At 44.4% G+C, this 72,089-nt stretch overlaps 3 protein-coding genes across 3 annotated transcripts; 2 read left to right on the top strand and 1 right to left on the bottom strand.

Moving 5' to 3' along the window:
• The first annotated feature begins 14,950 nt into the window (after positions 1 to 14,950).
• On the top strand, positions 14,951 to 21,651 carry LOC123401147 (prolyl endopeptidase-like). Its single transcript, XM_045094879.1, has 12 exons — positions 14,951 to 15,219; positions 15,308 to 15,527; positions 15,922 to 16,122; positions 16,244 to 16,314; positions 16,382 to 16,538; positions 17,178 to 17,771; positions 18,435 to 18,815; positions 18,925 to 19,000; positions 19,096 to 19,159; positions 19,800 to 19,935; positions 21,020 to 21,133; positions 21,222 to 21,651. The coding sequence occupies exons 1-12, from the start codon at positions 14,969 to 14,971 to the stop codon at positions 21,285 to 21,287; spliced, it is 2,331 nt and encodes a 776-aa protein (XP_044950814.1). The 5' UTR covers positions 14,951 to 14,968; the 3' UTR covers positions 21,288 to 21,651.
• Positions 21,652 to 24,746: 3,095 nt separating this feature from the next.
• LOC123402714 lies at positions 24,747 to 28,355 on the top strand. Its single transcript, XM_045096667.1, has 6 exons — positions 24,747 to 25,106; positions 25,588 to 25,710; positions 26,601 to 26,780; positions 26,856 to 26,937; positions 27,725 to 27,789; positions 27,895 to 28,355. Exons 1-6 carry the CDS (start codon positions 24,816 to 24,818, stop codon positions 28,195 to 28,197), a joined length of 1,044 nt encoding a protein of 347 aa, XP_044952602.1. The 5' UTR covers positions 24,747 to 24,815; the 3' UTR covers positions 28,198 to 28,355.
• Positions 28,356 to 30,110: 1,755 nt separating this feature from the next.
• On the bottom strand, positions 30,111 to 42,380 carry LOC123401738 (glutamyl-tRNA(Gln) amidotransferase subunit B, chloroplastic/mitochondrial-like). Its single transcript, XM_045095592.1, has 9 exons — positions 42,274 to 42,380; positions 40,743 to 41,423; positions 39,926 to 40,135; positions 32,420 to 32,560; positions 32,140 to 32,343; positions 31,691 to 31,888; positions 30,995 to 31,063; positions 30,561 to 30,677; positions 30,111 to 30,433 (listed from the first exon to the last, which is right to left on the bottom strand). Exons 2-9 carry the CDS (start codon positions 41,364 to 41,366, stop codon positions 30,353 to 30,355), a joined length of 1,644 nt encoding a protein of 547 aa, XP_044951527.1. The 5' UTR covers positions 41,367 to 41,423; positions 42,274 to 42,380; the 3' UTR covers positions 30,111 to 30,352.
• Between the last annotated feature and the right edge of the window lie 29,709 nt (positions 42,381 to 72,089).

Raw genomic sequence — 72,089 nt, 5'->3', positions numbered from 1 at the left:
ACCACCACTTATCCACACTCATTAAACTAACGTAATTGTTTCTTTATCTAACCAGGCCCTAGTTTTTATTTACGTGTTCTTTCTTTTCTTGCAAGCCTATCCTATCACGTCTACAGACTACTTCTAGTTTCATACGTGTTCTAGGTAAAGCGAACGTAAAGTGTGCGTAGAGTTATATCGGTGGTCGATAGAACTTGAGGGAATATTTGTCCTACCTTTAGCTCCTCGTTGGGTTCGACACTCTTACTTATCAAGAAAGGCTACAATTGATCCCCTATACTTGTGGGTTATCACATTATACCTGAGAAACCTTTTGATTTTCCAATGCATACAATAAACTGAACCAAGCACGTCTAAGGAAGCAACACCAAAAAACAATTCATGGTATGTTGGGTTTGATGTGAACTAGTCCTTGTAGAGCAGTTGTGCGCGAGAGATGTTATCCCAGGGAACAACCTCTCTGTCAATTTATCAAACCTTTGAAGTTTAGAACATGTTACTTTTTCTTATATATTTATTTATGGATTCTCATCATCATTTCAACAACTTCGTTGTCGAAATTCGACTAATCGACAAACTCTTTGTATGATAATTCATCAAGGTCCTTATTCCCATAGACACCATCTGACGAATTCATTGTTTACCTATAAATGATCAAAAGAATAAAAAAACTTCTCGAATATTTTATCGAACACACAAAGGACGAGGTGTATTTCCAGAGGAGTTGGACGTACTGGAGGCAGCGTGGTACTGGCATGTATATCGACGTTATGTGTTGGGACCTCCGATGACAGCGTTGTTGGTTGGGGTCGGTAGTGGGGCTAGGGTGGTGGCGGTGCAGACGAGTTAGAAGCGAGGAGAATAAGAGGGCAAGTACGGCTAGGTTGAGGACAATTTGGGATTGGTCCCTTGTGTCACTCCACAAGGTGGGCGCGTCTCGGCCTCCTCATATCCACCCCACGTATGACTTGCGTTTAATGGCTGCTAGACAACCTGGAAGTTTGAGTTGGGTATAGGGTGTCCAATTGGATGGTAATTTAGTGATCAGTCCATCCACCTAGACGCAGAAAAGGGGCTTGAGGGGATCCTCACTGTAAATGCTCATAGCGCATACGAAGAATTATGGCTTCGTTGGCAATCTACATCCTTATTTGGAGATCACAAATTGACTAAAGAGTTTATTTTTTGAAAAGTTTGGCTCATGGTGCTTTATTATGATGTCAACAGGGTTACATCATGGATTACACAAGGCAAGAGAAAATTGGATGGACCAATTAAAAAGTTGGAACTCCCTAAGAGCATCTACAATCGTAACTTGCAAATTCGGTCCCTTAAACGTCCGCACATGCGCTAAAAGGACGTGGATGTCGCATGGAGGGGGCGTGAATAGGCGCTTTCAAATAATTACGATTTAGGCTTGAACAAATGCAGAATAAAACTAACGTTTAATTTGTCAAGCAGAAAACCTAAAACAACTAGGCTTACCTATGTGCACCAACAACTTATGCTAAGCAAGATAAACAACTAAGTGATAGCAAGATATATAACAAGAAACAATATGGCTATCACAAAGTAAAGTGCATAAGTAAGGGGTTCGGGTAAGAGATAACCGAGGCACGCTGAGACGATGATGTATCCCCAAGTTCACACCCTTGCGGATGCTAATCTCCATTTGGAGCGGTGTGGAGGCACAATGCTCCCCAAGATGCCACGAAGGCCACCATAATCTCCTCACGCCCTCCCACAATGCAAGATGCCATGATTCCACTAAGGGACCCTTGAAGGCGGTCACCGAACCCGTACAAACAAGGTTGGAGCAATCTCCACAACTTAATTGGAGGCTTCCAACAACACCACGAAGCTTCACCGCAATGGCATATGGCTTCGAGGTGACCACAAATGCTCGGGGCAATCTCCACAACTTAATTGGAGATCCCGATGCTTGCCCGAAGCTTTACACCACAATGATTGAGCTCCGAGGCACCACCAAGCTTCTAGGGGTACCAAGTACCCAAGGGTAATAAGCTTCTCAACTTCTCACTTCCACGTATCACAGTAGAGAACTCAAAACGATGCAACTAATGCAATGTCATGAACACACGAAGTGGTCAAGTCCCTCACACTCAAATCCTCCACAACAACAAAAGCTATGGAGAAATATGAGACAAAGAACTCCAAGATCAAGATCCAAGGGGTTCCCCTCACATAGAGGAGAAAGTGATTGGTGGAGATGTGGATCTAGATATCTTCTCTCTTTTCCTTCAAGAACTAGCAAGAATCATTGGAGGGATTGAGAGTTAGCAAGCTCTAAGAAGGTCAGCAATGGGGGAATAACACGAGCTCAATAGATGGATTTAGTCCAATGGGGAAGAAGACCTCCTTTATATAGTGGGGGAAAGAATCCAATCGTTACCCCCACTCACAGCCCGACCGGAATGGTACTACCGCTGCAAGGAGCGGTACTACCGCCCGGGAGCGGTAGTAAAAAATTACTACCGCTTCGGGAGCGGTACTACCGCTGGTACTAGGAGCGGTACTACCGCTGGATACTGAAACTGCCAAAACTTTCGCATACAAACTCCGAATCGAGCAAACTCAAGCTTGTTGGATTCAGGACGACAAGAGCTATCCAACACCGAAATCTTAAAAACATGCAGTTAAGAAAATGCCAATGATATAGAGATGTGAGATCTTTATGAATGAAGAACCGGCGAAAACTTCCAACATCAGAAACATCATAGAAGATGCATATGGACTCTGTTTCGATGAACCCGAGCTTGTCATGAAGATGACCATAAGCTCTAATGCTCACAAAGAGAAACACCAAACAAGAACCAAGAAATATGATGCAAGGATGCAAATGGTTTGAGCTCTCAACGAACGATACGATCAAGCTACTCACTTGAGAGCCTACCTTGACAGAACGACAATCTATCCTAAAATAGAAAACCTATCAAGGGCAAACCTATACCTTGCACCTAGTCCTTTTGAGCTAGATGATGATGATCTTTGCTTCCTCAAGATGGACCACCTTTCTTGATTGTGTTGGTTTCATGAAGACCAGTTGATTGCTCCCCCATACTCACTATGGGTGAGCCACTCTTCAGCACATCTTCACAAGTCCATTGCCACCACATTGGACGAAAAGCTTCAAGCATGATATCTTCGTGATGCTCCACTTGATCTTGCACACCGCAATCTTGATGACGATCTGTCACGCCCAAGATGCGACCATATCCCCAATTTGGCACGAGGGCCTTGTCAGGGATAGAAGCGCATCTCGTCATGTCGTAAGAATGGATATCGTTACAAGTACATGTACTGAAAAGAAGAGAGATATATATAGAATTGGCTTACACTCGCCACAAGCTACATCAGAGTCACATCCATACAATACATCAACTTCATGAATAAGAGCAGGGTCCGACTACGAACGAAAACAAACGAGAAAAGAAGAACGACATCCATCCTTGCTATCCCAGGCTGCCGGCCTGGAACCCATCCTAGATCGATGAAGAAGAAGAAGAAGAAGCAACTCCATATGAACAATCAACGAGCTCACGTCAAGTAACCTTTACCTGTACCTGCAACTGGTGTTGTAGTAATCTGTGAGCCATAGGGGACTCAGCAATCTCATTTCCAAAGGTATCAAGACTAGCAAAGCTTAATAGGTGAGGCAAGGTTAAGTGGTGAGGTTGCAGCAGCGGCTCAGCATATATTAGGTGGCTAAACTTACGAGTACAAGATATAAGAGGGGGGAGATCTACGCATAACGGACGTGAACTATGGTTGATCAAATGAATGATCCTGAACACCTACCTACGTTAGACATAACCCCACCGTGTCCTCGATCGGAGAAGGAACTCACGAAAGAGATAGTCACGGTTACGCACATAGTTGGCATATTTTAATTAAGTTAACTTCAAGTTATCTAGAACCAGTGTTAAACAAAGTTTTCACGTTGCCACATAACCGCGGGCACGGCTTTTCCGAAAAGATTTAACCCTGCACGGGTGCTCCAACTAGTCCATCACAAATTACCACAAGCCGCATAGAAATCCTCGATCACGACACTCGCGATCTCGTTGGACTCCTTAGTGGAAAACCTCAACTCTGAGATTACCCAAAGCATTACCAGAATCCCGATGCACAAGATATCTCGTCAAAGGTAAAACTAATCCAGCAAGGCCACCCGACGTGTCGACAATCCCGATAGGAGCCGCGTATCTCATTCTCAGGACACGACGGATGGAACTAGCTACGAGTGCCAAACCTCGAGTTTCCTCGCGGTGGCCCTGCAAGCAGACCGTTTTGGACCAACACTCATGAGGAGCACTGGCCCGGGGGTTGATTAAGTTTCCTCGGGTTAATGACTCCCTATGCGGTTCATTAGTTTTTAGGCAAATGTAAAACCAAAGTTGGGCCTTGCGAGACCAGCTTTAATCTAAAACGAATTATCAAGGGGGTCCCCATAACAACCCCGATCGTGTTAGGAGCGCTCATTTATGGAACATAACATCGGTAGCCGAAACTAAGGGGGCAAAGGTGGAACAAAACACCAGGCTAGAAAGGCCGAGCCTTCCACCTTTTACCAAGTATATAGGTGCATTAAATTAAATAGCATTAAATATGGTGATATAACAAGAAACCCATGTTATCACATGGAAGCAACTGCATCTGCAACTAGCAACGCTAACACATGGTTAAGCAAGTGGTAACATAGCCAATCAGTGGTTTGCTAGGTTGAACATGTTGAAGGTTTTCATGGCATTGTTGAGAGGTTGATATTTAACATGTGGTAGGCAACGAGACATAATCGATAGAAGCAATAAAACTAGCATAGAAATGATAGTAATGGTATCTGGGGAAATGGTCATTTTGCCTGAGATCCCGCTTGGAAGAAGAACAACTCCGTGAAGTCGGCGAACCAACGTAGTCGAACGGGTCCTCACATTCCGACACGCTTGCGGAACTCTATCGAGACGGAGCAAACCGGAAACAAGCATCAACACAGATATACACCACACGATGAACAACATGTAGCACAACCTAATATGATGCGTGATCAGTTCAATGATGCAAGGCATGGCATGACAATTCACCTCACGCAAACACTACACATTAAGTGAAGCTCGATATGCAAAGAGTTGCATATCGACGAAACTCCACGTTTAATTATTTAGTTCACTCCCGTTTATTTACACGCAATATTAAATTGTTGTTAACATGGCAAGGGGTGAAGCAGGTGATCCTACATGTCATCCTAGCGGTTAACACGTGGAACATAGAACGGAGCTACATTTACAAGAGACATGCAACACATGAAATTATGCCATGAATGTGCCATGCATGCGAGTTCACAACAACACGGGCAAGAAGAGTAAGAAGCATGTGTCGCCACGGCGAGCGAAAGGGAACCATGGCGGCAAGACGGAAACGAAGCCACGGCAACGTTCCTATCCCGATAACTCAACGAGATATCGGTGCCAACGAATTGGAAGCGCGTGCGTGACATGCCAAATAAAGATGGGGTGATCACGTTAACCGGGTTCCCATGTGTCGGGGGCTCAACAAAAGAGGGACAACGTGCATCGGGCAACATATATGGCGCAAACATACTGTTACATCTCATACATCACATGGACTCGGTTCACGACAACGTTCCAACAGTGTACCTTCAAAGCGTGCATTCGGGCGGATCGGGTCGTTGCGGTGTGAACATAGGTCGTTGTGGGTGTCGTGGAAGTAGTTGTTCACGGGTCTTCGGCGTCGGTAGACGTACACCGCTCCGTAGATGTTCGGGGTCGTCGAGGACGTCGTGGTACTCGGCGAACTGGTTGGATCCACAATGGCGGGGATGGTGCACGCGGTCTTCGGCGACGTCCCAAAAGGCAACAGGGCAAGGCAAGAGCTTAGCGGCAGCAACGCAACAGCAGCAGGCACATCATCAGCTAGCAACAGCGATAGCGGGAGGCAAGGCATGAGGCAACAACAGCAGGCATGCAACAAGCAACAAGCGTCGACGACGGCAGCAAGCAAGCAACAACACTGGCATCAGCGGCAAGCAAGCAGGCAACACAACAACAGCAAGCAGCAGCGGCTAGAAGGCAACGCAAGCATCAGCTAACATCAAGAAACAGCAGGTAACAGCGAAAGCATAGCGGCATAGCAAGCCACAGCGACAGCAGCAAGCGCGACAGTAAGCAGCAACAAGCAACAGCGACTTCGACAGCAACAACAGCATGCACCAGCGACAGCGGCAGCAAGCAACCCAAGCTGCAAGCCGCAACAGCAGCTAACGCGAGCAGCAAGCAATAGCTTCAGGCTTCAGCAACAAGCGACGGTCGGTACTACTGCAACAAAAGACATTCCAACGGCGCCAGAAACAAGCGTGCTGACGGGAGACTATTCTTGTCTTGATTCTCCTCAGCAACGGCACCAGGAATCCTTCTGCTACGCCTACGCCTTTAGGGACTTCCTTGGAAAATATGCAAAGGATTCCCCCGTGGCCTTGGAGCCTTGCGTTGGTGTTCCCTCGAAGCGAAAAGGGTGATGTAGCACAGCGGCGATAAGTATTTCCCTCAGTTTTGAGAACCAAGGTATCGATCCAGTGAAGGAATATCACAAGTACCTGCACAAATACAAAGAGCTTGCTCCCAATGCTATGAAGGGGTTGTCAATCCCTTATAGATTGTTTGCCAAGTGAGAACTGAAAGCAACAGAGAAACAAAGCAAAGTAAAAGAGAAAGTGGAAACGATAGGTGTGAATAGACCCGGGGGCCGTAGTGTTCACTAGTGGCTTCTCTCATGAAAGCACGTAGACGGTGGGTGAACGAATTACTGTCGAGCAATTGATAGAACCGCGCAAAGTCGTGAAGTTATCTATGACAATGATTATATCTATAGGGATCACGTCCAAAACAAGTAGACCGATACTTTCTGCATCTACTACTATTACTCCACACGTCGACCGCTATCCAGCAGCATCTAGTGTATTAAGTTCATGAGAACAGAGTAACGCCTTAAGCAAGATGACATGATGTAGATGGACAATCTCATATCTACGATAAAAGCCCATCTTGTTACCCTTGATGGCAACAACACGATGCGTGCCTTGCTGCCCCTTCTGTCACTGGGAAAGGTCACCACACGGTATGAACCCAAAACCAAGCACTTCTCCCATTGCAAGAATCATAGATCTAGTTGGCCAAACAAAACCCAAGGCTCGGAGAGACTTACAAGGATATCAAATCATGCATATAAGAAATCAGCAAAGACTCAAATATATATCATAGATAATCTAATCACAAGTCCACAATTCATCGGATCTCGACAAACACACCGCCAAAGAGGATTACATCGGATAGATCTCCATGAAGATCATGGAGAACTTTGTATTGAAGATCCAAGAGAGAAGAAGCCATCTAGCTACAAACTACGGACCCGTAGGTCTGAAGTAAACTACTCACGAGTCATTGGAGGGGCGATGATGTTGATGAAGAAGCCCTCCAACTCCAAAGTCCCCTCCTACAGGGCACCGGGAAGGGTCTCCAGATGAGATCTCGCGGAAACGGAAGCTTACGGCGGCGGAAAAGTGTTTTCGTGGATGCCCTGATTTTTTCTGGATTTTTAGGGAATTTATAAGCCAAAGACCTAGGGCAGGGGAGCGCGAGGGGGGCCACAAGCTTGGTTGCCGCGACCTCCCCCCTGATCGCGGCAACACGGCTTGTGGGCCCCCTGTGGGCCCACTTGCTTGGCCCTCAAGCCTCCCGATCTTATTTCGTTCTGGAAAAATTCATTTCGGGGATTTTATTCCGTTTGGACTCCGTTCCAAAATCAGATATGAAAAGAGTCAAAAACACAGAAAAACAGGAACTGGCACTTGGCACTGAGTTAATAAGTTAGTCCCAAAAAAGATATAAAAGGTAAACAAAACATCGAAAGTTGATAAGATAACAGCGTGAAACCATCAAGAACTATAGATACGTTTGAGACGTATCAAGCATCCCCGAGCTTAACTCCTGCTCGTCCTCGAGTAGGGAAGTGATAAAGAATGAATTTTTTATGCTTTCATGCTACCTAGCATAGATGTCCTTTGTAACTCCTCTTATGTGACGTGAATGTTCACATCCATTAGATTCAAAACAATAGTTTGCTATTGACGTGGAGACAATAATAATTCAAGCAAACTAGCAAGGTAATCATGAGTTTCAAAATAACAAGGCCAAAAGAAAGTTATCCCTACAAAATCATATAGTCTGGCTATGCTCTATCATCATTGCACAACGAATTTAAATCATGCACGGGGTTGGTATTGGCCAAGTAATTGTTTTCACACCTTTACTTTCTCAAACTTTTTCAACTCTCACGCAATACATGAGCGTGAGCCATGGTTTTAGCACTATTAAGTGGTGTGGAGTGTGGTGGAGGTTGCAAGACAAACAAGGAGAAGATGGTCACATTAACTAGGCATATCAATGAGCTGTGGAGATGCTCATCAATAGATATCAATGTGAATGAGTAGGGATTGCCATACAAATGATGCACTAGAGCTAAGAGTATGTGAAAGCTCTTAAAGAAAACTAGTGAGTGTGCATCCAACTTGCTTGCTCACGAAGACCTAAGGCAAATTTGAGGAAGCCTATCATTGGAATATACAAGCCAAGTTATATAATGAAAATTTCCCACTAGCTATATGGTGGTGACAAAACGAGAGACTCCCAATCATGAAGATCATGGTGCTTAATATGCACAAGTGTGGAAAGGTGGTAGCATTGTCCCTTCTCTCATTTTTTTTGGATGGGCTCTTTGGCCTCTTTTTTTGGTGGGCATCTTTGGACTCTTTTATTTCCTCACATGGGACAATGCTCCATCAATGATGATCATCACACTTACAACTCAAAACTTAGAGCAACGATGACTCTATATGGAATGCCTTCGGTAGTGTAGCGTGACAATGATCTAGCATGGCATGGACATTAATGGAAACATCATGCTAGCTATCTTACGATCATGCAATGGCAATGTAGACGTGGTGGCACATGTCATGGTGGTAGTTGCATGGCAATATATCTCGGAATGACTTTGAAAAAGCCATAGTAGGTAGGTATGGTGGCTGTTTTGAGGGAGGCTAATGGTGGGTATTGTTCATCGGCGAAAGTTGCACGACACTAAAGAAGATAGTGATGGTGGAAGGTGAAAGTGCATCTAAACCATGGACTCAACATTAGTCATGAAGAACTCATATACTTGTTGCAAAAGTTTTATTAGTAATCGAAACAAAGCATTCAACGCATACTCCCAGGGGAAGGGTTGGTAGGTATAAACCATCGCGCGATCCCGACCGCCACACAAAGGATGACAACCAAAAGACAAATCATGCTCAGACTTCATCACATAGCGGTTCACCATACGTGCATGCTACGGGAATCACTAACCTCAACACAAGTATTTCTAGATCCACAACACCTTACTAATATAACTTCAATATTACCATAACCACAACTCAAAACTAGTTGAGATGAATCAAACTTCTCTAACTATTCAATGCACATGAAGGTGGAAGTTTTCGTATCCCTTTGGATAACTACCCCTCTTGAGACTTCTTTCATAGCATAGATCAACTACCAAGCCACGCACCGCCGTGCTCTAAAATATATAAGTGAATCACATAGAGCAAAATCAACTAGCTCAAAAGATATAAGTGAAGCACATGTGAGCTGAATTGTCTACCAAAGGATATAAGTGAAGCTCGACAAAATCACGGTGAGTGCATGTCTCTCTCTCTAGGTATGCAACAAGGATGATTGTGACACAACAAAAATAAAAGACTCCTATGATACAAGACGCTCCAAGCAAAACACATAACATGTGGTGAATAAAAATATAGCCCAAGTAACGTTACCGATGGATTGAAGACGAAAGAGGGGATGCCTTCCCGGGGCATCCCCAAGCTTAGGCTTTTACGAAATCCTTGAATCATCTTGGGGTGCCTTGGGCATCCCCAAGCTTGAGCTCTTGCCACTCTTTATCATTTTGTCCATAAGAACTTCACCCAAATCTTGAAAACTTCACAACACGAAACTTAAACAGAAACATCCAAAGTTGACAAGATAACAGCGTGAAACCATCAAAAATTATAGATACATTTGAGACGTATCAGTCGGCAGCAGCGCGGAAGGAGGAGGACGGGGGTCCTGGAGGGGCTTGGCTCGGGGCTAGCCTCCGGCGAGAGGAGGCGAGGCCGAGGGGGGTTGGCTGCTCCAGCGAGCACGACGGGGGTGACGTGGGAGGCGAGCACAGCGGGGCAGCGCGGGAACTGCGGCCGGCTCGGGCAGGGGAGAGGGCCAAGGCGGCTCGGCGCTGGACAAACCGGCGGCTGCGGCGACCGGAGGCGAGATGGGGGATGGAGCGGCGCTGGAGATAGCTCGCGCGAGCGAGGGAGAGGGAGGAGGGATCGAGGCGAGGGGAACAGAGAGGAGGGGATCAAGCGACGATGGGGGAACGAGACGGTGCTGTCGGGAGGAGCTCTCCCTGACTCCCTATCGCTAGGGTTCGGCGGGGCCTGATACATCTCAAACGTACCTATAATTTTTGATGTTTTCACGCTGTTATCTTGCCTTCTTTGTATGTTTTATGTACCTTTTTATATCTTTTTGGGACTAACTTATTAATTCAGTGCCAAGTGTCAGTTTCTGTTTTTTCCGTGTTTTTGACTCTTTTCAGATCTGATTTTGGAACGGAGTCCAAACGGAAGAAAAACCCTGAAATGATTTTTTTCCCGAAAGGAAGAAGTCCAGGGGGCTTTTGGGCCAAGCTAGGTGGGCTCCACGGAGCCCACAAGCCCCCACTCTGCCACCAGGGGAGGCGGCAGTGGGTAGGCTTGTGGCCTCCCTGGCCGCCCCTGACCTAGGTCTTTGGCCTATAAATTCCCAAATATTCCGCAAAAAATCGGGGGAGCCTCGAAAATACTTTTTCGCCGCCGCAAGCTTCCGTTTCTGCGAGATCTCATCTGGAGACCCTTCCCGGCACCCTGCCGAAGGGGACTTTGGAGTTGGAGGGCTTCTTCATCATCATCATCGCCCCTCCAATGACTTGTGAGTAGTTCACTTCAGACCTACGGGTCCATAGTTAGTAGCTAGATGGCTTCTTCTCTCTCTTGGATTTTCAATACAAAGTTCTCCAAGATCTTCATGGAGATCTATCCGATGTAATCTTCTTTGGCGGTGTGTTTGTCGAGATCCGATGAATTGTGAACTTGTGATCAGATTATCTATGATATATATTTGAGTCTTTGCTGATTTCTTATATGCATGATTTGATATCCTTGTAAGTCTCTCCGAGTCTTGGGTTTTGTTTGGCCAACTAGATCTATGATTCTTGCAATGGGAGAAGTGTTTGGTTTTGGGTTCTGCCATGTGGTGACCTTTCCCAGTGACAGTAGGGGCAGCAAGGCACACATCAAGCAGTTGCCATCAAGGGTAAAAAGATGGGGGTTTTAACATTGGTTTGAGATTATCCCTCTACATCATGTCATCTTGCTTAAGGCGTTACTCTGTTCTTATGAACTTAATACACTAGATGCATGCTGGATAGCAGTCGACGTGTGGAGTAATAGTAGTAGATGCAGAAAGTATCGGTCTACTTGTTTCGGACGTGATGCCTATAGAAATAATCATTGCATAGATATCGTCACGACTCTGCACAGTTCTATCAATTGCTCGACAGTAATTTGTTCACCCACCGTCTACTTGCTTTCATGAGAGAAGCTACTAGTAAACACTACGGCCCTCGGGTCTATTCACATCCATCGTTTACATCTCCGCTTTTACTTTGCTGTGTTACTTTGTTGCTTTCAGTTCTCACTTGGCAAACAATCTATAAGGGATTGACAACCCCTTCATAACGTTGGGTGCAAGCTTTTGTTTTTGTGCAGGATCTTGAGATACTCTTCCGCCGGATTGATACCTTGGTTCTCAAACTGAGGGAAATACTTACCATCTCTGTGCTACACCATCCTTTCCGCTTCGAGGGAAGACCAACACAAGGCTCCAAGGCCATGGGGGAAATCCTTTGCATACTTGCCTAGGAAGTCCCTTAAGGCATAGCCGTAGCTGAAGGATTCATGGTGCCGTCCACACAACTATTTCTGACGCCGTTGCAAGGGATACACAGCAAACATCAGGGCCGACTGGGCCTTGGCCCAACTCGGCTACAGGCTCGGCTCCTCCTCTCCCGAAGCACAATAATAACAATAGCCGGCTTTAAAAGAAAAGAAAAAAAATACCACAACCAAAAGGAAAAGAAAATTTTCAACTAAAACAAAAATACTTTTAGGCTCCTTAAAACATGCCCCAATAAATAAAAATAGATTGGGACTTTTTGAAGAATAAAAATAAAACCCTTTTTATAAATAAAATGAGACTCTATTTGAAAATAAACAAAATGAGAAATAAAGGAAAACCCAAGGGGTTGCCCCCACATTTAATAAAAGGATTTTTAAAAGAAGACGGACTTTTTATTGGGGTTAAAACTGAAACTCTAACGCAGCCACAAAATAAAATAAGAGAGGAGAGAAGGGTTTATGTCCATGGTGCAACAAGGGTTTTGAAGTGGCTCTTGTTGCATCCACTCTCATCACACCAACAATACAATGCCACCTCACAAGGCACTAACACTCCAACAACAAGGAGCAACAAGCAACACAGACAAAGAACACAGTTGACATGATGCCATGCATGATGTCATGATGCGCAAGATGAATGCAACAAACAAAATAAAATACACTACGCCAACGAATTAAAAGGGAAATCTTCTGGAGCGTCGGCATCGGGCTGTCACACGATCACCACTTGATGTCATCCTTCATAGGTTGAATGAGATCTTCCTCTTGACGCAAACCCATGGAAACACACCAAACCCCACATAGAGCTCTCACGAAGACCATGGGTTAGTACACAAAAGCGTTATGGACAATGCTTACCATACCATGGGAGCACTTGATCCCTCTCGGTACATCTTGTACACTTTATGTGTTGATCATCTTGATTTACTCTTTGCTTAGTCTTGATCAACCTTGTGTCATTATGACCAATCTTTGAATAATACCTTGAATACCACCTTGGTCATCATATAAACTCCTTGAAACCAAGAGATGAACTTCAAGAAGTGCCTATGGACAAATTCTTCGAATATAAATTAAGACAACCATTAGTCCATAGGGATTGTCATCAGTTACCAAAACAACATATGTATAAATATGCTCTATAACACACGCCCGGTCAGTGACCGGGCATGTCCCCTATTTGTCCGTCCGCGCAGCCACACTCCTCATTTTCTTTCTCATATGTCCGGTGGACTGCCCGGGCGTGCCCGGGCGCGTCCGCGAGCCCTTACAGATAAACCGGGCATATAGGGACGATATGAGGGGTCCGGTTGGATCACTTTTTTCCTTCTCTCTCCTGTCAAGTCACTGACCGGACGCGTCCGTGAACATATGACGAGTCATTTAAGGGATCCGGCTATAGATAATCTAAAACCCATTCCACCATGGACAGGGATGTTCTAATCCCGAGCTCATGGAAGCTCGGGTGAACAGTAACAAAAAAGGTTATTTATTTTGTGTGTATGGAACGTTGGCAAATGTTTTCATAGATTGTGTAAGCTATCAAAACATTTGTCAATTTTTTTTGCGAGAAAACTTTTGATCGATTTATCATAAAAATAACAACAATTACATCAAGTTCGTGCCATTGTCATCATCCATTCCTTATCGGAGCCCAAACTTGTTGTAGTGGACAGACGGGAAGTCGTCCTGCTAAAAGCCCCATAAAACCAGCACACCGGACAACAACCTCCGCTAATGAAGTGAAGTATATATCGAAAGAATCCAACGTGTAGACACATGAACGAACAAACTGGGTCCAAATGGATCCACCGAAGACCAACGCCGACTGAATCTCGCAAGATCCGGCACAGACACACCACCACACGTCGTTCGACGACGCTAGACTAATCATCGGAACGGAGGCTAGACGAGAAGAACATTATTCCATCTTCAAGGAGTCGTCACCGTCTCGTCTTCCTAAGTAGAACACAAATGCCAAACAAACTCAGAAAAACACACACACACAAAGCAAGATCCCTCACGACGACAGCGGTCGGGGTCCACCGCACCTCCATAGCCCTAGGGCCAATGGAGACGAGGCAACCCTAAGTTCTTTTCTCAAAAGGAATCAACGGCCAACTTTATTATTTTGATGCAAACAAAATTCAGAATTTCCTAAATATCTTTTTATTATTCATTCGAGCTCATGAGCTCGTGCTCACTTGAGCCCGGGTCTTTTTGTTAACACAGTACACACACAATCGTTCATATATACGCGCATACAATCGCCCCTACAAAACGCTATCACACACACCCTATCCCTATGAGCACCTTCGAGAGACTGAGCTAATATATCATCTTAGATTCACGAAGTCACCGTAGGTGCCTCGCCGTTGACGGAAACGTCTTCTTTCACTGAAACCGCGTCGTCGAAAATACTGAAATAAATCTAAAAATAACGTAAGCAAAAGACTTAAACCTTGAGCTCGGGACTGGAACATCACTTTGGATTCCACCATCCGCACTACGAAATGAAAAGTTAGGCGCCTCCTCGTCGTAGATGGAGGTCGACGCGACAGTCCACGTGCGTTCGAGCTACAAATTGTAGTAGTATATCCTTATCTTCCAGCTCCAACCGATTTCCCTGGGAGTGGGAGTGGGAGTGCCCGTTCCAACCGGAATCTCTTCTCTTTTCAATTGACGCACGGCTCTGAGCTTCTGACTCCCCGAGTCAAGATGTTGACCACCAATCCGCGGCCCACACGTCATCGACCCCCACACCCGTGGCCAGCAAACCTCGTCCGTCCGTCCTAGTCGGCGGTGCGTGTGCCCCCACCCAGCACGGCAGCCCGCAGTTTAACAATGCTTCTACTTAAATCCCTCCGCCCCCTCCGCCGCCTTCTCCCTCCGCCACTACGCCGCCCCTCCGCCTCGAAATCCCACTCCCACCTCTCGCTCCCCTCCCGCCGCCCCGCCCGTCCCCCGCGCGCCGCCGCCGCCGCCATGGGCTCCGTCGCCGGGGACGCCGTCCGCCTCGCCTACCCGCCCGTCCGCCGCGACGAGTCCGTCGTCGACACCTACCACGGCGCCCAGATCCCCGACCCCTACCGCTGGTAAGACCGACCGACCCGCACCTCCGACGCTTTGCGGTTTTCCTTCTCACTCGAGGCTTGGTTGCCTGACTGCGCTTCGCGGGCGCAGGCTGGAGGACCCGGACTCGGAGGAGACCAAGGAGTTCGTGGCGGCCCAGGCGGAGCTGGCCGAGTCCGTGCTCGCCGGCTGCGCCGACAGGGAGGGCCTGCGGCGCGAGGTCACGCGCCTCTTCGACCACCCGCGCCACGCCGCGCCCTTCCGCCGCGGCGACAACTACTTCCACTTCCACAACTCCGGCCTCCAGGCCCAGAGCGTCCTCTACGTGCAGGTGCGCCTGCCCACCACACGCCCAGATCGAGCTTGTGTTTGTATAATCGAATATATGCTGCATCCATCTGTTTTCCTGTCACTCCCGTGCTCCTGATTGGTGGCCGAATGATCTGGCCTCACGTGCAACTTCCCCGGCTAGGAATATCTCCACGCGATTATATGCCTGCTTATTATTATTATTATTATTATTATTATTATTATTATTATTATTATTATTATTATTATTATTATTATTATTATTATTATTATTATTATTATTATTATTATTATTATTATTATTTCTGTGTACTTTTACGGTCACACTGCAGCGTGCCCATTCAAATCGTGCTGCTCTGCTACGCTCTTGATGAACTGGTACAGTAGTTTGACCGTGCTTTGTGGTGACAATGCAGGATGATTTGGAAGGAGAGGCGGAGGTTCTCTTGGATCCAAACACTCTAAGCAAGGATGGCACAGTTGCTCTTTCAACATATTCCATTAGCGAGGATGGAAAGTACATTGCTTACGGGCTAAGTGAAAGTGGCAGCGACTGGATCACTATTCGTGTTATGCGCATTGCAGACAGGCAGGCTATGCCTGACAAATTGTCCTGGGTAAGTAGTTGCTACTAGTCACTGCACCTTGGTAAAATTGTTTCTGTCCAAAACTGTACTGCTTAGTGCTTACCTATTGGTTCTTTTAATAAAATCCTACATGTGGGTATCGACGATGCAGGTGAAGTTCTCATCTATAAGTTGGACGCATGACGGGAAAGGGTTTTTCTATGGCAGATATCCTGCGCCCGGGTAGGTCTATAAACTTTCATTTTTTTATAATTAGTACCCACTGCTTAATTCTTGTCATTCCTATTAGAGTGGAATTGGATGCTGGAACCGAGACAAATATCAATCTTAATCATCAGATATATTACCATATCTTGGGATCTGACCAGTCAGAGGATATACTATGCTGGAAAGATCCTGAAAACCCCAAACATTCCCTCGGTGCATCGGTCACTGAAGATGGAAAGGTATGTCCCTCCTCCCTCTCTTAGACAGTATCTGGTTCTTCTTTTTTTTTTTCCTGTGTGTTTACATCATGGTTGTCAAAATCTTCGTTCATGTCTTCAGATCTATGACCATCAACGATTTTAGTAATAACTAAACAAATTATTGCATACCATATGCCCTTTTATTATAGCTATAGAATAATGGTTCACCTTTTGTTCATTCATATATTACTATTATATGCACAAGTGACATGTATCTTCATTTAATTTTTAAAATAATACCTTTGAGTGTATGATTTAAACATAGCATTCAGCATTTAGGCAGCACCAAATATAATAATTTTTCATTGTAATCCTTTAATGCTTTAATCACATTTGGCCAGCACCAAATGTAATAAATTAGTAATAGAGAAGGAATAAAATTGCAGAAGTAAAGTGCCTAAAATGGTAAAACCACTTTCAGAATGAAAGGCACACTGGTATTTTAAGGAGGGTGTAACCTGCATGCTTTTGAAGTAGTTTTCATATGTTTCGCCAATCATAAAAAACAGTGGGACTATGGACTTGTATCTCCAACTATTTAATAATTACTGAAATGTCTTGAGGTTTATATTTCCTACAAAAGAAATTACTTATCCTAACCCTATGTTTTGTCGGCAGTACATCATACTGGGTACCTATGATGGTTGTGATCCTGTCAACAAGCTATACTATTGTGAAATTTCTTCACTTCCTCAAGGGATAGAGGGTTTCAGAGACACAAAGGAAATGCTTCCATTTGTCAAGCTTATAGACAACTTCGATGCTCAATATCAAGTTGTGGCAAATGATGGTGATGAATTTACGTTCCTGACCAATAAAAATGCTCCAAAGAATAAGCTGGTAAGGGTAAACATAAAGACCCCAGAGGTGTGGACTGATGTTCTTCCTGAGCATGAAAGAGATGTGCTCGAGTCAGCTGATGCGGTTAATGGAAACCAGTTGGTGGTGTGTTACATGTCAGATGTTAAGCATACTCTGCAGATAAGAGACCTTACAACTGGAAATTTCCTTCATCAGTTGCCTCTGGAGATTGGTTCTGTTTCAGAGATCTCTTGTAGACGGGAAGACAAGGAAGTTTTTATTGGCTTCACGAGCTTTCTTTCTCCGGGTATTATTTACAGGTGTAACTTAGCATCTACAATCCCTGAAATGAAGACCTTCCGAGAAATTTCAGTCCCTGGGTTCGATCGCACAAGCTTTGAAGTTAAGCAGGTATGTCATGCATCCTCTAATTTTTTAACATTTAACTTAAGATAATATTATCTGAGACCACCTATCTAAGTAGATGGTATTACAAGTTCTGTTCAAGTATTTAAACATAAAAAAATGTTTTTTTAGTTTTAACAAATTGATCACCAACTCAAATCCCATACTTTCACGAGTAGAGTTGGTCGTTCTCGCAAGTTACGTTGTCTTGAGTTAAAATCAATTTTTAAAAGTATATCGACGGGGCAAACCGGATTTGGATTTCCCCCTGGCTCTTGCCTTCGGATAATGTTGCTGATTCTTTTTGTTTTCCAGCACGCTTGGTTTTTATCTAGTTCTATTTTGTCATTTCGTTAAGGCAAAACTTTCCCCTGTTTTATGAATGTACATAATCCATGCCAAAAGGCAAAAGCATAAGAGCACTGCAATTCCAGAGTTGAACCGGAACTCCCACCAGTCACTGGGAATTTCTGTTTGTCAAACTGGTTAATTAAACCCAGGCCCAATGGCGTGAGAACTTAAGTTTTTGTTAGAGATCTGTCTTCTAATTATTTTTAAGCCCGTAGCCTCTTCTTTGCCCTGTCTTGAAATAGTACCGCTTTCTGTATGTGTGTTCTGTAGTTACTTACCATTACTGTTTTAGTTTTGCTAACTATTGTTTTTTTTCAGATTTTTGTCCCTAGTAAGGATGGAACCAAGATTCCCATGTTCATAATGTCGAAGAAAGATATCGAACTCGATGGATCACATCCAACTTTGCTCTATGGTTATGGTGGATTCAACATAAGCATTACCCCTTCTTTCAGCGTTAGTCGTCTTGTCCTATGCAAGAATATGGGTTCTGTTGTCTGCATTGCGAACATCCGGGGTGGCGGAGAATATGGGGAGGAGTGGCACAAAGCTGGAGCACTTGCAAAGAAACAAAATTGTTTTGATGACTTCGTTGCTTGTGCGGAACAACTTATTTCTTTTGGTTACACAAGTAGCAAGAAAATATGTATTGAAGGTGGAAGCAATGGTGGCCTTCTTATTGCTGCTTGTATTAACCAGGTTTGGATAAATCCTCATTTTATTACGAAGCTACATGAGCTTTATCTTATGGTAATATCAGAATACAATATTTGGCATGCATATCTTTAACCTGTGTACTGTGTTGCAGCGGCCTGATCTCTTTGGGTGTGCCCTGGCTCATGTTGGTGTCATGGATATGCTTCGGTTTCACAAGTTCACAATCGGTATTTTCTAGTTCTGTTGTGGATTTGGTGATTATCTGTTCTTCACCTCTATTTATTTATACAGCTTACCGGTAGATGTTTGATGTTTTCTGTAGGTCATGCCTGGACTACAGATTATGGTTGTTCTGATAAGGAAGAAGAATTCGGCTGGCTTATCAAGTATGAGAGTTTTTGTTATTTCCATACCTGTTTGTCACTATTAGTTTAGACATTATATAGTCATTACTGCATTGGTTGTGGGGTCGCATAGAATATCTTAGCATTGAACTTTTGGCACTGGTGGTGCTTGGGCCCATAATAAAGAGGAGGTGGTGCGAAGCACCTAACTAATTGCTACATAATTAGAGACTCGTACTGGGAGCTAATTGTAGCAAAATAGCTCACCTGCTACTAGTTTCATTGAGTTGTACATTTAGCTTGATTAATCGAATATTACTTGACAAAATCATCTCCTACATCTTCACACAGGGTAGATATTTTGATAAGAGTATATAGTAATATATCTAAAAGTAAATAAACCTAACCAACAATAGAATTATCCTGCTCACCTCACATGAACAGTGCCGCATGATCTCTACAGTACAACACAAGCAGGAAAATGACGTCTTTAGGATCAGACAGTAAAAGTGCACTTGCTCATTACTTGGATATAATTAGGGAGTGGCTTGCTATTTCTCTGGCGGTTGATCTAATTGTTTTGTTTCTCATATTTGTTTCGTCATTCTAGTATTTGCTCAAGTAAATTATTCCTGATACGTGTTTTTGCGTACTTATGTGACTACTGGTGGTTGTTTACTAGATATTCTCCCCTTCATAACGTGAGGAGACCTTGGGAGCAAAGCTTTGGTGATAATTGTCAATATCCAGCAACCATGCTGTTGACAGCTGATCATGATGACCGTGTTGTGCCATTGCACTCGCTGAAGTTGTTGGCTGTAAGTAGAATTTCTGCGTCTGTTTCTCCTTTCCATTCTAATAGAACCATGCAGTTCTCGAGTCGAATCAGTGTTCTATTACCACTTCGTATTCTCTTTGCTATTCGAAATGAAAATTGATGGCATAGATATGATATAGTTTAACTTATATTCTGTAAATGTGGAAAATATTGTATTGATTTACACTTTTGTTGTTTGTCATGATATCAGTTATGTCCTATTTTCATTGTTCAAAACTTCAAATACCTCAACATAATAATTCACTGGGTAAGCATAACCACATGGCGAAAAGCCAAACACAGCTATCAACAGCGACATCTTTCTCATTTCATATTGTAAAACGATGTCTTAATCCATGTAAAAGTGGAAACTTTAAGCTTTATATAAGACCTTTTCAGCTGTCCAGGGATCAAGTTTTTTGTTCACATGAGTATCACTTGAGTTTGTTGGATAAGTTAACAACTTTGTGATTTGATAAACTGCATAAACATTATATACTCTCTTTTCATTGATATATATTTTGAGAAAGTACCGAAAGGTATTCAAGTAAAGGCTGACTTCTTTTATAATGAATAAGTGGCATCTTCTCCTGGTTCTCTTCTTGTATTTAATCTTGCATCTATGCTTCCGCTCGTTTTCTGATAGTTTTGGGTGCTTTTAGTAGGATCTTTGGGTGTTCTGTACTTTAGGTTATCATCATTTTTTGAAGAAATGTAGAAATGTCCTTTTGGTTGTATTGTTGTTCTAATGAGAATAGTTTTTCAGTTCAAATAATGATAACTTGTTGTGGTTCTTATTTGTCATTTACAAATCAGTTTTACAACCATCACACTTGTAGTGTCAGTGATAAATTTGGTGTGTTGTCACATGGACTGTCAAGCAATATGCAGGTGCTACTGTTGCTGAAACCATGATCAGACCCTAACTAGAAGTTCTTGTAATCACGAACCTTCACCTGTCGTCGCTGTTTGATGTCGGATGTTATAAACTATCTTGAATATCTAAGCATTATATGATGATTAGCTAGTGTGTTTCCTTGCCTGTTTACTGTTCTTATACATTTTCCTTTGTTTGCTATTCACAGACAATGCAACATGTCTTGTGCACTAGCATTGAGAACAGCCCGCAGACCAACCCAATAATTGGCCGCATTGACCGCAAGTCAGGGCATGGAGCTGGCAGGCCGACTAAAAAATTGGTTTGTACAAACCGCTTCTCAAATCCTAGAGTTGAGTTTTAGTTTCACTTGTTCACTTATTTATTGCATGCCTTGGATTCAATTTCAGATTGATGAGGCTGCGGACCGTTACAGTTTTATGTCAAAGATGTTGGGCGCTACATGGACTGAGTAGTTAATTCTGTCCATCAGGAGATGCTGTGCGCTGAGCACACTCAGACGGTAAAAGGTGTAATCCTGGACGGGAAAGATTGTTATCGCTTCAGCTGCTGAACAGTTTTTGAGTTCAAGTATCACAACTCTTTGAAGTTGACAACACTTCCAATGTTTGTGTGGTGCAAGCTTACCCGAGCCTATATATTCTTCCATATGTGGAAGGGTGTGTGTTTCTGCTTAGAAAAATATTGTTGGAAACTTGAAATGGACCAATGAAGCGGTCTGGCTGGAATGATTTAGTCTATAGGCTCAGCCTGGCCTGGCCCTCAGGGCTCATGGTATACTTGATACTCATTTGAAGTATTTTCTTGATTTCCTTTGCATATCATACCATTTTATTTGCATGTACTTCCGATAACGGCCCATATACGACATCATGCCTCCCTTTGGAGGGTGCCACTCTAGTTTTTGCCAATTTTCTTATGCCATTCTAGTTTTGACTTGGCTTTTGACAATTATCATAATTGCCATACAGTGGCAAAGGTAAAATAATTTTGTTACACTTTTGTTACTCTTAGCCTTTGACAATTATCGTATTTGTCACTCTGAAATTGTTGTTTTTGTCACGGAATGACAATTATGATAATTGTTCAAAAACTAAGAGCGACAAAAGTGAAACGTCAAAATATAGAATGGCATAAGAAAAATTGGTAAAATTTAGAAACATAAACAAAATTGCCCCCTGTTGAAACCGGGTGTTTGAGGTGGGTTGGGCTTGGGCTCCACTTTTCTGCCTCAAGCCTAGGTATAATTTTTGTGTGGGTAATTTTTGTGTGGGTAAATCTTGGAAGCAACTAGTTAACGAGCGTTTTCTCAGAAACCTCCCAGCGATCGCTCTTGTCGTGTTTTCAGCCGTCGTCACGTGTCTCGCTCTGAGCGTTTTCTTCGGATTTTGTTTATTTTTTAATTTTTCACGCGCTTTCGCCTTTTTGAGTGGTTTTTTTGGCTTTTTTTGGTGTTCCGGTTTTTCACCAGTCTTTCATAACTTTTGGATGGAAATTATTTTTTAATTTTTTTAAAAAAAATACGTTTTCTGTTTTTTATGAGATGCACGGTTTTGTCTTTGAGTGAGGCACGGCCGTATTTTAAAAAAAGGGAAAACGTGTTTTTTTTGCGAGAGGATGAAAGGCACGGTACGCCCGTCCTTTTGGAAAAGGAAAAAAAAATATGTTTTCTGTTTTTTTGCGAGAGGCATGGTTTATTTTGCCTTCGGAAAAGGCACGTCCGTGCCTTTCGGAAATGGAAAAATGTGTTTTCTGTTTTTTTATGAGAGACACGGTTTTGCTTTCGCGATTGGCACGCCCGTGCCTTTCGGAAAGAAAAAAACGTGTTTTCTATTTTTTATGAGAGACACAGTTTTGCTTTCGCGAAAGACACGGTTTTGCCTTCGCGAGAAGCACGCCCATGCCTCTCCCCGAAAGGGAAAAAACGCGTTTTCTGCTCTCTCTTTTTTTACCGAGAGGCATGGTTTTTCCGTTCGGTTTTTTATAAAAAAAAATTATGAAAACCTATCAACATGGGATCTAGTTTTGAAGATCTCGACGCGAGAAAGCCAACGGTGAAAACGGTTCGAGATTTGGACTCACGGTTTAGGAGATAAAACATTTTGAAAATACGGATCTACGAAAAAGAAAAAACTTATGTGGAGGTGATGTAGTGCGTCACTTGTCGCAACCTGTGAAGGTGAGAGTAATTGTTGGAAGGTGTATTTGTTAATTAGTGATTTCGATAAATCTTGTGTTACTATTTTTTTTTTTAAAAAACATGCTTTTGCTCTGGGCCATGGATTGCGCCTGGTTGGGCCTGGGATTGGACTTTGGTTTTTCTAACTGGACTTTGGTAAGCCTAGATATATTTTTTGCCTAAAAAAAGGGTCTAGCATATTCAGACACGTTGTTCTCAAAATAATCATAATAATGCACGTGAGTATGTTCAAAATCGAACCCATCATAAAAAACATAAGAAACCTCTCAAAAAAGGCTAAACATGATTTTTAGGAAAATGTTCGCGGTCCTCCAAAATGTAAGGAAAGATTCATAGGATAGTTTTTAAAGCAAATCCTACAATCAAAGGTCACACTAGAAACAATTTATATGAAAATCTTGTGAGGCAGGCCATAGTGATGGTATTTAGTCCGTATCATGCATTCAGAATTAGCAAACATGTTGATATGGTAGATAATTAAAAAAAAAGGATGTGGTATTGTTGATGTGGCATGGAGAAATTAATGAAAAAAGTAACTTATGACTACATATATGATTTGATGATGTGGTATTGTTGCATGAAAAAAAAATTGAATAATAGATTGTAGCTATTTAAGAATAAAAGATTTGTCGCGGTGGCAATCATGCTAGCCATATCGCTAACTTAGGTAGAATTCAGGGTCATACCATGGTTTACCTTGGTTTCGGTCGAGACGAGGTCATGAGCATTGTCATACAAGATTGTAATACCTAATTTTGAGTAATAAAAATATTTTACTCACAAAAAAAAGATAAAAAGATACATTGGTGATTTTATTTTCAATTGGTCCGGGTACAGTGATGCTCCTATCCATACAATCACAATTTGGTTCCATTCATATTTGTACATTTGAAACAAAATCCGCGTCTTGTATAGTGAACGGGAGGTTTTTTTTCGCCGTTGTTAAAGACAAACAAAACCGTGGCATATAGTTTTGGCCAGTGCTCTGCATCGGCGCGTCGGCCGAAACTTTCGGCAGCCAGCGCGCGGGCCACACGATCCACCAACCTTCGCGCGTCCGCACTGTTGGATCTCCATGCAACATTTTTTCTTTCGATGCAGCAAAATTCGCCGTGATGCAGCAGTTTTTTCAACGTTTGCAACAAAAAACAAAATTTGTAGAAAAAAATATCTACGTGATCGTAGCAAAAAACAAAGCTGATGGTGCGTGGTAGTAAAAGTTAAACGCCGGTTGTAATAAATATCTACGTGAACGTGTATGCAACTTTTTAGTGAACGGTTGTAGCAAAACATGATGCCAGTTGTAGCAAAAATTAACACGGTTGTAGCAAAAATAGAAAACATTGATTGTAACGAAAAATCCGACGAATTGGAGTTGGAACCAAACGTATATGCAGCTTTTTTATTGGACAAGTGTAACACAAAAACATTTACAGCAAATATGACGTTGGTTGCAACAAATTTAGACGAAAAATATTGCATCCATTGACTAACGAAGCATGCGCGTGCGAAAAATGTTGCATGACCCGCACGCGCGATGGAGCGACCGGCGCGTCGGTTCGGCGGGCGCGCCGTATGGAAACGTTTCTCTATAGTTTTATGTTTGAATATTTTGATGAAGACGTTTGAAAAGTCGGCAGTGGTTGTCCGGGAAGAAAAAGAACAAAATGACTTCTTTTTTTTTAGATGAAATGACTTCAGTTTCTGTTGGGGAGGAATCCACCCGTTTTCACGTCGTCAGAATCGCTCCCCCGTGGAACAGGAAAAGGGGAGGAACAGAGCCATGGCGGGGATCCTGGCGTGGGCAGCCGACGTGGTCGGCGGCGCCGGCGACAGCGACGACGAGGCCGCCGCCGAGCGCGAGCGCGCCGCGGCCATGACCCCGGACCAGCGGCTCCGCGCCGCCGACCTGGACGCGCGGGCGTCGTCGCTGCGGCGCGCGATCCAGGACCTGCGCGCCCGCGTGCCCCCGCCGAACGTCGCGCAGCGGCTGCCGCACCTGCACGCCCACTCTCTCGCCTCCTCCGCCGCCCTCGCGCTCCAGCTCAACGCCCACTCCTCCACCAAGGAGCAGGTAGCTCTTCCTTCTTCAGCGCCCCAGTTTTCCGCGTCCCCTCTCGCAGATCCAATGTTGCATACATGGATTTTATGTGAATAACCTTCGATTGGAGAATAGCGCATCCTAGCACGTCCCATTTGACTACGTGATTAACAAGCGCTACCCGTATGTGAACATCCGTAGCTGTTAATTCCATTACCAATGTGAGAGGACATGCTCGAGCCATACTTGCTATGATTGCATTTATACTCATTTTCTGTTTCATAGTTTTGGAATCTGTCTGCTGATAACAATGATAATTTACTAGGATCATTCCTTTCACCTGCAATAACGATACCGGTAGGCGACATACAAATTACAGCTGCTCTTATCACTTTGGACATCTATGGTCAATGTTTTCAACTCACAGCGGAACCACTGTCATGGTTTTGTACTGTTAAGGCTAAAGAATTCCGCATCTTATATGGTCTGTAATGTAAATTGATAACCATTGTAGGCACTGCATAGAGAGGTAAAAATTCAAGAAGAAAATACCGCCTATGAGAAGGCGATATCTGATTGCCGCCAGAAAATTCAGGAAAAGCAGATGGAGGCTGCTATGCTCCAGAGTAATCTGAAGGTACATTGTCATATGGTTGTACTCCCTCCGTACCACAATACTTGTTGTTGGAGAAAACTAGTCTAGTTCTCCCCAACAACAAGTATTTAGGAACAGAGGGAGTACCTTTTAAGTACTTGTTCTACCCTTATCATATGCCTCTACCTTTGAAGTACTCACTGTACCCCTATGTCATTTTCTCTCTGTTTTTCTTGTCCCTTCCGTAGTCTCCGTCATAGGTGATATGGGCCAAGGACCATAATCAAACCAGGCAGCCCGCTCTCTCTTAAGAAATATAGATAGTTAGGATTGCTATCTTAGAGATAGGATTCTATAGATTAGGACTGGCAGTTTAAATTAGGATCCAACATGTGGTTCAAATTAAGAGCTGTCCTATATTTATAAATGACTACTGTGTACTCTTTTGATATTAAAGAAGAATACCGGAGTAGTGGGCCTTCAACCTTGCCTCTCTAGTGTGATTCTTCTCCCTCTCTAATTCTTGACTTTTAACAATATTCCTCTATTGAATCATATTTGTTGTGAACCTTGATCCACCACTTTACATGGGTGGGAGTTAATCGTTTATTACTTGATCTCATTAGATACAATGCATGGCCTTTCTATAGGCCCGACTCTGACTTATCCCTTAAGGCTTGAACTTACCTTTGGCAATTTAATCTTCTTCAAACTCTATCTCTAGCAATACAATCTAACTCCAAGTCTTGAGCTTTATCCTTAGCAATCCCATCTAACTCAAACTAATTATTCTTATCTCCAACTTCCCGATCAATAATGCTCCAGCAGGACCTTCATGAAGAGGCTCTTCTTGAACACATCTTCCCTGTTTCAGCCAAATGTGCAGGAGCTAGCACAACAGATAACACCGTAATATAATATGATATTTGCAGGAAATGGAAACTGCAGAGCTGGATTTAAAGGCAAAGGTTGACAATGCTATCATGGACCAAGAAGCTGCTCAAGATAAATCATCAATGTCTGCTTCGGAAGCTACTGGAAATGCTCTGATAGAAGCTGAATCGTTGATGAATCTCAAGTCTAAAGACTTGGAAGAGAAGAAGGGGGAGTTGGTATGACATTTTATAGCATCTTTTGTGGATCAAAAACGCATGTTCGGTTGTCAATGACTTTTTCACCTTACACAGAAATTATTGGAAGACAAGATAGAAAGATTGGAGAAAGTATGGTCCTCGGTTGAAGAAGAATCTTTGAAAAATCCAAGTCCTGGTACTTTCCCCGTGAATATTAACTAGCTCTATTTTTTTTCATCTTTACTTGCACTAGTATAGGTATCATAGATTGTTGAGCTGTTACCTTGCATACTTTATAACCTATCCCTGGTAATGTATGATTGTGCAAAACGGCACACAGCCTAAATCAAGTGTTACTTAGGCTAGTGTTTTTTAATGAAGTGTAAACAACACAACTAAAGCTACATGTGTATTTGTGGAAGCACCTTTTTTTTTAACTAAGAAGCACCAAATTGTGTGCAACTAAGATAGTTTTGGTATTGCATCATGCAAACATGTACTTACATGATCGAAGTGTTCAATTTTGATGAGCTGGGTTCCAAATTTCTTTCTGCTGGACTAGAACTTTTTTAGTTGTGGCATTGTTGTATTTTGTGAGGTGGTCAACCAGCTAACCCGCCTGCAAGGTCCATGGATCGGAATCCATGATGCTTAAAGGATGGTGGTACCTGTTAGTGTCAGAGCTCTGTTCAGTGTGGTGATGGTGTGGTGATCCATTTGTGATATAAAATGGCTGGGATTTTATATCTCTGTTTTAAAATAAACACTTGATAACACCGTTATTTGAATCTAGCCATAAACTGAACATACTTTAATTATAACCTAATTCAGTTGTAGATCCTCGTAGGATGTCGAGCCAAAGACAACTAGTTAACTGATTTTCCTTTCTTCTTAAGAAGTGATGTCCGTTTATACCCACCGAAAATTTATACGTGCTGTTACATCGTCTTGTACAAATCGGTTGTCCTCTCTCACATGTGCAGCCCAGAGGGAGAAGGTACTGGAGAAACAATTACATAGCCTCATTGAACAGTTGACAGCTAAACAAGTGAGCTCAAAGTCTTCAGTCTACCAACTGCAGTATCTTGTTAATTTCTCAAACGTACTTCACTCCTAATATCTTAAAACATACTTTTTGGCTTCTACTTTCTAGGCTCAAGCTGAAAGGCTCATCACTGATATACATGCCAAAGAAAAGGATCTAGAAAGGTTGAACAATATACAGAGAAATCTTCACAGCGGGTCCAGCGAAGCGGGTGCAGCACGGAACCGGTTCAGCGGAGGACTTCTGAGCGGGGATGAAGATTCTGGCGCCAAAGCTGTCCGTAAACCCGGCCAATCTGGCGGTTTTAGAACAGAAGGCCAGAAAAGGCTAATGATTCTTAGGTCTGCTTTTGTTCTCTATATCTTGGTACTGCACGTTGTTGTCTTCATAAAGATATCAGTTTCGAACTAGGTAGCATACAAAACACAAGCACTTTACCCTTGTGTAAATAGCACATGTAAAATTGATGGTGGTTGTATTTCTTGGAGCTGAACTTGCAGCCCCTGTGTTTGTGCCTTGTTTAAACCAGGGCAAGTGATGAGTGCATCGAGGCGATCCCTGTTGCTGAATATGTTCCCAGGATAAGATTTCATGTTTACTTGCCCATCAGAAGGTGCAAATTTCATCTGGCATGCACTTGAGGCTGTAAGATTTTGCTGGGCTGTACGATATGTTTCACACTTACTTTTTTTTCCTAATACTCTGAATGGGCCATAAAACCTTGAGTATAGTTCCAGATTCCAGTGAATGCCAAGGGAAGCGCATCCCTTTCTTTTCTGCTTTTGTCAGCATAGTATTTTATCCTCTCCTGAGCTCTCAACAGGTTGTTGTTGATAGTTTTAAGATGCTAGGCACATGTTTTGTACTTCCTCTGTATCAAAATAATTGTAGTTGGGGAGAACTAGACTAGTTCTCCCCGACTATAATTATTTAGGAACGGAGGGAGTAGTAATGTGGGGCTATCGTCATTGATAGAATCGGGTAGGTTAGATTGGCTACCGTAGGAGGTGTGAACCCATACAGTGCTTGGAAAGTTGTCATCTTCAGAGAAGTACGAAAACTTGTGTTGTACAACACTCAACTAATGCCAACCATGAATGCCATTTCTTGGGTTTGTCAAAAGCCATGCACTTCAAGTAATTTTCCAAGTACCCGTTCGCCCTTTTAGTTTTTCCATCTGTTTAGGATGATACGAAGCGCTGAAGTGGAGTTTGGCTCCCTAGGATTTGAAGAGTTGTTGCTGTAGAGTTGGTGAACATATTTGATGAATCTATCTACCACAACTAGTGTTCTGAAAACCAGTTGATCCCTCAACAAAGTCCAAACAAAATCAGCTAATGGCAGGGGTTGTAGTAAACCTGGGTAAGGTGTATGTTCAGACTTGTTGAGCTGGTAAACAGAGCATGCTTTGACAAAAAAAGGTCACATCTTGAGGCCTCCCCAGTGGAACAAGAGTTTCAATTTCTCATCAGTAGCTCTCTCCCAAGAGTGACCTCCCCTGTTCAAATTTATGAAAGGAAGTGATGAGATCATGTCCAAATGATGTGTTACTGGCTACGACCATTTTCTTTTGTATCTGAAAATGCCATGTTTGAAAGTATATTTTGGACGTGAGAATGCCATGTTTAGCTCATTGCGCTTTGCATCAGTGCCATAAGATTTGACTACTTCAGTTATACAGAGGTATGCAGTGCTATATGTCAAGGAATGAAATGTGATGTTTAACTCTTGATAATGCATATGCATTGTTGTTTTCTCTGCCTCTTTCGCGTTCCATTGTATATTGATGTCTCAATAGTTTTTTTTTTTTTTTGAGCGGGGAAATTGATGTCTCAATAGTTTAACTAACAGTTTTTGTGGTGCCCACCAAAGGGAAGTTGGAAAAAGGTTATCAATATTGTCGTGGTATATCAAGAAGCCGGAACTAGTTGCGCGGCACCCATTTGTGCATGAAACATAGGCACCCTTTTTGGGAATCAACGAAGCAAAATGTACAATGTTTCTGCTGTATTCCCATGGTTGCTTCTTCTACAAAAATAAAACGCCAAGGGCTTGGCTGGTCTCGTTTAAATGTACAAATTTTCAGATACACCTTACAGTCCTACCTGTCGTGCATTTGCAAAATTTAGAAGGATGTTGCCACAAAGGTCCGCCTATTTCTGTGAAGAAATATTGGTGATGCAGTGGTCTAAATTCCAAATGAAAAAAAAAAAGTTTAGAGCTGCATAAAACTGAAATGCAAATGCTCACAATTGAAGTTCCTGGGTCTAAAACGATAAAAAAAGGGTACATAGTAACATGTAAAGCTACGTAGATAATTCATCTGTACACCAGACCACTCCATTCTTATTATCAGCTCAAACACAGTACTATGTGAACTGGGTTGTTTTCTCTTACAAAATACGAGGCGGAAACAAGATCCATCCCAAAATTCAAAGCAAGGACTACGCCTACAAAAACCAGAATCGGAGATGTTTTCACCCTAAAAATGTAGTTCTCGCTGCAGGATTTTGCTTTCGTTTGATGCTCCAGTCATCAAGGACCACTTGATGCGCCCAAAAAAGCCTCAACAGCTGCCCTTCAGCTTCTCCCCCAGGATTTTGTTCAACAAAACAGGGCTTGCTTTACCCTTTGATGCTTTCATCACCTGGAACCAATTTAAAAAATATGGTAAACTCTCGTGAGTGCGGAAACATATACGAAGGCTACCCAAGGGGAAACATATACAAAGGTTACCCAAGGGGAACACGGTGACAGATTCAAAAATAACTAACCTGACCAGCAAAATACCCCTGCAACTTGGTTTTCCCAGCCCGATACTGCTCAAGTTGCTTCGGATTGTCAGCGAGTACTTGATCTACCATGGCCTCAATTGCTGCTGGATCTGCGATCTGCCATTTTCCAGTAGTAAATGTTAGTTGGATAACCCAAGCACAGACTAAAAGCACTAACATAGCATCAGCTTATCTCATCACAACATATCAGACAGTGTAAAAACTGATGAAATCAAAAGGACACCTCATTTTTTTGCCCAATTTTCAGCTTTCAATTTCGTTAACAAGGTACTTGTTTGGTTGTTCCTCGATGGAAGTTACAAGCCAAAAGTTGGGAACACACTTGAAACAGGTGGCAGGGCCGCAGCATTTTATATATTTTAAACATTCAAACTACCATGTTTCTCAATAGTAACCAATGTGACCACATTTACCTGAACCAAATCCTTCTCCTCTATCACAGACTTAACAGTCCCGCCTTTGGCAATGAGGTCAACCACAATCTGCAAGAGCAGAATCAGGAAGAAGGTATTACAATTTTAGAATGCTATGACTAATGGCAAAGCCTGTGAAGAATGCATATTCATACCAGAACATGAGGCATGCAAAATATTTCAGAATAACTGAAGTACTAAAGTTCATTCTTGTGCAACCTGCAAACGCTTTTGGTACTAGGCAGCAGGGGAAAGACCAGAATTTCCTATCTGAAAACTTATCTCTACCATAGTAATCCTAGTGTCCTACTACGGAAACCTTCAGCCATTTCCTTATGTAGAGCATATTTTGATTGATCAAGAGAAGGCTTTGGCCAACAAATACTTCATTAGCATGTAATTTATATAAAATAAAATTGATATCGTTAGATTTGTATTTGGTAGTACTTACTGTTAGGATTTTGTACCACATAAACAACATACTAACAGAGTTTTTTTTTAATCAAACCTTGTCTTAATCAATCAAAATAAACCCTACAAAAAGAAACAAGAGGGAGTACAAAGAAACCGTCAAGTATCAAGTTCTGTCCGCCAGAATCAGTGCAGCAGCAGCGTAGCACAACTAAAATGAAGAGACTGCATATAACATGCTTTAACTAGCGTAGATAAAAAACGAATTTAGTTAAGCAATGTTACCTCCTTGGCAATTTTCCCACTGATAGTTCCATTCTTTATGTATGCAATCATTTCAGAAAGCTCCAGAGGTGTTAATTTACTTTCATCAATAGAAAGCTTTTCATCCTTCAGATAAGCAGTAATATCACCCATTATCCAGTTGGCAGCTAGCTTTGCATCAGCGCCATGCTCAAGTGTAGAATCAAAGAAATGAGCAACCTGGGACGAACATACACAAATCAGATCACCAAAGCTGCAGTAAATAATAAAGAAATGGGTTGTCAGGTAGGGAGAGAAGAAACTGGAGTAACTTTTCAATGTATAACACAAGACATTTGGTAATCATGTGATCCAACAAAATATAAGAACCTCAAGCAAGACTGATTGAATTAAATAGGAGCTTACAAATATACTTGTGCAAAACATGCACATCCATGACAAGGGTAAATGGAAGTACTGAAAATGATTACCTTATCGTCATTAGCAAGGAAAATAACATCTTGCATGCTGAGTCCCATGTTCTCATAGCGCCTACGCTTTGCCTCTGGAAGCTCAGGCATCAAATTACGAATTTCATCAATGTACTCACTAGTAAGAACGACTTCAGGAAGATCAGGCTCAGGAAAATATCTATAGTCAGCAAGTCCCTCCTTTTTTCGCATTGTAAAAGTTCTCTGAGAATGTAGATAAAGAAACGGACTTAGAAACTATAGGAAAAGCACAAGCTAACGACCAACATTAAATAACAACCTGAGAGGACTCATCCCAAAGACGGGTTTCTTGTACAATTTGATCAGCCTTGTTTTCTTTGTGAAGAATAATCTGTCGGGAGATCTCATAGTCTATCGCCCTACTTATTGCGGAAAATGAGTTCATATTCTTTATTTCAACCTGCCAGAAATTAGAGTGAAAGAAGCATGTCATGCCACAACCATATGCAGTAACAGTGAACAAACAATGAGGAATTCATTGCCATCTTACAATAATGATACATCAACAACTAATGATCTAAGGAACTGCTTGCTCTCGGAAAATGGTTCCCTTGTAATGTCCATTGTTGCTAATATTCCATGGTCAGTGCCAACGGTCATAACACTGCTAAGTCCATGACTCTGGTAACTTTCTTAAGAGATGATGGCACAATTTTTTTTCGAGAAAACGCAGAGATGTGCGTTTCTTTGTATTGAAAAGAGGGAAAGTCAGTCTCAGAGGAGACGATTACAGCAGGTTACAAGCAGTTTCAATGAACATCCCAGGATGGGGGCAATACTACCCTAAGCCCCTTGTTCCCGGCTCTAGCCCAACACCTCATCTCATCTTTGATCCCATCCGAGAGCTCGGAGAGCGACGGAGTGGCATGATCAAATACACGCGCATTCCTATGTTTCCAGATCATCCATGGAACTAGCAGCGTGGTGGACCTCAACGCCTTGCGGAGTGATGGTGGAGTTGCATCTCTCGCCCTAATCCACCAATCCTGAATGGAGATATCCTGCTCCGGTGTGTGGGCTGGTAAGCTCAGCCAGGAGAGAGCCTCGTGCCAGGCTTGCCGCGCGAAGGGGCAGGCCAGTAGCAGGTGGTGGATGGTCTCTGGCTCTTGGTCGCAAAGCAGGCAGCGGGCGTGATGTGGGAGGCCGCGGCGAGCAAGTCTGTCCGCTGTCCAGCATCGGTCCAGGTTCGCAAGCCAGTGGAAGAACTTAACCTTCGGCGGAGCCCATCCCTTTCAGATTAACTGCCAGGAATGGCAAGTGATGGATCCGTGGAAGGTTGCCTGATAGCAGGATCGCGCCGAGTATTCTCCATTGGCAGTCCATTTCCAGACAAGCTTGTCTGGCTCAGCGGACAAGGTGGTGTGCGTGACGCGCTGCCATGTCGCCAGGTATTGGCCAACCTCTTGCAGCCCCACGACGTTGCGGATGTCACGGGCCCAGGCATTGCCGGCTAGGCCTTCCGCCACCGTCCGCACCCTTCTCCTGTTCTTGGGGATGCATAGGTACAGCAGGGGTGCTAGCTCGCGAATCGACTGCCCATGCAGCCAGCGGTCTTCCCCGAACAGCGCCGTGTGGCCATCACCTAGCACCATGAAGGTGGAGACGTGGAAGAGGCCGATCTCCTCACGGGAGAACTGCAGGTCCAGGCCTTGCCAGGCTCTGTCGGCGTCCGTCCTTGATAACCAGAGCCACCGCAGGCGGAGCGCGAGCCCTGTGCGCTCAAGATCTCGGATGCCCAGCCCTCCAAGCGCAAGTGGCCGGCTGACCGTGCGCCACTTAACGTGACAGTGCCCTCCCTGTGCAGCCGCGCGGCCAGCCCAAAGGAAGCCCCACTGAATCTTCTCTCGTTGCTTCAGGGTCTTCTTCGGGGGCGCAAGGGCAAGCATCTGGTGGATTGGAATCGCGCTGAGGACCGATTTGACCAATGCCAACCTCCCAGCTTTGTTCATGAGCCAAGCTTTCCATGTCGGGAGGCGGCCAGCCACAGAATCGACGAGCGGCTGCATCTGAGCCACAGTGGGCCGTCTGGTAGTAAGCGGTATGCCCAGGTAGGTGATGGGCAAGTTTGCCGCCTGGCAGCCCAACTCCTCCAGCAAGGCAGCGCTATCCTCGTCGCCATGCAGGATCGTGGCCGAGCTCTTGCCATAGTTGACCTGCAAGCCCGACGCGGCCTCAAAAATGCCTAGAATGCCCTTCACCGCGAGCACCTCATCCATCTCAGCATGGCAAAACAGCATCACGTCATCGGCGTATAAAGAGACGGCCGGAACAGTACGGCGGGGGTGCAGCCGCCGGAGTATGCCGGTCTGGAGCGCCCGAAGCATGAGGCGGCCCAGCGCATCGACAGCGAGGACAAATAGCTGTGGTGATGTGGAGTCCCCTTGGCGCAGCCCGCGGCGGTGCCAAATCGAGGGGCCAGGCACGCCATTGAGCATGACCCGAGTGCTGGACGAGGAAAGGAGGATGGCTATCCACTCCCTAAACCTGTCCCCGAACCCATATTGGCGCAGCATCTCGAAGAGGAACAACCATGATATGGAGTCAAAAGCCCGCGTGAGATCGAGCTTGAGCATGATGCACGGGGCGCCCAAGTGGTGAAGCATCCGGAGGGACTGCGGAACGAGCATGAAGTTGTCGTGGAGGGAGCGTCCGGCAATGAATGCGTTCTGGTTGCGGCTGACTAGGCTATCCAGCTTGGGGGCGATGCGCAACGACAGAACCTTCGCGAATAACTTGGCCATAATGTGGATCAGGCAAATAGGCCGGTAGTCGCCTAGCTTATGTGCATCCGCGCGCTTTGGCAGCTGGGTCAGGAGGGCTTGGTTGAGCTTACCAAACCCTCTCCCACGAAGCAGGAATAACTGCTCGAAGACATCCAGGATGTCCTGCCTGATAGTGCTCCAACAGGCCCGCAAGAACTCTGCGGTGAACCCGTCTGGCCCTGGTGCCTTGTGCGCCGGCATTCGCCGCACCGCAGCCCAAATCTCATCAGGGGTGAAGGGCGCATCCAGGCTGCCAAGGTCACCGGCCGTGACGAGCTGCTCGAGATCCAGAGTGTGCTCACGGTCCACGGCGGTGCCCAACAGCCCGTCGAAGTGCGCGAATGCCGCTTGGGCCATCTCCTCATGGTCGCATAGCACATGCCCGTCAACTAGGAGGCTATGCACGCGGTTCTTCTGGCGCCTGAACGTACACTGCCTGTGAAAGAAGCTCGTGTTGGCGTCGCCCTCGGCCAGGAAGGAGATGCGGGCGCGCTGCCGCGCGATGGTGCGCTCAAGGGAGGCCAGCCCAAGGTATGCCACCTTGAGCTGCTTGCGCAGCCAGTCCTCAGCCAGGGAGAGCAGACGGCTCTCCATCGCGTGGTCGAAGCGGACGATCAGCTCGCGGGATATGGCCAATTTGTCCCGGACGTTGCCCGTGGACCTAGCACTCCAGCTCGTAAGGGCGCGGGCAGTAGCCTGCAGACGCCGGACCAACCTCTGGAAGGGGTCGGGGTCATGCACGGAGCTCCAGGCCGTGGCGACTGTGTCGTGGAATCCGTCAAGGCGGAGCCAGAAGGCCTCGAAGCGGAAGCGTCTGTGGGCCGTGGGCATGGGGGAGCAATCCAGCAGCAGGGGGCAATGATCGGACACGACGGATGCAAGGCATCGGAGGTGGCACTCCCCGTGGTAATCCTCCCAGTCCGCGGTGCAGAGAACTCGATCGAGGTGCACAAGCGTCGGCGGAGACTGCTCATTAGACCAAGTGAAGCGGCGCCCATTTAGGTATACCTCCTTCAAGGCAAGGTCGTTGATGGCACGTCGGAACCTTCCCATCATGCGGCGGTTCAGATTACCGGAGCTCTTGTCCGCGTCACGGTAGATGAGGTTAAAGTCGCCGCATAGCATCCAAGGACCGGGGCAAGCAGCCCGGATGTCCCGCAGCTCTTGCAGGAACAGTAGCTTATCGGGGTCACTTTGGGGGCCATACACCGTGGTCAGCCACCACGAGGCACCGTTGGGCGCGCACGCCTTAACCGTGATTGCATTCTGGGTGAATAGGGGGTCGGAGATAGTGACAGCCCTACTCTTCCAAGCGATGAGAATACCGCCGCGGGTGCCGTCGGCGGGGAGATAGGTAGAACCATCAAACTCGGACCCAAGGGTGTCTAACACAATCGACGAGCAGACCAACTCCATTTTAGTTTCCTGGAGGCATACAATGGATGCACGGGTGGTACATATCAGCGAGCGAATAGCACAGCGCCTAGCGCGCGAGTTCAAGCCCCTGACATTCCAAACCGCAATCTGGGGACCTGGATACATCAGCGAGAGGTCGACTACAGGCACCACCAGCCTAGCGCGCGCAGGCCGTGGCATCGCCAGCCTGCAGCGACAGGCCTGCAGGGACCGTTCGGTCAACCAGAGCGGCGATGGCATGCAGCACCGGGAGCTTAATCGGCGTGGCAAACCTGTCGTCATATGCTTTCATCTCGACGGGGGTGATCTGCTGATTCGCGCCGACAATCCCAAGGGTGCGAAGAATCTGAATCACAGCCCTTCTGTCCGTGGTGAGGAGCGCGGAGGCCGAAGCGACAGAGGCAGCGGATCGCCCCCTCCTGGGGCTGAAGTTGAGAGGGGGCCGCTGGCGTTTCCCAGGGAGATGGCAGCATCGCATCAAGTTGCTTGGTGGCAACAGACAAGAAGGCACCCAACGTCCATGACTGGTCGGTGGCTACGCATGGTCGACGTCTCTGCAGGGTGATCGGCGGCGAGGCGAAGCGTCCTGGCATCGGAGGCTGCGCCCGGGCGCTGGCGGGGCACGGCCCGTAGTCCGGCTGGCATGCAGGCCTCGGCAGAATGGAAATATGGCCGTGGTCGCGAGGCGAGTCCATGCCTGGCCCCTGCTGTGGTCGTGCGTCCATGGACAGCACAGACCGAACAGCAAGCGAACCATCAGCTGTGGGCGCTTCGCCGGTCGCGTGCGCGTCTTCGGGCGTGGCCCCAGTGACCAGGGGATCCTCGGCCGCGGGCCCGGCAGCTGCGGCGTCAGCCACCACCCCTGTGAGCTCGGTCGAATCGGCATCCGAGGGTGCTGATGCGATGACGGCGTCCACGACCGCGGGTCCTACCGGATCAGAGCTGGCTAGTGGGGACGGGGTGGCCTCAGCTAAACTGACAGGGGGTGACGGTGCGCGTCCCGCCCTCTCCTCAAAAGCGCGCAACAGGAGCCGCGGAGGTTGGTCAAGGATCGTCTTCGGCGGTGCAGGAGCGGCAAAGGAGGGATGCGGCTCCTTTTGTCCCGACCGGGGCGCAGGCGGTGCAGCGGCCGACCTCACGCGCTGCTCGGCGGGGCCCAGGCGCAGCAGGCAGCGATCCCGATAGGGCCTAGGATCAGCCACTGCAGGCGTGGGTCCGTCCGGATCCGCCTCGGACGTGCGCGACGTCGACGCCCCAGCCGCGTCATGGCCCCGGGCAGCGAACGGGAGGCCGCCAACTGTCCCAAAGCGAACGGCCGCACCGTCCTCCTCGCATGCATCTGCCACTTTGCGCGATGGGCCCGCCGGCAAAGCCGCTTTGGTCGTCACAACGTGCGCCTGCTGCTTCCCTTTTCTGATGCCGTGACGAGGGCGAGCTGGGCCCTGCTGACCAGGCCATGTCAGCATGCCAGCCCGCTTGGGGCACAACCCTTGCCGCAGCACGGCCGGGTACGGCCAGGGAGCCACCGCGCCGGCGCCGTCCGAACGGCCGGAGCGGCCATGAGTGCGCGCATGCAACGCGAGCGCGTCCACAGCCATGCCATCAGCCCGGCCATTTTGTGCCTCGGCCGTGCGACGGCGTTTGCGACCGCTCCGGCGAGCGCGCCCGGGACCAGGGCCAGGACCGTGACCATGCCCCTTGCCGGGGCCATGTCGGCCGTCCGCGCCACCGTCCTCGCCGTCTCCGGCACTGCCCGCGGCGTCCTGGGCGACGGCCGGAGCAGCCCTGATCATCTCCGCCTTGGTGAGAGCAATGGACATGGGAAAGGTGAGAGTCCTGATGGCTGGGGCCTCCGACGGGACACGGCCGGGCAGCTGCTCGATAATCTCCAGGGTGGCGGCGCGCCGGATGTCGGCCGGGTCGTGCGCGCGCCCGGTGACGCGGAAGACGGCCATGTCCTCGCGGGAGCGCGTACGCGGGTGTAGACGCTCAATCCAGCAGCTGCCGCCCAACACATGCTCCGCGGTGGAGAGCAGCCAGGCGTGGGCGGGGATGCCGCGGAGCTCCGGCTCGACGCGGTACTCGAGCTCGCCGGCGCCGGCGTGGGCGAGCTTGCACCAGGGCCGGAGGGACAGCGCGAAGCGCGACGAGCTGATGAAGTGCTCGCCGCGGAACCGTCTCATGATCGCCAGGGAGGAAAACAGGATCAGAAAGTCCTCCGGGTGATGCTGATGGACCGAGAAGTCTCCCTCTTCCAGCTCCAGGGAAGACAGGATGAGCTCGGTCACCTCGGCCATGGACACAGATGGCCGGGTGCCCGTGACGGTGGCCATCATCGCGCGGCCGAGCACCTGCTCCGCCTCGTCCATTTCTTCGGTCTGGGCCAGGAACACGCGGGCGGGGACGTCTTCGAGCGGGCGAGTCCGCGGCAGGGGAAGAACCACAACAGGGAGGGCCGGGGCGTGCGGACGCGTCGTCGGGGGAGAGGCCCTGGCAGGGGCGCCGCGTAGGAGCCTGGGCTGCTGGTCCACGGCGGCGTGCGGGGAGCGCTGGGGCACGGCCGCGGCCGCCGGCCGCCGACCACCGCAGTCGCGGGAGGCATGGCCGGAAGCGAGGCAGCGCCGGCATCGGATGTCGTTCGGACAGTCCCTGACGCAGTGGCGGTGATCAAGGCACCGGAAGCAGAGGCCCGCGAGCTCCTCGGGGGAGGGACTGCGGCGGCGCGCAGGCGAGGGCGTGGCCGGCGCGACATGGCGCGGGCGACGGGGCCGCTCTCTGCGGCGAGCCTGCTGGAAGCCGTCTGCGTCGAGCACTGGGCCGCCCGAGACACCGTGGACCTCCGAGCGGGGGCTGAGACGCGCCTTGGCGGGGGGACGAGCTGCAGGCGCGAGGCGGCCTGGAGCGAGGGCGGCCGGCGAGGTGCGGGCGACGTCGCTGTACGAACGCGCCGAAGACTCGCTCTCCGAACTCGACCAGCGGTCCCCATAGGAAACACGCTCGCCGGAGAGGGTCTCGCGGCGGTCGACAGGGTCAACCCCCACCGGGGCCATGTCGCGGGGGAGGAGGGCTGCAGGGAAGGTCCGGCCGGCAGGGATGGCGTTGGCGGCGCGGCGCGGCAGCTAGGCTAGCGGGGCGCGGAGGCGGAGCGGAGAGCGGGGCGAAGCGGAGCGGAGAGAGTCCATCCGGTCCATCATGATGGCACAATTGAAAAGCATACATGAAGGACTTCTGTCCAAACCTCTATACAAAGAACCAAACCACTGAAAGTTCAAAAATGTTTCATGCACCCACTGAATGGCTAAAAAAATAACTTCCTTATGTAAAACATGCAATGTCAATATTATATGCAGTGTTGTTAAAAAAAATCCAGGTGAATCTATCATATTTCTAAGGATAAGGGGGAATCATCATTTAAACTGATAAATTTGTCAAAACTAATCAGGCCTTGATGGCCTAACATATTAATATGACGTCCTGAATACGTGTGTGCATTGATGAATCATCAGATCATAAGCCTGATGAAGATGCTCTCGACATGGAATATAGAATAGCAATCAGTTGGGAACTTTTAAAGTTTTGGTCATTACCTTTGTACCAAATTCTGATTGTCCAATTGGCCGAACAGATACATTTACATCACAGCGAAGGGAACCCTCATCCATGTTACCATTGCCCACTCCCAGGTACCTAACAAGCCTTTGCATCTCAGCACCATACTCGGCAGCTTCTATCCCTGACCTCATATCTGGCTCTGAGACAATCTCAAGCAAAGGTACACCAGCTCTGTTTAAGTCAACCTAGCCATCAGAATATAAATACTGGTTAACCACCTTAAATATGTAGTTACAATTAGCCAATACATTACTGTTTGATGCTGAATTCACTTTGTTTTATTTCTTGTCTCCATCTTCTTGTATTATTTTTGAGAAAGAAAGTCTCTTTGCTTTTGACCAAAGCCACAAAGAGATAAAGACACTGATCTGATAGTAAGTGCAGTTCATCTTCTCTTGTCTCGTGAAGTTGTCACATTCGAATTTCAGTTGGATATTACACTGGTATTTACATTCTGTATGACAGGCAGGGCTAAACCAAATGACCACATAACTATAGATAAGTGTGATATCCAGTACATATATGACACCTGTAGCAAAAATGCATAAGAAACCGAATCCCCTGTATTGTTTGATCTTTCGAGTTCATAGCAAGGTGTTACAGATAGTTTGTCTTAAATCAAATTCCACGACTCCTCATCTTTAGCATTTATGAATGAAAATGTACTGTTGCACTGTGATGGATGTCAACCTTTTCCATGATTTTTGCAGCATAACAGAATAGCATGAGAATTTGATAAGAGTACAAAACTTTAATGGAAAACAGGCAGTTAGCCAGGAATAACAAGGACACCTGAGAGTAATTTCCGGATTCAGAGTGAAGCAGCTTGCCAGCATCTTCTTCCATATGAACCCTCGTGACACCAAATCGCCTGTGACCACCACCAAACTCAACTGGAATATCCACATCAAGGTAACCCTTCTCGGCAATTGGAATGTCAAACTGGGAAATCTGGTACCCCTTGGGTAGGTCCGGGTAGAAGTATTGCTTCCGATCAAACTTGGATGTCATGGCGATCTTGCAGTTGAGAGCAATGCCTATTTTCACTGCACATTCAACAACCTTTGCATTCAGAAGTGGCAATGTTCCAGGGTGGCCCATGCAGGTGGGGCAAACAGTGGTGTTAGGCTGCGAGCCATAGTTGTTTGGGCAGGAGCAAAATGCCTTTGTGATGGTCGAGAGCTGGACATGGGTCTCAATGCCGATAACGGATTCAAAACCTTGTGTCTTCTGCTCCGCCGCCTCCTTAGTAGCCTGTTGAATTGACTTGGGCACTGCTTTGGGCTCAGTAGTCTGCACACTCTCCGCTCTAGTTGTGAAGTGAGCTAGTGGACGACGTTGAGTGGTACAGAACAGGCTGAAATTTGCTCTAAATAAGGTTGACGTTCTGATCCCTCGGAGAAGCGTTAGAGCCATTGTGGGCAATGCGCCTCTCGTGAGTTGCAATACACAATGTACTGGGTGGACCACAGCCTGCAAGCGGGAGAGCAGAAATATTGAATACGGCCCGATTTCAGGGTAACACAAGATACGTGCAGTTGCATAAATAAAGTACAAATTCTTTGTACTAGGATGCGAACGAGGTCCGAAGTAACTTGGAGAAATTGCAAGACAATTAGCAAGGTTTAGAATTTATCCAGCATACTTTCATGAAGTTTAGGTGGCTACATAGAAGAATGACAAATCAACCCAGTTTTCAGAGGTGATTTTCTAGAAAAGATGCATCAAACCTTTGTTCTCCACAGGATTGACCAATCAGTGAATATAGTCAAGCCTGCTGTATGCTTCCAGACTTGGCTACTGACTGGTTGCTCATGTGTCGAACAAGCAGGAGTACGGTTTGATGCATCTTTTCTGAATACCACTGTTTGAAAATTGGGTTGATTTATCATTCATGAATGCACACCTAAAATTCACGAAAGGGCGGTAGCACGGACACGGAGGTACGGATATAGGGATACGGCAATTTCTAGAAACAACCTTACGGGGATACGACGAGTATATACATACAGATAATTAAAGAAAAATGCAGCATTCAGCATGTACGAAAGACTTAAAATAATTTTAAGATGTGTGATCGACGCCAGCCCCACTCCCAATCCCCCAACAGAAGCTTGCTGCCTGTCATGCCACTGCGCCGACATGTCATTCGTTCCCACTCTCCGCTCCCAAGCCAACAAGGGCACAAGTCGACAGAAATCTAAATAGAACAGCAAACTGCAACGGCAGCAGGCCAGCAGCGCCGGCAGGAGCGCAAGACAGCAGGCGAGAGGAGGGGAAGGAGGGAGGGGAGAGAAGAGGGCGTGGGACGTGAGATTATTACTTTGCTCACCGCTGGGAGGAGAGATGATACGGCGGCCCCGGCGGCGCGGTCGCCGGAGCTTGGAGTGGAGCGGCGCGTCCCCCCGGGGAGATGCTGTGGCGCCCCTGGTCCACCGCGCCTCGATGTCCAGGGTTCGCCTTCACGCAACTGGGCCTTTACTGGGCTCCTTCGTGTTGGGCCAACTCTTTTGAGCTTTTGTAGTGTAAGTAGTTTCTTTTTTTAGTTTCGGGATTTTGTACTAGTTTTCCGCCAAGGCTGCGTTTGGAACGTTGTATTTTTGCTATCCTTATAATATTTTACATTTATATTATTCTAGCCTACAACCAAAACACATGTCAAGGATTGTATTCTCATTCCGCTTCTCAGCCTCTGTTTGAATTTATTTTTCTACCCTTGTAACCTGGCTGCCATAGTCTAAACTTTTAAGAGCACAAACTTTCAACAAAAGCAGAATTTCAACAACACAGAGTGCGCTTTTAACAATATAAATTTTTAAATACGCACATACAGATTTGAAAACAACACAGACTGCACTTCCACACATATTGCACAGGTATAAAATGAGATAATTTTTTTATTTATATAACAATACTACAACATAAAAATATAATATTTTTGCATTCATCCATTTGAACATAGTTTCGATAACTCATAGTGCTCAAAACCAACAGTTTAAATTACAAATTTATTGAGGCAGACTTGTCTCATCTCGTCCGCTGCTACATAACCAAAGTTAGAACTCGCAATTGTTCAATCATTGTTCATTTAGACATAAAGTATTTCAGGAAGATTAATCCTCGGCAATTGTTCAAGCAGTGAAGCAGCTTCAGGGCAGAAGAAAAATACTCCCTTCGTAAGATCTGACTCAAAGTTTTGGCAGTCTTTGGAGTATCTTCCTGTGCAAATAACAGATTACAGTGTCACAATCTGATATCACAATTTATCGTACCACAAAACCGTATGACAAACATGAACAGAGATGTATACATTTTACAATTCAAAAGATTCAACTCATTCTCTCCATGTTTTTAGTAGAAATCTTATCTCTATCATGTTTACATACTCTTTGGCGACAAAGAAGATACCCAAGCCTTACAGTGAGTTAAACCTTAGAAGGGACATATAATAATATCTGAAGAGCATGGTCAGCACATGTCTAAATAAATTAGTAATACTGGGACATTGAGAAATTTCAAGAATAATAGAAAAATCTACCGTACCAGCATATCCGATGCAAACTAAACAAAATTATGAATGTGCTGGGAAACTAGTATAAGAAATGGTTAAGCTGGTAAAAAATGAACGAGTGACTACAGAACATAATTTAAAGTACACAAGGAAATCGTCGATCAAAGTTAAATATATAATTTAAATTAGTGCATGCCTTCAGCATTTATTTTAGACAGTTGTGCAAATTTCAGACTAAATATTTCCTAGAACTTGAGGGATTCTAAAATCCAATGTCGAAGGACTTGTGAAACATCTCTCAACCATAAGAGAGCATGACATCATTCAGGCAAACTTCTGTTGGGCAACTGTGTCCAATGACCCCTGCACTTCATACTCATGCAGTATGGTGTATGATTTAACACGGAGGGAGTTACTAGATTAGTCGAATATTCAATTGAGTGTATACAATTAACTTCCTTAAGAAAGGACCTACAAGTAACAGACTACAGTCGCAATCTTGTAGATACCATTACCATTTTTAAGTAATGCGAATTCAAACACTTCCCCAAGTATCAAATTGCAGAAGTTTTAAGAGTTACCCTCAATAAATCAAGCTAATTAAGCTAAGTACCGCATCACTCAATCCATGTGCTGATCTGTATGAGCCACAGTAACCGTCTTGTAAATAGTAGTCAGTATATTTCCACCCAAATGGTAGCAAAAATGCAATGACCACCAACAACACAGAGTGAAAAATCCTTTGCATTCGGCCCCAAATAAAAACAAGTACGCAATTGTGGGAAACTATCTGTGAAATGTCGAAGGACTTGTGAAACAAAGAGAAAATTATATACACGATGATGAGCTAGCTAGCGAGATGTTGTAATGAATCTTTGAGAGGGGAGGGAGCAAGGGCAATACCTATGATCAGAGCACCAGATTGATTGAAGGAATATCGCCAGGTGAAAACCGAGCTGCAAAGGAATACTCGCTCAAATAAGCCTTGCAAACTTATCTTAAGTGGGGAGAATAAATGCAGAAAACCAAGTTTTATGGGACTTACAAGGAGGAGTCTGATGACTGATCTTGTCGACTTCCTTCTTTAACCTCATACCCCGCAGTCTTGAGTTGTAACCCAGGAAAATCTCACGGTTTGCTGTATCTTTGAAAACATCAGAGGCCGATTTTCACCTCGTCGGGCACATCTTCCATGTCATTCAAGATCTCCAAGCATTCAGTAATTGAGGGTTGTTTTCCTTGTTGTGATACTTTCTCCTTCTTGGTAGCTTGCTCTTTCTTGAAATTCACATACGCCGTCACTAAATCTTCAAGGCGCTGTATAGATGTGGCACTTTTCTGTTTTTTGGGTCTCCTTCCTTTGGCACTTGATTCACTTATTTGTGGTTGATCTCCATCAACATATTCACTGCCAAATTCTTCCTCGTCACGGATAGTGTTTTCTTTTTCATCCACATTATCCAATGCAGGAGTATCATTGATGTCAATTATTGAAGGAGTCCTCATGCTGTTATCGCTTCGATCTCTTGTATTTTTCTTGTTGGTGCTAGCAACCATCTTCTCCTTTGCTCCAAAGTTGCTACCTGATTTTGTGACAATCATAGGCTTCCTTGATGTGAGACAATGCCTTCCTTGAGCAATGTGCCCTTCATAGAGCACACCCAATGCCTCATACAAGGGGAAACTTTTTTCCTTCATACATTTTGAGCTTTGAATCCTCCTATATAATCATTAGAAAGGTTGAGCAAAGCATGAATAGGCAAAGAAAACTTCATGCACTACAAGGAATAAAAACTTACCGCAATGATCTCCTCCCATTTTTCAGGTGTTGTGTTAGTCACACATGCAACATCATTCCACGATATTCCACAACGATTAACTATGGACTTTATATTTTTGTAGTGCTTCTTCAATTGAGCTTCCTTATCCTGGACCCGATCCTTGGTAAACCTTGCCTCTGGATATAAATTGTTCAATTCTTTCACAACTTGATTCCATCCCTCAGTAGTCCACCCATTTTGGCAATGATCTGTAAGTATCTCAACAAGACCTTTCTCATATCTTGTTGTCCACTTAGCCCTATTTTGCGTCATATTGAATCTGATCACATTAAGAAAACATTAACATAACTCAATAGGGTAATATTAAAACAAGATATGAGAAAGAATCTGATCACATCAAGCAACATAACACAAGAATCTGAACATATTGAAAATCCCACATCACATTAAGAAATATAATAATCTGAAAATGCTAATATATAAGACCGATCTCAAATTCCACATCATTACAATAAATATTATATCTCAAATTACATATCATTACAATAAATTACAAGAAATTATTAGCCAACAGATCTCCGTGACGATCTTTCTCTTAGAATTCTTTGATAGTCCGCCCACATCATGTTGGCAATTTCATCTCTCATGGAATTACCAAGGCCCCTTTGATTGCTTGAGGATGTAGTCACATGTCGTGGTCTGTCATCACCATCAGGAAGAGTGACAAATAGAAGACGATTAATTTGCATTTGTTGTGTATCTAGCCATTGTTCATCACCTCTGTGACTCCGGATTATGTTGTGAAATACTGCTACCGCCATAGGAATTTTGATTTGAGTGTCAATTGGGTAATGCGTGCCAACTTTTAAAATAGGAAATCACATTTTCCAGACACCAATCGTGCGCTCTATATGGTTTCATAGGCGGTTATGCCTTAGATTGAAAAATTCTTTGGGGTTCTTTGGACGAGGACCACCTGTACCAAAATCTTGTAGATGATAACGGACTCCAAGGTACGGAGCTAGAAACCGTGGTGTGTTTGCGTAGCCTCCGTCAACCAAATAGTACTTGCCCGGAGGTACATGAAAACCCGATTGAATGGCAGATTTCAATACTCCAGCATCTGAGGCAGACCCCTCCCAACCAGCTGACACATAAACAAAGTTGAGATCAAAGTCACAGGCGACCATCACATTTTGGGAGAGGGTCCCCTTTCTATTCCTGTATGGAGCAGCCTCATTGGATGCTATGGTCATGGGAACATGAGTCCCATCTATTGCCCCAAGGCAGTTCTGCATTAAACAAGTTATGGTTACTATATGTGATACTAAGGGAAGATATAAATTCCTAAAGTACATACCAAGGGATGGTGTGTACCTCAAAGAAAGGCCAAAACTGAGGATTTGTTGATATTTTCCAATGAGTATCTAGCGAACCATGCTTGATAAAGTCAAATACCAATGAACTCATAGCATTGAAGCATCCATTGATATGTCTATGCACCGTTTCCGGACTGTGCTGAAACCTATCAGTCATCGTACGATAACTCGCATTCCTGGAAAGCATGTACATAAACATCCCTAGTTGCTCTTCAATGCTGACTCCTTTTGAATTTCGTAGAAGATTTTTGGATCTAAGATGGTCACATGGAGCTTGGAAAATGTGGGATTCCATCCTAAGAATATCAAGGCACCGTTGAGGGTGGCCATCCAATATTTATCGGATATACTTAGCTCCTATAAGAATGGATGTGTTCATTGAATTTTTTTCTCTCCTAGAAGATATACAATATAATGTTGGGAAGACAAGAAACATCATCTCCTCCTCCTCCTCTTCAGAATCAGTACATGACTCATATCCGTCATCATGGTTACTCGTATCCATTATCTACCAAGAAGAGATTACAAAATAAATACCTCAACTCTCCTTCAAAGCAAATACAACAGTGTATATAATCTATGTTATGACAATGGAAATAAAAGGATCACTAGCACATTAGTTCCTTGCCAAATGACCGAACCTGAATACTAACAATTGGCTGAAACTGAACCAAGGTGCCACATAACAGAATGCTAACAATTGGCCAAAAGTGAACCTAGGTGCCACATAACAGAATGCTAACAATTGGCCCAACAAGTTTTCAGATTCATTATATTTCTTGAATAAAAACTAGCATCCATTCATCCATTCATCCATCCATTCATCAATTCATGAATTTGTAACTATCCTAGACAAATGAGCTTTTACTACTATACAGCTTTCTGAACCATCTAGCACTTTCTCCTCCCTCCAGTGTTATCTAGTTATGAATTTGTAACTTATCAATGTGGTATACTACTGAACTACATAGTGCCAGTGAAAAGACCTCGATGACGCCTAGAGGGGGGGTGAATAGGCTATTTAAAAACTTCTTCGGATTTTGGCTTGAAACTACTGCGGAAATAAACTAAGAGGGTACTTGTCAAGCACAAATTCTAAATGCACTAGGCACTGCAACGTGTATCAACAACACGATCTACCAAGATGGACACAATACAGTTACTAACAAGCACAAGTAAGTTACACACACTTACTTGAGCTATATCACACGACAAGTAGGTGAACAACACAAGATACTAGATCACACTATATCACACGATATATCAAAGGCTGCAAGTATGAACGTGTGGATATAGAGGGTATGCTTGAATGATTAATCTTGTACAAGAAATAGCCAACACAATATAATGAGCACAAACAATATGCAGTGTATGTATGCTCAAGTAACACAAGTAAACCACAAGTAAGGAGTTAGGGTTAAGGATAACCAAGGTCACTGAGACGAAGATGTATCCCGATGTTCACTTCCTTGGAGGGAAGCTAGTCACCGTTAGAGAGGTGGATGTTACCACGAAGGCACACCAACGCCACGAAGGCTCACCCTATTCTCCCTTTGAGATAACACCACAAAGGCGTTTCTCAACCACTAGTGGTAAGCCTTTGAGGTGGCTTCCAAACCCTCACAAACTTTTCTGGGGGGTAATCACACGGATTGATTCCTCTCCGAAGAACTCCTACCGCCTAGGAGTCTCCAACCTCCAAGAGTAACAAGATCACGGGGAATGCTCAAAACTTGCTCAAATCTCAAATAGCTTGGGTTGAGAGGAGGAGAGGGAGACGATCTATCTTTTGATTGGAACAACTCTCAAAGGGGCTCACAAATGCTCTTGGGATCTAAGATTTGATGTGAGCAAGTGTGTGTGAGGTAGAAGTGTGTTCTTATGAGGATAAGGCTGTGTTGGGCAACCCTCTCACAAAGTGGGAGGGGGTATTTATAGTGGGGAGAGAAAAACAGCCGTTGGGACACTTTAAGTCACACAGGGTCCGGACGTCCGACAGTTTCCGGAAGTCCGAGCGTCCGCGAGGGGTCAGACGTCCAACAGGGGTCGATCGTCCGAGGCCTGTAGATATCACTGAAAATACCGTGAATTGAATAGCGACCGGACGTCCGGAGAAGGCCGGAAATCCGAGTTATTCAACTCAACTTCTACTGGTGGGAGGTTCTGGATTTCCGAAAGGGGACGAACGTCCGGCCCTCGGACGTCCGGAGGGAGCCGGAAATCCGAGTTATAGGGCTCAAGTTCTTCTGGTGCAGGGCTCCGGATTTCCGAAGCCTGTCGGTCGTCCGACCCTTGACCGGCCCTCGGACGTCCGGAGGGAGCCAGAAGTCCGGGTTATATGGCTCAAGTTTCTCTGGTGCATAGTTCCGGAATTCCGAAGCTGGTCGGATATCTGGGCCTCGGACGTCCGGAGAGAGCCGGAAGTCCGAGTTATATGGCTCTGATTTCTCTGGTATAGGATTCCGGATTTCCGAAGCAGTCGGTCGTCCGGCCCTCGGACGTCCGGAGGAAGCCGGATGTCCGAGGCACTGGTTCTGTTTTCAGATAACAGCAGAGCAGTGGAGATGTGGTCTGAGCAGAACAGTGGAGATGTAGTTTGAGCAAGTTCATCGCAAAACCTGTGATCCCCTCTTAATAGTGCAGGATCCCTAACGACTCAAGAATCATAAAAGGGGTACTGATGATCCATACTTGAGTGTATACTTTTATTCGCTGATCATCACTCCGCACAACTAACATCAAAGGAACTGATACCTTTGAGTTAGCCCTTTCACTTGAGCTTGATGTTGTTGTTGTTCCTTCTTGGCTCAAGTTGAAAGCAAGACATGATGAAGTCTTCAAGTAGCTCTCCCATACACAGTGTGGAAAGCCTAGCTTATGTATTCATCTTCATTTGTCCACCATGTGAACATCCACAAGAATCAAGCATGTAGTGCTCAGGAATGCTTATCTTGATCTTGTCCTTGTTAGCACATGAGCTTGTCCTTATCAACACATGATCATTGACAATAGTTTCAATGATATATTCGTGCTGCTCCACTTGAACTTGCACACCACAATCTTGATGACGATCACCACTTGACGTCATCCTTCATGGGTTGTATGAGATCTTCCTTTTGACACAAGCCCGATGGAAGCACACCTAACCCCCACATAGGAGTCTCACAAAGACCATGGGTTAGTACACAAACACGTAATGGACAATGCTTACCATACCATGGGATCACTTGATCCCTCTCGGTACATCTTATACGCTTTGTGTGTTGATCATCTTGATTTACTCTTTGTCTGAGATCTTGATAAACCTAGTGTCTCTATGACCATTCTTTGGATAATACCTTGAATACCATCTTGGTCATCATATAAACTCCTTGAACCCAACAGATGGACTTCAAGAAGTGCCTATGGACAAATCCTATAAATATAACTTAAGGCAACCATTAGTCCATAGGAATTGACAATGCTTACCATACCATGGGATCACTTGATCCCTCTCGGTACATCTTATACGCTTTGTGTGTTGATCATCTTGATTTACTCTTTGTCTGAGATCTTGATCAACCTAGTGTCTCTGTGACCATTCTTTGGATAATACCTTGAATACCATCTTGGTCATCATATAAACTCCTTGAACCCAACAGATGGACTTCAAGACGTGCGTGTGGACAAATCCTATAAATATAACTTAAGGCAACCATTAGTCCATAGGATTGTCATCAATTACCAAAACCACATATGGAGATATATGCTCTAACAGCCAGTTCGTTAACTGTCAATGCATCACAAAACCGACCATGTAGAGTTGAGCTAGGTCCACTCCTGTAGCTAGTAACTACTGATTTCAGTTCTATCACACTCACCCACGATCACAAGATCAGAAACATCAGAGCACTAGTATCTCTCAAGTCTAGACAGTGAAGGGAAAGCATGCAGGAACAGGCAATAAATCAACGAGGTGAACTCGCTAAAATTAGGGATATTAGCAAGACAAACGAGGCGAGGCTAACAGTGTGCTAGCGACCTAAGATATGTAATTTCACTATTCAATTTACATACTGGCAACATCAACGAGGAGGAGGTGGAGAAGGAGGAGGGGGGGAGAGAGAGAGAAGCACACCAGATCATCGGCGGAAATGGGGTAGCAATGGAGCAGAGGAGGCCGTGGAGGAGGAGGAGGAAGTCGTTGTCGTGGTTGGAGGAGGGAGCCTCCGTCGAGGTCAGGAGCGAGCCATGGAGGGGGAGGAGGGAGTCGCCGTCGCGGTTGGAAGTGGAGTCGCCGTCACGGTTGGAGGAGGGAGTCTCCGTTGTTGCTTCGTCCGCCTCAATCCGATCGGGTGGTGTAACGCCCAAGATGCGACCCTATCCTTAATTTGGCACGAGGGCCTCGTCAGGGATAGACGCGCATCTCGTCGTTTGGCAAGAATGGATATCGTTACAAGTACATGTACTGAAAAGAAGAGATATATAGAATTGACTCACACTCGCCACAAGCTACATCAGAGTCACATCAGTACAATACATAAACATCATGAAGAAGAGCAGGGTACGACTACGGACAAAAACAAACAAGAAAAGAAAACGACGTCCATCCTTGCTATCCCAGGCTGCCGGCCTGGAACCCATCCTAGATCGATGAAGAAGAAGAAGAAAAACTCCAAATGAACAATCATCGCGCTCACGTCAAGTAAACTTTTACATGTATCTGCAACTGGTGTTGTAGTAATCTGTGAGCCACAGGAGACTCAGCAATCTCATTTCCAAAGGTATCAAGACTAGCAAAGCTTAATGGGTGAGGTATGGTTAAGTGGTGAGGTTGCAGCAAGCGACTAAGCATTTTATGATGTGGCTAACTTACGAGTACAAGAAATAAGAGGGGGAAGATCTACACATAATGGACGTGAACTACTGTTGATCAAATGAGTGATCCTGGAAACCTACTTACGTCACACATAACCCCACCGTGTCCTCGATCGAAGAAGGAGCTCACGAAAGAGACAATCACGGTTACGCACTCAGTTGGCATATTTTAATTAAGTTAACTTCAAGTTGTCTAGAACCAGTGTTAAACAAAGTTTCCACGTTGCCACATAACCGCAGGCACGGCTTTCCAAAAAGATTTAACCCTGCAGGGGTGCTCCAACTAGTCCATCACAAATTACCACAAGCCGCATAGAAATCCTCGATCACTAAACTCGTGATCTCGTCAGACTCCTTAGTGGAAAACCTCAACTCTGAGATTACCCAAAGCATCACCGGAATCCCGATGCACAAGATATTTCGTCAAAGGTAAAACTAATCCAGCAAGGCCGCCCGACGTGTCGATGAACCCGATAGGAGCCGCGTATCTCGTTCTCAGGACACGATCGGATGGGAAAGCCTACGGGCGCCAAACCTCGAGTTGCCCCGTGGTGGCCCCACAGTCTGCCCTTTTTGGACCAACACTCATGAGGAGCACTGGCCCGGGGGTTGATTAATTACTCTGTGGGTGCCGGCAGGTCCCTATGCATTATTTAGTTATTAGGCAAATGTAAAACCAAAGTTGGGCCTTGCCAGACCAGTCTTAATCTAAAACGAATTATCAAGGGGGTCCCCATAACAACTCCGATCGTGTTAGGAGCGCTCAAATATGGAACATAACACCGGTAGCGGAAACTAAGGGGGCAAAGGTGGAACAAAACACGAGGCTAGAAAAGGCCGAGCCTTCCACCTTTACCAAGTGTATAGGTGCATTAAATTAAATATCATTTAATAGGGTGATAAAACAAAGAACCCATGTTATCACATAGAAGCAACTGCACTTGCAACTAGCAACGCTAACACATGGTTAAGCAAGCAGTAACATAGCCAATTAGTGGTTTGCTAGGTTGTGAACAGGTTGAAGGTTTTCATGGCATTGTTGAGAGGCTGATATTTAACAAGTGGTAGGCAATGAGACACAGCGACATAAACGATAATACTAGCATGACAATGATAGTAATGGTATCTGGGGAAATGGTCATCTTGCCTGAGATCCCGCTTGGAAGAAGAATGACTCCGTGAAGCAGATGAACCGATGTATACGAACGGGTCCTCAATTTCCGACACGCTTGCGGAACTCTATCGAGACGAAGGAAACCGGAAACAAGCATTAACACAGATATTCACCACAGCACATGCACGACAGATGCAATCCACATATGATACATGAACGGTGAATATATGCAAGACATGGCATGACGATTCACAACAATCAAACACTACACATTAAGTGAAGTTCAATATGCAACGAGTTGCATATTGGCGAAACTCCACATACGGATTATTTAGTTCTATCCCGATTAGGTACACGACAATATTAAATGTGGTTAAACATGGCAAGAGGTGAAGCGTAATTAAACTACCTATCTAGGCATCTTAAATGAGGTCGGAAATGACATATAGCACCTCCGAGATGACATCATACGTTAATTTTTAATCCTGTCCAGATCTGAACTAACACTTTTAAATGTTTGTTAAATAGCAAAACAAATAGGTTCACGTGAATCTACGCGTCGTTACAAGCAATTTACACATAGAGACCATCTCCAACGGAGCTACGGTTCAAAAGATACAAGCACCGCAAGATATGATGGCATGAATACAATATGTGTGCAACGACAGTCACAAGCATTTCAAAATGCACAACCAGCAAGATAATATGAAACTACACGAGATTCTAAGCAAGTTTCATGTAGGACACGATCAAAACGGAGCAACGGTCCATCAACTACGAGCTAAATAAGAAATCACTACAATTTGTTCAAAATCAGCGACATGCGAGATTATGTTCTAAACGCGGAATAATAAACTAGTGACGGAATCCTACGTGCAAAAATACAATCAACTACTCTAAAATACATGGCAAAGGGTCCCTAAAAACATGAGCATTTTATATATGGAGGTTGAGCAATCCGGACACGCGCGAAAATAAATACGGGACAAAAACATAATAGGACAACACGCATTCTAGGCATTCGGCACGTCAAACTATTATAAACGTGCATGCAAGTTGCAAATTCGTAATCTACGTGAAATTCTACACGAGATACGTATTTCAATCGTCTCGATCCGACACTCGGTTTAGAAACTACGGTCATTTGAAATAGCTATTTTTCTGAAATCCGAATTCACAGAAAAAACCTAAAAAAATTACGGGCCGAATTGGCCAAGGCCTCACCAAGCCTATTCTACGCACAGGAGGGACTAGTGGGGCGGTGCTCACGTGAGGGCCATGGCCCAAGTCGGCTTGGGAGGCAGCAGGAGGGGCACCTGGCAGTTGGGCCGAAGGGCGCTGGGAGGCCAGCTGGGCCGCTCTGGAACCAGAGCGGAGGCACGTTCGGGAGGCCCAGGACGGGGCAAGGAGGCTGAGGCGGGGAGCGCTGCGCTCGTCTCCCCTCATCCTCGTTCCCGAGCTGGAAGTGCTCGGCGTCGGTTACAGGGCTCTGACGAGGGGGGTCGCCATGGGGACGCAGCAAGGCAGGGGCGATGTGCTGGCGGGGCTCGCCGGTGGGGACCGGATCCGGGGGGTGGCCGGCCCGGATCTGGTGACGGCAAGACCGGCGGCGACGGGAGCTGGCGGCGGCGGGGAACCGAGCGACGGGAGCTCGCCATGGCGGGGGCTGCGACCAGGAGGTGCGCTGCCGCGCACACCGGCGGTGGCGCTCCGGCCGGCGGAAGGCGGCGGTGCGAGGAGCTCGGCAAGGGCACGGCTCGGGGCAGCTCGGGGTGAGGCTGCTGCCTCGGGCGAGCGGGCGGCTCGGGGACGAACCGGGCCCGGCGGGCCGGATCTGGGCTCGCGGGCCCGCGACGGCTGAGAGGAGAGATATGGAGGTGGCTGCGCTAGGGTTAGGGTCTCGGGTGCGGATCCCGAGGAGGATTAGGGGGCGCCCAAATAGGTAGGGGAGGGGTGTTTATATGGAGAAAGGGGCTAGGGTTAGCAGAATTTAGCCCCGGTTCCAACCGTGCGATCGGAATCGAGCGATCTCGAACGCGGGACGGGCTAAGTGGCCGTGTAGAGTAGGTTAGCCTAGAAAGAGAGGGAAACGGCTCCCGGCAACGTAATTTTAAAACACCAAAAAACGTCCAACGATAGACCGAATACGGTGCCGCTACGGTCGACCGTTCGGGTACTAGACGGACTCCGATTGCGACAAAATTTGGCAGGCGGCGTACCTGTAACTAAATAAGACCGCACGCCAAGTTTCGACCCAATTAGAGGAAGTTTTACACACACTTTTAAAAACAAGATTTAAACGATGCCACGGGCGCATGCGAGTGCGGTCGGGCTCAGAACGGACAACGACGAGAACCGACAACTAACAATGGATGCAAGTTTGAAAACTGGCGGCAACGAGTTGCCGATGCAATGCTTATGAGGTGCATGATGCGATGATGATGCGACAAATAAAAATAATCACACGACGAAAACAGAATAAAAGGGGGAATCTTCTGGAACGTAGGTCTCGGGTTGTCACAACGCTCCTACACTACAACAGGATCTCGACCCGAGATCCAAGAATGAAAGGGGAAGAGGATGAGAAAGCAAGAGGTAATATTAGTCGCTTCTTTGACAAACGAGTGAAACCAACAATCCTTGAAGGTTGTAAAGAGATGAGGAATGATATGAGAAACAAGCAAGAATTCACGGAAAAATTCGGCAGCAATTCGGTAGGAAAAGGGGACAATTTTTTTTCCGATAAGATAGGAGAACTGGACAAGATTCATAACAAACACTAAATAGAACAAGGGAACACCATGATCTTGATAGAACAACACGATTGACCCAAATGAACAACATCACCACAACTCTGAAACAAGAGAATATAAAGTAGATCTTGGAAAAAGGAACGAAGAAGAAAATGAGAGCTACTATCACAAGAATCTTGAAGAACATCTTGAGAAAAGAATTGAATCCTAAACAAACCACCATGAAGAACCACTTGGGAGACTCTGGAATGAAAGGATGATAGAAAATAATTAAAGGTAAAAAGGAATAAGATGATGGCCTTGCAAAGAATTAGATGGAATTTCACAAAGAGATACTTGAGAGAACTTGGAACTCTGGAAAAGAAAAGATGAGCACTTGGGATAAAGAATTGATATCATGAACCACTCCGGAAGAAGAATTGAAATACCTTCGAAGAAGGAAGACAAGAATAAGAATTATGTTATGCTCATCCTTCATCAAGTTAAATTGATGACAAGCGACAGAGTTAGCATACAACTTATTATTCTTGGAAGGAACTTGAAGAGAGAGATAGGTAAGCACCACTTGAAGCACAATTGAAGGAAGCACCGGTAAGAATTCACAATTGAATGGGAATACCAAGAAGTAATGGATACACATGAGAATGAAGAGATCATGAGCCACCTAACAGAAAACTTGAATGAGGCACCGGGATAATTGAGAGACAAACGAAGAGACAACAATTGAGAAGAATTGAGGGTCAAAGCTGAAAGCTGAGAACGAAGAATCTTCTGAAATGATGGCCTTCGGAGGATCAAGAATGAAAACAACTCAGACAAGCACCGGATAGCAAGAAAGGGATTACTCATGATTGGGAACATTTGAGGAAGATGCGATAAAGCTAAAATGATGAATCTTCAAGAGAATGAACCAAGATATGAGATGAACACTCCTTCAGTCTTCCAAGCTGAAAATGATGTCAAGAAACACACCACCAAGAATAACTGAGACACTCCGGAATAATGAAGAATGAAAGGTTGAGCCAAATAAGAGAATTAATTCAAATTGATCTTGAAGAAGGAATATGACTGATGGAAAACATTATTACGTCACACCAAAATAGAATAAAAGAACTCCGGAAAGATTACAAGAGCCGGATAAGATCCTAGGAAAAACCTGTGGGTTATGGGCCCACTCGAAAGAAACCACCGTTGAAAAGATTGCTTAGAAGATAGATATTGCGCTAGTACAAAGAAAACTAGATGAGGTTAGCACCTCCAAATAATTGAAAGAATTGAAAACAAGAAACTTGTGAGATAACTTCAACACTCCGGAAAGAAAAGAGAGTAATGAATAACAAGATAGGCTCATAAGAATTTCCAACATGGGAAAGAATTACAAGGATGACTAGGATTTGATGAACACGAATAACTAAATTGAATTCACCGGTAAAGATAACAAGATTGAATAAAGATGAACATGAAGCTCCTAAGAATCTTCAGAAAGAATCACCGGATAGGGCACGGAAGAAAAGATAGCGGAAGCACAATGAAAAGAAAACTCTTAGATGAAAATTGAATCACTGAGAAAAAGGGTGGTAGGGTGGGAAAACAAAGACAACTTGGGAAAGATGAGACAACTCCGAAAAAAAGAGAGAGATTGATCTTGCAAAATTGGAGAGGATTGAATTCACTTGAAGAGAAGAACACCGTTGAAAAGGATTGACAAGACAACTCCGGTTGAAAAAGAATTGATATGACAACTTGATTGAGAAAAAGAATTAGCGCTCACATAAAAAATATGAGAACACCTCTTGAAAAGATATGAATTCACCATTTGACCTCGAAGCAACTTGAATTACCATATTGCAACAAAACAAAGGATGAGGCTTACGAAACAAGCGAGAACAAATTCATGAGAGGGATTTCGTCCGATATTTTCGTGGACAGGATCGCACGGGCTCGATCCTTACAGTAGCCATCCTGTGCAAGGCAGTGCACACGACATACGAAGCGTCCCTGAGTCGTAGCAAGCTACAAGGACTCTTTAAGACACAACAACAACCGCTATAAGTCGACCGTGAACAAACAAATACACTAGATTTCGAGCCCCAACCTAACATCATGCATTTGTTGTAAGATTGTCCTATAAGTAACTACTTGAATTCCCACCTAAGAACTCCCGAAATTTCTGGTCATGCAATATGGTCCACGGATACAAGGAGTAATATATCACCCAACTCCTATAAACCCGTCCAGTGTATCACATCCGTCAACACATAACCAGAATCTTGGAACCTCATCTATCACAGACCCTTGTAATCACAACGATACAAAGTGTGACGATACATCCGGAACTCTCTGCACCAGTACTGGGGAAGCCGGACTCCCTCTCGCCACTGCTAGTATTGAAGCAATTTCGAACATCCTTCGTCCTGAGATACTAAGAAATCTGAATGATAACGATGTGCTCGAGAATCCCCTGGAGCTCAACTCCCCGGAAGAAATCAAGTCAGACAGGAGGCACCAAGACAGAACTCCATCACATCGACATCATATAGATTCCAAAAATATCCGCGTGATCCTAATTTTTTTGAGTGAGAAGAGGAGTAGAATTAAAATATTACGTCAAGATTCCTCACCAGAGCATAGAAGAGGAGAAAAAAGAATCCTCTCTCCGATATAACTAAGACTCAAAATAGTTTTTCACTAGACACGACTCGGCCAAGTTCGATCAATCAAGGGGGATCCTAGGTCGGTACTGCTCTGATACCAACTTTGTAACGCCCAAGATGCGACCCTATCCTTAACTTGGCACGAGGGCTTCGTCAGGGATAGAAGTGCATCTCGTCGTTTCGCAAGAATGGATATCGTTACAAGTACATGTACTGAAAAGAAGAGATATATAAAATTGGTTTACACTCGCCACAAGATACATCAGAGTCACATCAGTATAATACATAAACATCATGAAGAAGAGCAGGGTCCGACTATGGACGAAAACAAACGAGAAAAGAAAACGACGTCCATCCTTGCTATCCCAGGCTGTCGGCCTGGAACCCATCCTAGATCGATGAAGAAGAAAAGAATAAACTCCAAATGAACAATCATCGCGCTCACGTCAAGTAAACTTTTACCTGTATCTGCAACTAGTGTTGTAGTAATCTGTGAGCCACAGGAGACTCAGCAATCTCATTTCCAAAGGTATCAAGACTAGCAAAGCTTAATGGGTGAGGTATGGTTAAGTGGTGAGGTTGCAGCAAGCGACTAAGCATTATATGATGTGGCTAACTTACGAGTACAAGAAATAAGAGGGGGAAGATCTACGCATAACAGACGTGAACTATTGTTGATCAAATGAATGATCCTGGACACCTACTTACGTCAAACATAACCCCACCGTGTCCTCGATCGGAGAAGGAGCTCACGAAAGAGACAGTCACGGTTACGCACTCAGTTGGCATATTTTAATTAAGTTAACTTCAAGTTGTCTAGAACCAGTGTTAAAAAAAGTTTCCACGTTGGCACATAACCGCGGGCACGGCTTTCCGAAAATATTTAACCCTCCAGGGGTGCTCCAACTAGTCCATCACAAATTACCACAAGCCGCATAGAAATCCTCGATCACGAAACTCGCGATCTCGTCGGACTCCTTAGTGGAAAACCTCAACTCTGAGATTACCCAAAGCATCACCGGAATTGCGATGCACAAGATATTTCGTCAAAAGTAAAACTAATCCAGCAAGGCCGCCCGACATGTCGACGAACCCTATAGGAGCCGCGTATCTCGTTCTCAGGACATGACTGGATGGGAAAGCCTACGGGTGCCAAACCTCGAGTTGCCCCATGGTGGCCCCGCAGTTTGCCCTTTTTGGACCAACACTCATGAGGAGCACTGGCCCGGGGATTGATTAATTACTCCGCGAGTGCCGGCGGGTCCCTATGCATTATTTAGTTATTAGGCAAATGTAAAACCAAAGTTGGGCCTTGCCAGACCAGTCTTAATCTAAAACGAATTATCAAGGGGGTCCCCATAACAACCCCGATCGTGTTAGGAGCGCTCAAATATGGAACATAACACTGGTAGCCGAAACTAAGGGGGCAAAGGTGGAACAAAACACGAGGCTAGAAAAGGCCGAGCCTTCCACCTTTACCAAGTGTATAGGTGCATTAAATTAAATATCATTTAATAGGGTGATAAAACAAAGAACCCATGTTATCACATGGAAGCAACTGCACCTACAACTAGCAACGCTAACACATGGTTAAGCAAGCAGTAACATAGCCAATCAGTGGTTTGCTAGGTTGTGAACAGGTTGAAGGTTTTCATGGCATTGTTGAGAGGCTGATATTTAACAGGTGGTAGACAACGAGACATAGCGACAGAAACGATAATACTAGCATGGCAATGATAGTAATGGTATCTGGGAAAATGGTCATCTTGCCTGAGATCCCGCTTGGAAGAAGAATGACTCCGTGAAGCAGACGAACCGATGTAGTCAAACGGGTACTCAATTTTCGACACGCTTGCGGAACTCTATCGAGACGAAGGAAACCGGAAACAAGCATTAACACAGATATTCACCACAGCACATGCACGACATATGCAATCCACATATTATACATGAACGGTGAATATATGCAAGACATGGCATGACGATTCACAACAATCAAACACTACACATTAAGTGACGAAACTCCACATACGGATTATTTAGTTCAATCCCAATTAGGTACACGACAATATTAAATGTGGTTAAACATGGCAAGAGGTGAAGCGTAATTAAACTACCTATCTAGGCATCTTAAATGAGGTCGGAAATGACATATAGCACCTCCGAGATGACCTCATACATTAATTTGTAATTCTGTCCAGATCTAAACTAACGCATTTAAGTGTTTGTTAAACAGCAAAACAAATAGGTTCACGTGAATCTATGCGTCTTTACAAGCAATTTACACATAGAGAACATCTCCAACGGAGCTACGGTCCAAAAGATACAAGCACCATAAGATATGATGGCATGAATGCAATATGTGTGCAACGACAGTCACAAGCATTTCAAAACGCACAACCAGCAAGATAATAAGAAACTACACGAGATTCTAAGCAAGTTTCATGTAGGACACGATCAAAACGGAGCAACGGTCCATCAACTACGAGCTAAACAAGAAATCACTACAATCTGTCCAAAATCAGCCACATAGCATTTTCTACACCCCAAAACTACGAGCTTCACAAATCCAAAATGCTCAACCAAGGCATGAGACGATAGAGGGCAAGATGCACTACAACATACAACTAATACAACTAATAACACCTAGCATGGAAGCATGGATCACTAGGAATAGAAGTCATAAAATGGCTTCTCACACACAGTTTCAGACTTAGAGAAAAACAGAGTTTATGACAGTGCAATTTTCGATCTGAAGGCATATTGACAGCAGCAAAACCATAAGCTACATGACTCCAAATGGCATGAAAATTGACAATATGCTAGAGAATCCTAAAGTCTACAACTAACTCCATTGCACCAACCTCAAAAGAGCTACAGAACACCAGATAAACTCATGCAAAGACAGCAACAATATATAACAGATCTCAGACTTAGAAATATTTTAGCATCTCCAAATCAGCACTATTTCCTAGCAAGTAGAGAACAAGCAAACCACACCTAAACATGGATTTCTATTGCAACCAAAATTATGAGGGGCTAGTCTACACATCCAAGGGAAAATCTCTAGTTGACAACTCCTTCATATCACGCACGGATTAAATCCCACAAAATAAACAAAAGGGCATCACGATAAAATATCACGTGAACTAACTTGCTTAGAAGCTAAAACTAAACACACAGTTAAATTATATGGATTTTTCTACCCGAAAACATATAACATGTGGGGTTGCAACACAAACATTACACCACACGTATATGCGAGATTATGTCCTAAGAGCGGAATAATAAACTAGTGATGGAATCCTACGTGCAAAAATACAATCAACTACTCTAAAATACATGACAAAGGGTCCCTAAAAACATGAGCATTTTTTCTACGGGGGTTGAGCAATCCGGACACACGCGAAAATAAATACGGGACAAAAACATAATAGGACAACACGCGTTTCTAGGCATTCGGCACGTCAATCTATTTCAAACGTGCATGCAAGTTGCAAATTCGTAATCTACGCGAAATTCTACACGAGACACGTATTTAAATCATCTTGATCCGACACTCGGTTTAGAAACTACGGTCATTTGAAATAGCTATTTTTCTGAAATCCTAATTCACAGAAAAAAACCTAAAAAAAATCTACGGGCCGAATTGGCCAAGGCCTCAGCAGATCTCTGGGCGCACCAAGCCTATTCTACGCACAGGCGGGACTAGTGGGGCGGTGCTCACCTGAGGGCCATGGCCCATGTCGGCTTGGGAGGCAGCAGGAGGGGCGCCTGGCAGTTGGGCCGGAGGGCGCTCGGAGGCCAGCTGGACCGCTCGGGAACCAGGGCGGAGGCGCACTGCGAGGCCCACGCGGGGAGCGCTGCGCTCGTCTCCCCTCGTCCTCGTTCCCGAGCTGGAAGCGCTCGGCGGCGGTTACAGTGCTCTGGCGAGGGGGGCCGCCACGGGGACGCAGTGAGGCAGGGGCGATGTGCTGGCGGGGCTCGCCGGTGGGGATCGGCTCCGGGGGGTGGCCGACCCGGATCTGGGGACGGCAAGATCGGCGGCGACGGGAGCTGGCGGCGGCGGGGAACCGGGCGACGGGAGCTCGCCATGGCGGGGCTGCGGCCATGAGCTGCGCGACTGCGCGCACCGGCGGCGGCGCTCCGGCCGGCGGAAGGCGGCGGCGCGAGGAGCTCGGCAAGGGCACGGCTCGCGGCAGCTCGGGATGAGGCTGCTGCCTCGGGCGAGCGGGCGGCTCGGAGACGAACCGGATCTGGCGGGCCGGATCTGGGCTCGCGGGCCCGCGGTGGCTGAGAGGAGAGAGAGGGAGGTGGTTGCGCTAGGGTTAGGGTCTCGGGCGCGGATCCCGAGGAGGATTAGGGGGGCGCCCAAATAGGTAGGGGAGGGGTGTTTTTATAGAGAAAGGGGGCTAGGGTTAGCATAATTTCGCCCCGGTTCCAACCGTGCGATCGGAATCGAGCGATCTCGAACGCGGGACGGGCTAAGTGGCCGTGTAGAGTAGGTTAGCCGGGGAAGAGAGGGAAACGACACCCAGCAACGTAATTTTAAAACATCGAAAAACGTCCGGCGATAGACCGAATACGGTGCCGCTACGGTCCACCGTTCGGGTACCAGACGGACTCTGATTGCGACGAAATTTGGCAGGTGGCGTACCTATAACTAAATAAGACCGCACACCAAGTTTCGACCCAATGAGAGGAAGTTTTACACACACTTTTAAAAACAAGATTTAAACGATGCCGCGGACGCGTGCGAGTGCGGTCGGGCTCAGAATGGACAACGACGAGAACCATCAACTAACAACGGATGCAAGTTTGAAAACTGGCAGCAATGGGATGCCGATGCAATGCTGATGATGCGCATGATGCGATGATGATGCGACAAATAAAAATAATCACACGACGAAAACGGAATAAAAGGGGGAATCTTCTGGAACGTCGGTCTCGGGCTGTCTCAGGTGGCGTCCTCGATCCGGTGGAGCCCCCCGACGGCGCAACCCTCGATCCGGTGGAGCCCCCGGCCAAAGTTGTGAGAATCGTGACTCAAGTCTTAGAATCCTACGACTTCACGATCCAAACTAGCCCCTTCAATTCTACGATTTTTTCACATAGAATCTAAGTTTCTATGATCCTAGTTGTTATGATTCTATGATTCACGATTCTACGAGTGGAACTCCGATCCGATTCAGAATCGCGATTCTGACAACCTTGCCGCCGGCGGCGCAGCCCTCGATCCGATGGCGCCCTCGATCCGATCTAGTTTCCAGCGAGAGGAGAGGTGGGGAGAAACGACGGGCTATGGGGGAAAACGAAGGGACGTGGTGTGTACCAGATACGGGCCTGTTACAGGTGTAAAATCGAAAACCAGTATAAATTTTACGGCCCAAAAAGACCAACCAAGCGGCCCATATGTATTTTTCTTACATGGATATATTTTACAAGTGTATTCATGCCCAAAACGACCAACCAAGGAGGGCCCAAGGGGTGCGTTCATTCTTCGTCATGTGTGGCGTATTAGTTGTTTTCTTTTGATTTTATAGTTTTTTTATGTGTGCTTTTCGGTTTTTATGAGTTTTTTTTGTTTTTCGCGGCTTTTCAATTTTCATTGGCTTTTTCCTAAGTTTTGGAGATTTTTTTGTGAAACACAGTTGTGTTTCTCGAGAAAAAAATCATGCTTTCACGAGAAGTACAAATTTGTTTTCGAAAAAACATAACTTTATTTCTAGAAAAATCTATACTTTCACAAGTAACACAAATTTGCTTTCCCAAGTGTGTTTTTAGAGGAACAAAAATATATGCTTTCACAAAAAGCGTATATTTATTTCTAAGACTACCCACAATGGGAGTAACATAGGTAGTAACGTAAGTGTCACCTAAGCAAAAAGTATGATGTGTCAACTAATAAATGAAAAGAGAGAGAAATTGAGTAACTTAACATGTTACTATCTCTTTGAGTAACATAACGGATAACAAGGCAAGATGAGTCTATATCCTAATAAATGATAGACTCAACGTTACTACCCCTATGTTACTATCCACTATGAAGGTACTAACTTAGACTAGTAACACAGACACACACACACACACACACATATATATATATATATATATATATATAACTACTCTATGTTACTCTCCATTGTGAGTAGTCTAAGCACATCTGTGATTTTCGAAAAGGAAAAACATAGTCTATGTTTTCTAGAGAAGTACATCCCTCGCTTTCCTAAAAAGGGAAAAGCACATCATGTGCTTTCAAAACAAAGTGAAAAATTGCAATCATGGTTCCGGGTTTCGCCTTTTTTTTCCTTTCTTTGCTATTTTTTTGCATGAACTATTTCTTTTTTTACCAAACATACCATTTCTTATCAATTTTTGTTCATTAACTCAAACCTGTTGCCATGGGATCTTGTATCAAAGATCTTGTTTCAAATGGGCCTTACTGCACTTGTAAGTGTTGGACCAGCTCTTTTAAGCTTTTGTATTGTATAACTAGTTTATTCTAGTTTCGGGATTTAGTAGTAGTTTCCCGCGAGAGCCACTGTTTTGGTCTACGAGCACGTCAAAATGGTGCATTCATCCATCGTCATATGTCGTTTATTAGTGTTCCCTTTGGATTTTGTATTTTTTTTCTCTATATGTTGTCCGGTTTTAGATGTTTTTTGTTTTGTTTTTCTCAGCTTTTAAATTTGCATCAGGTTTCTCATACTTTTGGAGTTTTTTTTTGTGAAGCACAATTGTGTTTCTCGAGAAAAAAATCTAGGATTTCACGAGAAGCAGGGATTTACTTTCACAAAAGCACAACTTCGTTTGGAGAAACAAAAAATATACTTCCACAAGAAGCACAAATTTACTTCCCGGGGTGTGTCTTTTGGAGCAAGAAAAAAAAAAGCTTTTACAAGAAGCACATATTTACTTGTAAACACATTCGTGCTTCTTGAGAAGTAAAAACACATTATATCTCCCTAGAGAGGTACATCCCGTGCTTTCCTAGAAAAAGGAAAAACACAGCCTATTGTTTCAAAACAAAGTGAAAAACCGCAATCATGGTTCCGGGCTTCGTCTTTTTTCCCCTTTCTTTGCTATTTTTTTGCACGAACTATTTCTTGCGTTTTTTACCAAATGAACTATTTCTTATTGGTTTTCATTTTTCATTCCCTTTTCATAGAAAAAAAAGTTCAATGAAACCTATTGCCATGTGATCTTGTTTCAAAGATGTCGACATGAGAAATCAAACAAGCAGACCGGTTCGGTACTCGGATGTATGGTTCAAGAGATTAAAATGATCCGAATAAATAAATGTATGAAAAAGGGGGGAAAATGCAGGTTGCAACAAATGACGAACATGCAATGCGTGCGTCACATGTCAGCATCTAGGAAGATGGGAAATGCATTTGCAAGAAGTAACCCTTAACTAATGATTTTGTAATTTCTGGGCTCATAAATCACAAGCCAAAAATAACTGATTTTTGTCCCTAGGTACAAGGAAGTCATGTTTTATGCCTTGTGTCCTTGCTCATTTAAACCAGCAGCTCCGGCTTTGGGAAAAACAAGTACTATTGTTTTATACAGATTTAGGATATATGTTATTGTAAAATAAATGATAAAAAATTGGAAAAATAATTATGAATTTGGAAATAAATTAAAATATTTAAAATGTGTTCATGATGTTTTTAAAACATTCACATTTTACTAAATGAGTTTGTAGCAAACAGATGTTCATGGTTTTAAAATAATTCGCATATTTAATAAATTGTTCGCAAATTTTAGAAGACTATCGCAAATTGAACAAATGTTCATGAGTTTTAAAAATGTTTATGAATTAAAATATTCAGAATTTGGTTACAACGTCCATGAGCATAAAATGGAATTTAGAGAAAATCTTAAATTTAAATTCAAAACAAGTAAAATCCAAAAAAGCGATGTAACGAAACATAAAAAAACATGAAGAGAAAAAGCAAAGAAATCCCAAAAATGAGAATAAAAAAAACACCCACCTAAAACTAAAAAGGGTGGGAAAGGTATGGGTTTTTTCTATTTGTCACGTAGGGCTTAAGGAAAAAAGAAAGAAAAAAAGAAACAAAATCACCACGGAGAACCTTTCTCCATGACGACTTTTCCGTTTTTTCTTTCCTTTCTTTTATTTTCGATTTTCGTTTTTCTACACTGTCTTCCTTCTTCATTTTCCTTTCCTCTGAACATCTTTTCAAAATTTTGAATATTTTTGTGAAATCATTAACAACTTTGGAAATAAATAACATGTTTTATACCTGTTAACATTTTTCAAATCTGTGTCACTTTTACAAATACGCATTTTTAAATTACGAGCAATTTATGAATTCCTGAACATTTTTTGGTAATTTTGAAACATTCTTTGGAAATTGTGAACATTTTTCTAAAAAAATTGTTTTTTATCTGCGAACATTTTGAGAATCAATGAACATTTTTGTGGAAATTGGTGGAATAGGTTTGGAAATTCATGAATAATTTTAGTTTTAATGAAATTTTTTTGAAATGCATGAACTTTTTGAATGAGTGAACATTTTTTGAATGAGCAATTTTTTTAAAAAATTCATGAACATGTTGTTAAATTTCAGTATAACATATAATACGCAATTAGTTGAATGAATTATTAGAATTTATTGATTTCACAAACATTTGTTTTCAAAATCGTTTTTTAATATTCAGATATTTTTAGATGATGGATATTATTTAATCCGCAAAAAATATGATTTATTTAGTATTTTATTTCAAACTTCTCAAACTTTTAAATTTACTAACTTTTATTAAACCAAATTATTTAAAGCAGAAAAAAGAAAATAAATAAATTAAAAAAGCAGGGCGTCTGCACATGGGCCGGCCCAAACTGACGCATTGGGGGATGAGTGAGGGGTGCGCATTGTGTTTCCTCCCAGCGCGCAGCGCGCCGTATAAGATGTTCCAAACAAAACTCCTCCTTGACCGAATGAAACCCGCTATGCTAGACATCTACGCTGCTCACCCATAGTTGGGGTGACCCAACAGGTTCTCCCGGGTGAATTGACTTTTATTCGTTATTTTGATCCAACTATGAGAAAAAGCATTGTTCAAAATAACCTTATAACAAAAAAAAGCCCATGACCAAATGTATTCTTCGAGATGGCACAATTAAGACCCAAGAGGACGAACATGGAACTCTAAAGGAAGACTTGGAAGACGAATATGGCAGCCCGGGAAAAGTTGCATAGGAAAATACGATATTTTAGAAGAAGACTCAGAAAAATAACCCAGAGGACGAATACGAGAGCTTAGAGGAAAATTCCATCCTAAAAAAGGGGGTCTGATTGAGCATTGAGGAATAAAAGAATTTAGTCTAAAATACCAAAAAGAAGTAGATCAATTTTGGCCACTATTCTACAAAGTAAGCGTAGAATAGGAAATTCCTTTCTCCTACTAGTAGTCCGCCTTATATTTCCATTAACGAGTACTCTTCGGTCAATGGTTACGAGGGGCAAAAAATAAAATCCTTCGTAAATGGGCACTATCTTGATTTTCTTTTTCGTAATTACAACTAAAGTGCCAGCCCCAATCGTCTTTGTGTCCAAGCAGTCTCTCGTATAGGGTTTTCCTCCAGCTACCCCATAGCAACCGATGTCGTTTCGCGACTCATCCTCCCGCTTGTCACTGTGGACACACACCACACCGACCTTGTTGGCAGCCCATTGCTTCGCCCACCATTCACACCCTCATTTCCGACCTCGAGGCTAACCAATAAGTATGCGCGTTCCCCACCTCATCAATTGTCAAATCACTTTAGAAAACTTGTTTTTATTCTAACATTTAGCACTTCAAGATTTTGGTAACTAATTTTAGTACTCATAAAACAACACAAAATAACTCAGTGTTAGCTCGTAATCGACACCATTTTTTTCTTTACTTCAAGGGTATCATAGTCATAGACATCAACAAACTACTCAGATAATTCCATGGGATCCTTCTGTTGTACGAGTGCAGCGATTCAGTGCCTGCGCTCATCTGTACCTGGTCTAAAAACAATTCATAACAAATAAAGAAAATGAAAAAAATCTAATTGTTTTTGTTTGCATGGTAGATAGTTTATTGCGTGAGGTCCGCTCCAATATTTAGTTTATTTGGACATCTGAGAAAATTTTAGCAAAAAAGACAAATCCGATCAGTACATGAACAGTAACTTTTTAAACACCCTATTGATAAATAATTTGAAAATTAGAGCAGACCATGCATCAAATTAGCTACCATACAAAAAAATGGATTTTAAAAAATTATTCTAGCAATTGTTTAGAATTATTTTTTCAGCGCGGGTGCAGATGAGCGTGGGCTCAGAAATAGATTTTTTCGCTATTGTACCCTATTGATATTGAGTAATGAAGTGACAATGTTTTGACATTATTGGAGCATGAACTAAAAAAGGTGACCAAGTTTTGAGTAATGAAGTGACAATATTGGAGCATGAACTAAAAAAAGTGACCAAGTTTTGCATAACAAAATGTACCAAAACGGCTTTACCAGTAGTAGTAGTTGGTAAGACTGGTCTAAAAGTCGTTTGACCTTTGAGTAAAGGGTAGTTTATGAAGACGTGACCTGATTTGGAGCTGATGGACTCGCTGTCTAAAAACCACTGGCTCCTCCTAAGAACATCTGGCCTTATCCAGTTATCCGTTTCATCCTGTTAGGTTTCTCAGGTTGCCTTTTTGGTGCTTGAACGGGCGGACGCAGCCAGTTAGGGCACGTACGTACGACTACGATATCAATCATCGTCGCTGGCCGGTTCCACTCTAGATCACTACTGATCTTCCCCCGCGTGCAAGCCCGTTCTTGCTGACTTCCAATTCGTCCTGCCTTTAGCTAGCTTGGTCCTTCTTTTTTAATTCGACGATCAAAAGGGGAACTTGTCCTCCGTGTTTATCCCAATCCCAAAGATACGGTTATTCGCCCCCGGCCCTCACCTTGTTTTCCCTGTCTTTTCAGGCGTTAAACTTTGGCAGAAACTATACTACTCCAATTTGATGTCGTGGTGTATTTTATTAGTGTGTGTTTGGTTCATTTGAAGGAATATACAGAGTTTTGGTGTGCGCATGGTGGGCGTCTATCCAACGGAATTGGACGTGTATGCGAGCATCTGCGTTACACAATGTTACAAAAAATTGGACATAAATAACTGGGAGACGTTTCCTAGAGCGTTTTCCCAGCCAACACTCAAACTGCCATGATCGAAAGAGAACACTGTCATATAGCGTAAAAGATGTAATTTTTTATTTAGAAATTTGCCATCCACGCGATCTCAATCAGACAGCTATGAGGTCGTTCCATGAGACCTCCCTCTCAGGAAACATTCCCCATTTATCATTTCCCATAAAATTAGGAGAATCATGACATCGCGACTCCGCCCCTAATCATCGTTCAATTTTTGGCATTGAGATACTACTCCCTCCGTTCTAAATATAAGTATTTTTATAAATTTCATTGCGGACTACATATGAAGCAAAATGATTGAATCTATATATTAAAATATGTTTATGTATGTCCGTATGTAGTTCGTAATAAAATATCTAAAAAGACTTATATGTAGGAACGAAGTAAGTAAGTATATGACATGTATGCATGGCCAATTGACTCCGTCCAACTAACTTTGTAAATATTGTTACATAATTGCATGGCCAATCCAACATGCTGCTCCACCACCTCCTGCCACATATTTCGAGGTCATCCATTGACATCGAGGGCTCTAAAGAAACAACTCTCACGTGTGTAATGTGTTGGAAGATCTTGATGTATCCTGATTATGGGGTTCATAGCTGCCGACTATTGGTCCACAGACCTTCACCTATGTGGTTGTTTTTCTTCCTTTGAGTGAACGATCTTATTTTATTGATTTATCAAACTAAGAATATGAGAAAACACTGAAGCATATATAAACGTAACACATATTTTGTCTCAGAAGTTGTAAACTTTTTTAGGGGTTTGTATCGTGGCACCTCTCTAAAAATCAAACGTCATGTTCTACAAGGTTATTAACTTTGGCTTTATTCCTTGCATATTGATATTTCACCACCTCAGGTAAAGAAGCTACTTAGTTAGGTATGTATCACAACTATAAGATATGTGTTTCACATTGTTGAAGTTTGGTGCTTGTCCCCTAGTTGATTCGGTTGATAGCCACGAGGAATTGAAGATGATAAGGGGCAGGTGTGTAGCATGTGGAGTGACGCTATCTGTTAAGTTGAGTGACTTAGACTATAAGGAACTTCAAACAAAACTTAAACTTCAGTTAGAATATAAATTGTTGCGCTTTGTTGTCGCTTAAAAGATCGTCCGCTTTGTGGCCTTTTGGTGTTGTTGTTTGAGGATGTACCTTGACCTTTGTTGTATGAATCACGGAAGACCAGATGCTACTCTCTCCGTTTCAAACTGTTTAAACTTCTGTTCTCCTAAATTAAACTTCACTATATTTGACGTTTCTACCTCTTGATTCCTTCTGGTCCAACGATGAAATCCTTAGTAATAGTTGGTCGTATTTGCCTTTTTTTGTTGAGAAAATAGCCTCTAACTACAATTTCTATGTTTCACATATTTACTTACTTTCGCATGGGTACTTGCATGCCCATTTTCAAAACATGTCTATGTGTGACATCCTAGCATTAAAACGATTAATAGTGCTAACTTGGTCTTTTTTCTAGAACTTCATCTCTCATAGGAACCGCTTAGACAAGCATGCTTGATGGGATGAGGTGTTACGATGTGCAATTTCAAATATACATAGTGCAAAAAAATATACTTTATGACTAATCTAACGAGACTTGTGTTGTATTCTCTTTGTTCCAAAATAATTGTCTCATTTATTTTGGGACGAAGGGAGTAGATGTTAATATATACTTTCTACATTCCCGCAAAAAAATATACTTTCTATAGACTTGATCAGACTTAAACCATTTGAAACAGATTTAAGCTAGTGTTTGGAAATAAATAATTTAAAACAAAGAAAGTAGAACACACCGACGAGATAAGTTAGGTTCTTGCATAATAATAAGACTAGCAAAAGACCCCTGTGTTGCAACGGAAGAGAAAATAACACACGCTCTGAACGTAATATATTTTCACATGGCATCACATTTGTGTTGCCGACGATGGCCTTAGTGCTCACACAACGAAAACACGTTTGAATGTACAATCACTCGGAATAAGATGAGAAATATGTTGTTTCTCCCCACGAGATTTTTCAAAGGTGTGCATGTGTGGTTAACGATGTTTTCTTTCCTCTCAATTTGGTTTTAATTTAATGGATGTGTATTGCAATTCGTATCATCGTTGAAAAGAGAGAAAAAAAGACCATGCACTACAGATTAAGTTTGCACCAAAAATAATATTTAAGAAGTATTCAACAGCTAAAAATAACATCCTATTTCGATTCTACACATTTTTTAATCAAATTTCATATATAACATGTTAAAATCAAAGTTACGGTTTAAAAGATATGGATAATTTTGTTTTAGATAAAATGTGGATTGATTAACTTAAAAGTCAGGTTTAAAAAAAATGTTTCGTCTGACTTAAATACGGAGGACGGGTTGATTACCTGAAACATCAGGGGGTTTTCTAAAAAATGCAAAAAACGATTCGTTTTCTGACTTAAATTCGGACTGCGGGTTGATTACCTGAAACATCAGGGGGTTTTCTGAAAAATGAAAAAAAATGATCCGTTTTCTCTATTAAATCCGGACTGCGTGTTGATTTCAGGAAACAACAGGTGTTTTTTTTATAAAAATGACACGACGGACAACAAAAGCAGTCGGCGCTTTATTATTAGGGAGAGATAAGAAAAAGAAATATAAGGTACCGTAGAAAGAACTTAATATTGACCCAGGCAACCTTTTTTTTTTGGCTTGTTCGCGCTTTCAAAACCCATTCTATTTCAAGTTATGCATCGGGCGGTACGGAAGTATGCTAGCTAGAAGCAAGGGGCGGTACGGAAGTATGCTAGCCAAGCGGCCAGACGTTTGGTTAATAATTGAAATTGCGTCGGCGGCAAAGTCCAAAGCTGCATCGAGGGACATGACGATAAGCTTGTTTAATGG

Source organism: Hordeum vulgare, chromosome 6H, assembly GCF_904849725.1.
Source record: "Hordeum vulgare subsp. vulgare chromosome 6H, MorexV3_pseudomolecules_assembly, whole genome shotgun sequence".
NCBI lineage: Eukaryota > Viridiplantae > Streptophyta > Magnoliopsida > Poales > Poaceae > Hordeum > Hordeum vulgare.
This window is presented reverse-complemented; position numbering and strand designations above follow the sequence as displayed.

Coding starts and splice junctions, on each gene's coding strand:
- LOC123401147 (XM_045094879.1), top strand. CDS start 14,969: ATGCTTCTACTTAAATCCCTCCGCCCCCTCCGCCGCCTTCTCCCTCCG. Junction 17,772..18,434: donor CAAGCTTTGAAGTTAAGCAG/GTATGTCATGCA, acceptor GTTTTTTTTCAG/ATTTTTGTCCCTAGTAAGGA. Junction 19,160..19,799: donor GAATTCGGCTGGCTTATCAA/GTATGAGAGTTT, acceptor GTTGTTTACTAG/ATATTCTCCCCTTCATAACG.
- LOC123402714 (XM_045096667.1), top strand. CDS start 24,816: ATGGCGGGGATCCTGGCGTGGGCAGCCGACGTGGTCGGCGGCGCCGGC. Junction 26,781..26,855: donor AAGAGAAGAAGGGGGAGTTG/GTATGACATTTT, acceptor CACCTTACACAG/AAATTATTGGAAGACAAGAT. Junction 26,938..27,724: donor TTTGAAAAATCCAAGTCCTG/GTACTTTCCCCG, acceptor TCACATGTGCAG/CCCAGAGGGAGAAGGTACTG.
- LOC123401738 (XM_045095592.1), bottom strand. CDS start 41,366: ATGGCTCTAACGCTTCTCCGAGGGATCAGAACGTCAACCTTATTTAGA. Junction 32,561..39,925: donor AATCAGAATTTGGTACAAAG/GTAATGACCAAA, acceptor AATTTCTGGCAG/GTTGAAATAAAGAATATGAA. Junction 31,889..32,139: donor TCCTTGCTAATGACGATAAG/GTAATCATTTTC, acceptor TGTTCGTCCCAG/GTTGCTCATTTCTTTGATTC.